Consider the following 72,089-nt stretch of genomic DNA (forward strand, 5'->3'; position numbering starts at 1 on the left):
AACTCACAGCTTAGACCAATATCATATCAATACTAGCTATGGATTATGAATGTACTGAACACACGGAATCCGGAAATGAATATCCGAACAACATGGTAACAAGCAACTGCTATATATACACCATGGTTCATACACACCCTTACAAAGTTCAGTACAATCTTACTCGAAGAGCAAACTACTGAAATTATGAAACTACTCATCAGAGGCTTACAAGCTTCCTATACATTATTTCTCTAAGCCTCCAGAATTCATTTCACATCACAGGCATACTTCACAAGTCACGCAGGACTATGAACGTACGGCTACTACCATACTATCCTTCCGCTCACAGCTCAGGCATATGCATAGAACATCTCATAGAGATTACCTTCATGACCTGGAAGCTCAACCTGCGGATCAGGAAACACTCTGGCCTGAGATCCCTGGGATCCATAAGGACACGGATGTGGCCTTGGTCCCCTGACTGGTGGTAAGAGGGGTCCCCGAAGAGGGGTGACTCCTCCTATAGCTGGCCAGTCAACGTGGGCCAGAAGATGGGTCCTAACAGGGTTCAGCATATCCATATCTCCGTACCCTGTCTGGACTACCGGTGCCAGCTGCGTCAAAGCCGTCCACAGACGGGCATGGGTAGCATAAAGCTCCATGCGGAGAGCACGAGCATCCCTATCTCTGTTCTCTAGCATCTCAACAGTGGACTACAGTAGTGGATCCTCCATAGAAGAATCAAAATAGACTCCGCTGAGGTATCCCTCTTCACCAGGCTAAGAGGCCGGAACATAGCAGAATTCTGAATTCTGCAGCAGTGCATGACTCGCCCTCATAATGGTCAGCATTGAATAGGCAGCATCTTGTACTGCCATGTCAACAGTGACTCCCAACCCATAGGACCAATGGATTGGCTCCTCAGCTCCAGGGTAGTCTGGAAATACCCTAATAGTGCAGATGTACTGGCTCTGGTTGAAGTCTCGGTACTGTTCCTCCACTGTGTACTCGGGGTACCAGCGGTAACTGCACACCGACATCACCCTGACCAGCATGGCCGTATGACCCACCACATCAATGCACCTGGTCAGACGTACCACCTGACGAGAAGGACGGCCAGGCATCTGTAAATAGAGAGTAATGCAAAAGCATTAGAGCTCTGAATGCAAAATTGGGCAGCAGAACGGCTGTAAATGCTCAAAAACAAATTTTGAGACAACCCAAAATGGAATACCGTAACCGCTCAACTATCAAGTTCAATTCTCTGATCATCAAACTTACTTCCTTTTTCCTAGGAAAGAAGAAACCCAAATATCTCTTGACCCGTAGTCCTATAATCTACCGATCAGAAACACGAGCCTAGAAGAAGATGAGTAACCTAGTCCTTAATTCCCGCAGAAAAGACGAGGATGACCAGAATAGAATAACTTGAGAAGAGAACAAGAGTCTTACGTTCCCTTCCACAAACAATTCCCTTATATATAACTAAAGAAATTCTAGACTCAACTTCGACCAGTTTGGCTTAGTAATCCTACAGTCAGTCAGGCTCTGATACCAACGCTGTCGGGACCCCGATCCTAAGCCATAGGAATCCAGCCTGTAACACATCGCATCCCTTTGCGCTCTCACGCACGGTTAACCCCACGGCTGCAGCCTTACCTTAGTCGGGACCGTTTGCGTCTTTTGACTCACGTATGCAATTGTGTCGCTAGCATTCCAATGTCAAAGAACCCGGATCGACAAGTCTAGTCATAAACCAAAATGACAGTATCGCACAGGGACAGGCATACATGACCCAACAAAGCAGGTGTCGGTCACCAGCGAATGTAGACGAGTCGTAGCAAGCTACAAGGACTCCATTACATCGCGTGACATTTCCCCAAAGGGGACAGACACAGCAGCTAAGAAGGACGCATGCCGGTCAACCAATGTGTCCGGAGGAGTAGCGAGCTACCATGGCTCGTTGGATCACAAAGGGGAATTTCCCTGTAAGGAGTGCTACTAAAGTTCACGGCTGGGTAATCGAACCCCATACATATCAAGTATGACACACGTACGCATGGCATACCGATATGTATAGATACATCGATGGCATCACAACATAACCATAAACATACAAGCTTTATTTAAGAGGCTCGGAAGAGCCACACACATAATATTACATAGTAAGGGTCTCACGACCCATAATAGCAGTCATTCAGTTACAAGCCAGCGGAAGTGTTTAAAACTGTCTGAGTACAGACAGGTGCAACTAGAAGGCACATGGCCTGACTATACTACAGACCCAGCCTAGGGCCAGATCGTAGCTGGGACACCAGCTACTCGTCGTCGTCGATGTCTATGAAGAACCCACCATTAGGGTCATTAGCAACCTCTGCAACATTTATTAAGCAAACATGAGTACGGAGGTACTCAGCAAGACTTTAGGATAACCATCTACTCATGCAATGTATCAATAAGGTATTGTGGGGTTTCATGCGGAAAGCCAGCATTTGACTCGTGGCTAGACAACTTGCATTTTTAAATAATTTTGACAACTTGATTTCTCGCACACGAGTCCACTAACACCACAACAATACTCCATCGTGGAATCATTCCGTCTCCATACGGAAATGCCGTCCACGACACTCACGCTTATCTTGACAATTTTATGAGTAGCCATTGAAGTTATCTATGAACAACATATGTCTCCAAGTAGTCCATATCCGCGGATGCGGCTATTCGAATAGATCATAACCCTGCAGGGGTGTACTTCGTCACACACGCTCTCGCCACTTATCGCCATGTGCACGTCATGCACCTCGGCAACCTTCAAGCGAAAGCTCAGCGAGGGAGTCGGCCACGACCGTTAACCACATTAGTACCTAGTCCAGGTCTATCGCCTATCTGAGGGTAACCCGCACGGAAGTCCGGCCGAGGTTTCCGCCACGGCCCCAAACGATGTGCGCAGGGTTCCCAAGCCCACCATCCGGGTGCCACTTGGTACACCGTGCCACTGCCTACCGCATCACAGCCCACCTCTCAGGTCAGCACCATGCACGGCCTCCAGCATGACTATAAACACCAGAAACTACTTACAACTCTTGGACCGAGTACTAAACGATTAATAAGTCGAGCGGGGTCATATTTCAGGGCCCAGCATGTGGTAGTATCTCGTCTTGGATTACATACATGGAACTCAGTTCCTAAGGACGGTTCCAATGAAACAACCCGCCATGTACTCCTACACGGCCTTTCACCGGTACCTTTACCAAATCAGGTTCATCACACAACCTTTGCTTACCGAACACATGCTCACAATTCTGTTCATCTCCCAGATGACAGACCATACACAACTCTAAGCATAGCATGCATAGCAGGATAAGGCACATCATGGCTCAAGCAACTACCACGTATGCTAGGTTGCAAGGTTCAACTATTTACTGTGACAAGGATAGGTCATGGAAAGGAAGTGGGTTCAACTAATGTGGCAAAAGCATTTGAAGCATTTGATCCTAATGCAATAAGTAAGTGCAGGAGCAAGAACATGGGATTTATCGGGATGATCAAAATGGTTGCTTGCCTTGTTGCTCAGAGGAGTGACAATATCCGTCAGACGTATATTCGGTGGAATCCGGGGGAGCGGAGCCTACCGAAAGGAATGACAACTACCAATATCAAACATATGCAATCAAGATGATGCATGAGCATGGCATGAGAATGCAAGATGGTAAACTATTATAGATAACATGTATTAGGTTTGAAGTTGATTTGAATCAAATTCAAATACCACTTCAAACGAGGTATTCTCGGATACCATTTTAATTGATTCGACCTGATGCTCAGATCAACTTGCTTTTAACATGCATGGGATGACATGTTAGGTTGGTGGTTTGTAATTAGGACAGTGTTTGATCATTTCATTAATAGTGAAATTGAAATATTTTCCAAATTCCATCTACAAGGTATTTATAAGAATTAACTTATTCATTAATCTACATGTTTGGGTTCTGTAACATTTTCAAACATGTTTGAAAATGACATATTCCGATTCCTTGAATTTTTCTGATACTTTTTCGTATATAAATTATTTTCATTGGAGTTACAGATTAATTTATATGAATTTTAGAAGTTTTGGCATTTTTCTGGAATTCTTTTAAATCCAGAAATGCATTTACTGCATCAGCCATACGTCAGCATGACCTCAGCAGGTCAAAGGCGCCAGCCAGGTCAAACCTGGCGGCTGGGCCCCACATGTAAGTGGCTCTGGGTTACTCACTTTGTTTCTGATTTAAATTTTACTAATTAAACGCATGGGGCCTCATGTCAGTGCCTCATTAGGTTAGCTAGACAGGGAGGTTAGCGCTAATGACGGCCATGTCATCCTGCCGGAGAGCTGACGGCGACGACCACATCCGACGGCAGCATCTCGCCAGAATCGGCAAACGGCGACGGTTGGACGCGCGGAGACCACCAGGAGGTAGCTCGCATTGGGCCGCATCCATTCCCGTGGGTTTGAGGGCGGGGGGGTCGCCGGAGATGACAGGAGCAGCGACGGAGCGGCGGCCCGTGCTTGGCAAGATGGGGTCGAGGCCAGGGATGCGAGGGGGAAGAATTTGGGGTGGCTACGGTTTCCTGGGAGCTCCCTGAGCACGCTGATGTGCTCAGCAGCGACGCTCGGGGGGGTGCTAGCCACGGGGCGCCATGGCCGGCGGTAGGAGCTCGGGCTCCATGGCGGGAGGGGGCTAGAGGAAGGGGGGCTCGACGGAAAGAGGGGGGAAAGGAAGAAGAGCTCACGGCGGATCCAGGGAGATAGGCGGCTCGCTCGAGGACGACCTGTGGCCGGCGGATCGACGTCGGCTTCTGGCGGCCTTCGGTGGTGTTGGCGTGGGGAGACAGACGAGATAGAGAGATCCGGGGAAAGGAATGAGGAGGAGGGGATTGGAACGGCTCTCCCGAGCTTATCCTAGCCACCAGGTCGGCGGGGAGGCCAGGCAGGCAGGAGGCGTGGCGCCCCTGGCCATGCGCTGTGGCGAGCTTCTCCTCTGCCTTCTGGCAGGAGGAAGAAGACGCCTAAGCCCCTGGTGGGCTGGGCCAGGCGACAGATAGAGGTATGCTCTTCTTTCTCTTATTTCTTTCTGTTTTGTTTTTTTTCTAATTTGCTAACTAATTGATTTGCTATTTATTTCAGCTCCTAAGTAGTTTGTAAAACTATTTTGAACACACCAGAATATTTGTTGGAATATATCCAACCATTCCTGGAGTTTTCAACATTTTTGAAAACTTAGAGTTTTTGAAATCAAACTTAAACATGAAACCAGTAGCTTTTTGCATTTATTTAAAATGCTTAAAGTATCAAGAAAATGGTTTTCTTCATTGCTTATTTACTTCCAAGAATTATCAGAAAGATTGAACTTTTCTTGAGGCCATTTTGGGTTCATTGATTTTAACTAGTTTGAACTTTCCTTTATTTTGAGAAGTGGCTAGGGTTTTTGAGTTTTCCTTCACCACTTACTTTGTTCTTGTTGAAAATTTCCTAGATGCAATGCAAAGAAAACATGAGCACAAAGCTAACTTGATTAAGGTGTCAGGGATGTGACAATGATCCAAAGAATTTATGAGAATTTTTGGAGAATTTTGGGAATGACGGAATAGTAGGTTGCTTCACAAACTAGGGTAAACTTTGACACATAGGCAAAACTCATGATGTGGCGTCTAGTCATAGCTATGGACATCTATATTGGTCGTAATTAGCTAGAAATTAGGCAGGGGACGAGTGCTACCTGTTTTACGACCATTTCACGTAAGGAAATTACGACCTTGTTTGACCAAATTGGTCGTCATGCTTTGGGGTTGGAGCCTCGTGAACAACTTATGACCAATTGATCTCAAATGGTCATAGATTTACGACAATTTTTGCCAAGGTCACTGCCAAAAGGTCACTAGTTGACATATTTCTTGTAGTGTCACCAACTCCCATGTCTAGTACAGAAACAATTGTCCCTTGTAGAAGGAAACCCCCTTGATAAAGAGGACATCACCAGGTACACGAGTCTAGTTGGAGCTCTTCAGTATCTTACTCTCACAAGGCCTGATATATCCTTTGATGTTAACAAAGTTTGCCAGTTTGTCCATGCACCTACTATAGTTCATTGGACTGCTGCTAAGCGTATAGTAAGATATATCAAAAACACTATGAATGTTGGGCTTATTTTTAACAATTCTTCATCTACTCTTGTCAGTGCTTTCTCTGACTCTGACTCGGCAGGATGTATAGATGATAGACGCTCAACTGGAGGATTTGCAGTATTTTTTGGGCCTAACCTGATATCATGGTGTGCAAAGAAGCAGGCCACTATCTCACGATCAAGTACTAAAGCCGAGTACAAGGCACTAGCCAATGCTACAACACACATTATATGGGTTCAGTCCATGCTAAGAGAACTTGGTGTGAAATGCACTCAAGCTCCATGCTTATGGTGTGATAACCTTGGTGGAACATATTTATATGCTAATCTTGTCTTCCATGTCAGAACAAAACACATTGAAATAGATTTCCACTTTGTCAGAGAAATAGTTAGCAACAGACAACTGGAAATTCATTTTGTGCACTCAAGAGATGAGGTTGCAGATGGATTCGCAAAAGCATTGCCCACAAGAAGCTTTGAAGAATTCAAGCGTAATCTCAACTTGCAAAGTTGTGATTAAGGGAGGGTGTTAAACATATGTGATAGGAGGTCACGGCTCAAGCATACAATCGGTGGTCTCTCCTTGGTTTGGCGCAGATAGACTAGGTTGTTAGGATAGACACATCTATAACTTAAATATCTATATCTAGTCTTTATCCTGACCTCCAAGTTGTAATCCCAACCGATGTACGCGATCAGGGAGTCGCGCCCCTGCTTTATAACAAGCAGCCGTCGCCCAGAACAGGGTACAACGCTCCAACCTATTTCTCACAACATGAACGTATAGCAATGCAGTATATCGGGCCAAATTTTCAGCAATATACATACTTGCATGTAAAAGATACAGAAAAGACAAAATACATGAAAATTAGGGGCTTGTTTTTTGGTGTTTTGGGGCAGAAATTTTGTCCTTTTTTGTGCAGTATGTAATACAACGTATTATTGAACGAAATTTCACAAGTACCTAGACCACATACACGCGTATTCATGTAAAAATATTCAAATCTTTTAAGCATCTTTTTGGAGCAAGTGCTCCCTTGCCCCCATGTTCTGGAAATCCGTTTTGACTTAAATCATGGCATTTTCATGTGTTTGTAGTGTGGGTAACTAATCCAAGATGTCCAGTGGAGTAATTTGTCGATATTGGCAGTCCCCGATGGTGCACTACACATACTAAAAAGGTCATGAAACATGATGTGGTACAAAGTTTTAGGTTGTATTCTTGATCAAGATTTTTTAGGGAGTGCTATTGATCAAGTTGGCCATGTTAATTAGCCCATCAATGTAGTCAATTGCATGCCTACTTAGTGATTAGGCCATGTGGTTTTGAGAGAGATACACACTCACGAATGAATCATAATGGCCTTTAGAGTAAGGCTGTTTAGAACTACAAGAAGTAACTAAATCTAGGAACAAATTTGCATACCAATCTTATATGCAACAAAGTTGCTCGAGGCAGCCGAAAGGTGTCATCAAATATTCCAAGCTCCACATGCACCTAGAACAATGCGACAACATGGTGAGTATCTAATTTAGTAGATTAAAGCCCTAACCCCGTTAATGGGATTGAAGCAAAACAAATATATAAGCCATTTGTCCTCTTCTTGTGCCCTCTTCGGTTTGTACTTTCCAGCAAGTTGTCTTGTGTTTGCAGATTTGAAGCCACTTTCGTGGGATTTGCTTCTGTAATTGACCTAAAGCTTGTAGTGTCAAGATAAAGAATGCAGCGCCATAACCGCATGAGTCTCCTAAACAATTAACAAAATGATAGTATGATATTGGTATATGCACACTAGTGGACCCTCCAACAACAAACTTATCTAGGAAATGTACACCAGGGTGTACTCATCTACCTCTACTATCTACTACCATTAAAAAGGAAGAGAAGGCAGATCCAACTCAAAATCTTGTCCGTTTAATTGCAACATCAAGGGTCTAAGTACGTTGTTAACGAAACTACTTTCATTAGCGAAAAGATAACCCAATATATCGGAGTATCACACACGTCTTCGCCCTGCTGCTACTTGTCAAACAACAGCGCCAGAAATTGACATGTTGACGGAGACTGGTATTGCGTTGGTTTTTCCCTTGAAGAGGAAAGGGTGATGCAGCAAAGGAGCAGTAAGTATTTCCCTCAGTTTGAGAACCAAGTTAACGATCTAGAAGGAGGGTCTCGTCAAGTCCAGAGTACGTGTGCAAACACAAACAAGCTTGCACCCAACGCTTCAAAGGGGTTGTCAATCCCTTCAAAATTGTTTGCAAAGTGAGATCTGAAGGCGGAAAGTGCAACAAAGTAAAAAGTGTAAGGCTGAAAATATGGTGTGGAATAGACCCCGGGGGCCATAGTGTTCACTAGAGGCTTCTCTCAAAATAGCAAATATAATGGTGGGTGAACAAATTACTATCGAGCAATTGATAGAACCGCGCAAAGTCATGACGATATCTAAGGCAATGATCATACATATAGGCATCACGTCCGAGACAAGTAGACCGATACTTTCTGCATCTACTACTATTACTCCACACATCGACCGCTATCCAGCATGCATCTAGTGTATTGAGTTCATGACGAACAGAGTAACGCCTTAAGCAAGACGACATGATGTAGAGGGATAATCTCAAACCAATGATGAAAACCCCATCTTTTTACCCTTGATGGCAACAACACGATGCGTGCCTCGCTACCCCTTCTCTCACTGGGTAAGGTCACCGCACGGTATGAACACAAAACCAAGCACTTCTCCCATTGGAAGAATCATAGATCTAGTTGGCCAAACAAAACCCCACAACTCAAAGAGAATTACAAGGATATGAAATCATGCATAAGAGAGATCAGAAGGAAATCAAATAAGATTCATAGATAATCTGATCATAAATCCACAATTCATCGGATCTCGACAAACAAACCGCAAAAGAAGATTACATCGGATAGATCTCCATGAAGATCATGGAGAACTTTGTATTGAAGATCCAAGAGAGAGGAGAAGCCATCTAGTTACTAGCTATGGACCCGTAGGTCTATGGTGAACTACTCACACATCATCGGAGAGGTCATGGTGTTGATGAAGAAGCCCTCCATATCTGAATCTCCCCTCCGGCAGGGCACCAGAACGTGCCCCAGATGGGATCTTGCGGAGACAGAAGCTTGCGGTGGTGGAAAAGTAATTTCGATGATCTCCTAATTTTTTTTGGGATTTTTAGGGAATTTATAGGCGCAACCCCTAGGGCAGAGGGCGCCCAGGGGGCCCACAAGCCTGTGGGCCGTGACCTCCCCCCTAGCCGCGGGGTTGGGGCTTGTGGGGCCCCTGAGGCTCCCCTGCCTTGGCTCTCAAGCTTCCCGGTCTTCTTCCGTTCCGGAAAAAATCTTTTCGGGGATTTTCTTCCGTTTGGACTCCGTTTCAAAATCTCCTCTGAAAGGGGTCAAAAACATGGAAAAACAGGAACTGGCACTTGGCACACAGTTAATAAGTTAGTCCAAAAATATATATATAAATCATGCATAATATCGAAAGTTTGACAAGATAATAGCATGAAACCATCAAAAATTATAGATACGTTGGAGACGTATCAAGCATCCCCAAGCTTAACTCCTGCTCGTCCTCGAGTAGGGAAGTGATAAAGAATGAATTTTTGATGTGGAATGCTACCTAAAATAGTTGTCCTTTGCAACTTCTTTCACGTGACATGAATGTTCAGATCCGTAAGATTCGAAACAATAGTTTGCTATTGACATGAAAACAATAATACTTCAAGCAAACTAGCAAAGTAATCATGAACTTTCAAAATAACAAGGCCAATGAAAGTTATCCCTACAAAATCATATGGTCTGGCTATGCTCCATCATCCTCACGCAACTAATGTAAATCATGCACAACCCCGGAATTGGCCAAGTAATTGTTTTCGCACTCTTACTTTCTCAAACTTTTTATAACTATCACGCAATACATGAGCGTGAACCATGGATATAGCACTATAGGTGGAATAGAGTGTGGTGATGGTTGTGAGACAAAAAGGAGGAGATGGTCACATTGACTCGGCGTATCAAAAGGCTATGGAGATGCGCATTAATAGATATATCAATGTGAATGAGTAGGGATTGCCATACAAGAGATGCATTAGAGCTATAAGTATGTGAAAGCTCAAAAGTAGAACTAGTGAGTGTGCATCCAACTTGCTTGCTCACGAAGACCTAGGGCAATTTTGAGGAAGCCCATCATTGGAATATATAAGCCAAGTTATATAACAAAGGTTCCCACTAGCACATGGTAGTGACAAATCAAGAAGCTCTCAATCATGAAGAACATGGTGCTATCATGAAGCACAAGTGTGGAAAAAGATAGTAGCATTGTCCCTTCTCTCTTTTTCTCTTTTTTTCATTTAGGCACTTAGGCCTCTTTTTTTAAAATTCTTGGGCTCTTTGGCCTCTTTTTCTTTCCTCACATGGGACAATGCTCTAATAATGATGATCATCACACTTTTATTTACTCACAACTCAAAATGATGATGATGACTCCATAGGAAATGCCTCCGGCAGTATACCGGGATGTGCAACGATCTAGCATGGCGTATGACGTCAAAACATCTCGCTAGCTATCTTATGATCATGCAATGGCAATATGAGAGTGACGCCACAAGTCATGAGACGGAACGGTGGGAGTTGCATGGAAATATATCTCAGAATGGCTATTAAAATGCCATAGTAGGTAGGTATGGTGGTTGTTTTGAGGAAGGCATATGGTGGGTTTGTGTACCGGCGAGAATTGCGCGGCACTAGAGAGGCTAGAAAAGGTGGAAGGTGAAAGTGCATCTATACCATGGACTCACATTAGTCATGAATAACTCACATACTTGTTGCGAAAGTTTTTATTAGTAATCAAAATAAAGTGCTAAATGCATACTCCGAGGGGAAGGGTTGGTAGGTGTTAACCATCGCGCGATCCCGACCTCAACACAAAGGATGACAATCAATAGATCAATTATGCTCCGACTTCCTAACATAGCGGTTCACCATACGTGCATGCTACGGGAATCACTAACTTCAACACAAGTATTTCTAGATTCACAACACCCTACTAACATAGCTCTTAATATTACCGAATCCACGCCTCAAAACTAGTTGAAGGAATCAAAACTTCTCTTTCTATTCAATGCACATGAAGATGGAGGTTTTTGCATCCTCTTTGGGTATCTATCACCTTTGGGACTACTTTCATAGCATAAGCCAACTACCAAATCACGCACCGCCGTGCTCTAAAGATCTAAGTGAAGCACTAGAGCAAAAGTGTCTAGCTCAAAACATATAAGTGAAGCACATAGAGCAAAAGTATCTAGCTCAAAAGATATAAGTGAAGCACTATGAGCATTCTAGCAAAAATCACGATGAGTGCATGTCTCTCTCTCTCAAAAGGGTGTGCAGCAAGGATGATTGTGACATAAAAAAAAAGACTCCTAAGATACAAGACTCTCCAAGAAAAACACATATCATGTGGTGAATAAAAATATAGCTCCAAGTATTGTTACTGATGGATTGAAGACGAAAGAGGGGATGCCTTCCCGGGGCATCCCCAAGCTTAGGCTTTTTGGTGTCCTTGAATTTGGCTTGGGATGCCTTGGGCATCCCCAAGCTTGATCTCTTTCCACTCCTTATCTCATCGTCCATGAGAACATCACCCAAAACTTGAAATCTTCACAACATAAAACTAAAACAGAAACTCGTGATAACATTAGCACAAGAAAACAAACTACCACTTCTTTTGATACTGTAGCAAACTTGAATTCTATCTATATTGATGTTCGGCTACTGTATTCTATTTTCCATGGCTAGTACCCCCCCCCCCCCCCCGATCCTAACCATAGTTTCATCAAAACAAGCAACCAACTCAACAAAAACAGAATCTGTCAAAAACAGACCAGTCTGTAGCAATCTGTATACTTCGTATACTTCTGGTACCTCAAAAAATCTGAAACATTACGACGGCCTGGGCAAAAAGCATATCTACCAGCAGCAAAAAGAATCAACTCAAAATCTCTTTCTGAATAGAAATTAAAAATCATATCGTGAGCGAAAATTTTCTATCTTTTTCCAGCAGGATCAAACAACCATTACCGAGACTAGTCATAAAGGTTTTGCTTGGCTCAAACACAAAAAGAAAAAGAAAAAACACAATCACAACAGAATTATGAAACTGTGGACGCAACAAAACAGAAAGAAAAAGATAAATTCATTGGGTTGCCTCCCAACAAGCGTTATTGTTTAACGCCCTTAGCTAGGCATAAAAGCGATAGAATGACGTATCGTCGTCTTTGGTGCTCAAACCATAAGTGGCCCTCATCGTGGATTCATAAGGCAATCTTGTTTTCTTTCTAGGAAAGTGTTCCATGCCCTTCCTTAAAGGAAATTGAAATCTAATATTCCCTTCCTTCATATCGATGATAGCACCGATAGTCCTTAGGAAAGGTCTACCAAGAATAATAGGGCATGTAGGATTGCAATCAATGTCAAGCACAATGAAATCCATGGGTACATAGTTCCTATTTGTAATAATAAGAACACCATTGATCCTTCCCATGGGTTTCTTGACAGTAGAATGAGCAAGATGCAAATTAAGAGAACACTCTTCAATCTCATTAAAACCCAGAACATCACATAAAGACTTTGGAATCGCAGAAACATTAGCACCCAAATCACACAAAGCATTGCATTCATAGTTTTTTATTTTGATTTTTATGGTAGGTTCCCACTCATCATGAAGCTTTCTAGGGATAGAGACTTCCAATTCAAGTTTCTCTTCAAGAGATTTTATCATAGCTTCAACGATATGATCGGTAAAGGCCTTGTTTTGGCTATAAGCGTGTGGAGAGTTTAACATGGATTGCATCAAAGAAATGCATTCAATCAAGGAGCAACTATCATAACTGAATTCCTTGAAATCCACGGTAGTAATTTCATTACTACTCAAAGTTTAACATCTTCTACTCCACTTTTAATGCTTTTAGCATCAAGATAGATGGACTCCGAATCATTGGGGCACTTTTCAACCAAAGTGGATTCATATCCAACCCCATAATCATTAGGTTTGACACAAGAAAACAAAGATTCAATGGGAGTCACACCAAGCACTTTAAGATCTTCGTGATTCTCATCACGAGAACACGCCTTTTTAAGCCATTCATGTCTAGCACGAATTTGCGCGGTTCTTTCTTGGCTTTCAATCATGGAAACACGCATAGCTTTCAAAGTTTCATCCATGTTGATTTTTGGAGGAGCACATCTAACTTTCAAAGCATCACCATCACTAGACATTCTATCAACGCTCTTAGCCAAATCGTCAATTTTGAGTAGCTTTTCCTCTATGGACGCATTAAAAATCTTTTGAGAGTTGACGAACTCTTTGATAATACTCTCTAGATCAGAGGGTAATCTATTGTAATTTCCATGAGTATTGTTGTAGGAGTTGCCAAAGTTATTAGAGGAGTTACTAGGAAAAGGCCTAGGAACATAGTTTCCTCTAAAAGCATTGTTGTTGCCAAAGTTATTCCTACCAACAAAATTAACGTCCAAGCTAGCGTTGCTACTCTCAATCAAAGAAGACAAGGGCATATCATTAGGATCCAAAGGAGCACTTATACTAGCAACCAAATTCATTAACTCATCCATCTTAGCACTCAACGAGTTAATTTCTTCTATAGCGTGTACCTTCTTACTAGTAGGTGACCTTTCAGTGCGCCACTGAGAGTAGCTTGTCATGATGTTGTCTTAGAGCTTTGTGGCTTCCCCTAACGTGATTTCCATGAACGTTCCGCCTGAGGTGGAGTCCAAGATATTTCTAGAAGCGAAATTCAAGCCAACATAAAAGATTTGAATAATCATCCAAAGACTCAAGCCATGAGCGGGACAATTTCTAATCATTAATTTCATTCTCTCCCAAGATTGTGCAACATGTTCATGATCAAGTTGCTTGAAATTCATGATATCATTACGGAGAGAGATGATCTTTAGCCGGCGGAAAATACTTGGATATATAAGCATCTTTGCACTTATCCCAAGAATCGATACTATTTTTGGGCAAAGAAGAAAACCAAGTTTTTGCGTGATCTCGCAACGAGAAAGGAAAAAGCTTCAATTTAATCACGTCATTATCCACATCTTTTTTATTTTGCATATCGCAAAGCTCAATGAATGTATTGAGATGGGATGCGGCATCTTCACTAGGAAGGCCAGAGAATTGCTCGTTCATAACAAGATTCAGCAAAGCGGCATTGATTTCGTATGACTCTGCACTAGTGGCGGGAGCAATCGGAGTACTAATAAAATCATTATTATTAGTATTCGAGAAGTCACAAAGTTTGGTGTTTTCATTCATGGTGACTTCAGCAAGCAAGCAAGGACACAAGCAAACAAAGAGTAGGCGAGAAAAAGGGCGAACGAAAAGGTGAACGAAAAAGGCAAACGAAAAAGGCAAATTGGTGAAGTGGGGGAGAGGAAAACAAGAGGCAACTGGCAAACAAAGTAAATGCAAGAGATGAGTTTGCGACACCTACTTGGATGAGTCCTTGACTTGATCTTCCTCCACGGCAACGGCGCCAGAAATCCTTCTGCTACTTCTCAAACAACAGTGCCAGAAATTGACACGTTGACGGAGACTGGGCTTGTGTTGGTTTTTCCCTTGAAGAGGAAAGGGTGATGCAGCACAGGAGCACTAAGTATTTCTCTCAGTTTGAGAACCAAGGTATCGATCCAGAAGGAGGGTCTCGTCAAGTCCAGAGTACCTGCACAAACACAAACAAGCTTGCACCCAACGCTTCAAAGGGGTTGTCAATCCCTTCAAGATTGTTTGCAAAGTGAGATCTGAAGGCGGAAAATGCAACGAAGTAAAAAGTGTAAGGCTGAAAATATGGTGTGGAGTAGACCCTGGGGGCCATAGTGTTCACTAGAGGCTTCTCTCAAAATAGCAAATATCACGGTGGGTGAACAAATTACTGTCGAGCAATTGATAGAACCGCGCAAAGTCATGACGATATCTAAGGCAATGATCATACATATAGGCATCACGTCTGGGACAAGTAGACCGATACTTTCTGCATCTACTACTATTACTCCACACATCGATCGCTATCCAGCATGCATCTAGTGTATTGAGTTCATGACGAACAGAGTAACGCCTTAAGCAAGATGACATGATGTAGAGGGATAATCTCAAACCAATGATGAAAACCCCATCTTTTTACCCTTGATGGCAACAACACGATGCGTGCCTCGCTACCCCTTCTATCACTGGGTGAGGTCACCGCATGGTATGAACCCAAAACCAAGCACTTCTCGCATTGCAAGAACATAGATCTAGTTGGCCAGACAAAACCCACAACTCGAAGAGAATTACAAGGATATGAAATCATGCATAAGAGATATCAGAAGAAACTCAAATAAGATTCATAGATAATCTGATCATAAATCCACAATTCATCGGATCTCGACAAACACACCGCAACAGAAGATTACATCGGATAGATCTACATGAATATAATGGAGAACTTTGTATTGAAGATCCAAGAGAGAGAAGAAGCCATCTAGTTACTAGCTATGGACCCGTAGGTCTATGGTGAACTACTCACGCGTCATCGGAGAGGTCATGGTGTTGATGAAGAAGCCCTCCGTATTCGAATCTCCCCTCCGGCAGGGCACCAGAACGTGCCCCAGATGGGATCTTGCGGAGGCGGAAGCTTGTGGCGGCGGAGAAGTAATTTCAATGATCTCCTGATTTTTTGGGATTTTTAGGGAATTTATAGGCGCAACCCCTAGGGTAGAGGGCGCCTAGAGGGCCCACAAGCCTGTGGGTCGCGGCCTCCCCCTGGCCGCGGGGTGGGGGCTTGTGGGGCCCCTGAGGCTCCCCTGCCTTGGCTCTCAAGCTTCCCGATCTTATTCCGTTCAAGAAAAAATCTTTTCGGGGATTTTCTTTCGTTTGGACTCTGTTTTAAAATCTCGTCTGAAAGGGGTCAAAAACATGGAAAAAACAGGAACTGGCACTTGACACTGAGTTAATAAGTTAGTCCCAAAAAATATATAAAAGGCATGCATAACATCCAAAGTTTGACAAGATAATAGCATGAAACCATCAAAAAATATAGATACGTTGGAGACGTATCACCTGCCACCAACCGCTCACGTCTCTGCACCACCCCAACCCCTGCACTCGGTGCATCCCACACAGTTCTTGCACGGCCCAGCCTCCTTGCTAGTTGTTGCGCCACCCGGCCCCCATGCCGCCCCCTACGCTGCCCGCCCCCCTGCACCTCTCACCCCCCCCCCCCTCGTCGCCAAGCCCCGCCGGACACTACGCCGCCCCCTGCACCGCCCTCTCCGCCGCCTCTTTGACATGAGGCTACCACCATTGAGCCCCACTCGAACGCGTTTGCTGCACTTTGGAAGTGGCAGTCGTTGCCACTGTGACTATGGCGTAGGGAGCTCGGCCTATTGTACTGGATCAGGACGGCGGCGGCGATTTGTATCCGTGGCGACGGCGACCGAGCAAGGACACCGGTGTTGTCGAGGTACATATCTTCCCTTCCTCCCTGCCTCCCTTCCTCTCTCTTCCTAGTCGCGGTCACCGTGAGCCCGTGACAGTGGACTGGCGGGGAACTCCGATGCGGGGAACAGGGAGCTTCGACAGCGAGGAACATGGAGCACAGGTGCTCTGGTAGCAGAGGCATGTTTTGAGGACAGGGAGACCTTCAGCCATGGGGAATGGAGAGAGCTTTTGGGTTCAAACTGAATTTCATCTCCCTCGGTTCTTTTTTCTGTCGATAGCATAGAAGAACATTGGTAATGTTGAGCCGATAAAAAGAAGTAGCAGACTAATTTCTATGTCGACTAGATGAGGATTTGCTCCCCGAATGTGCTTTCTGGTCATATTGGGCTATGTGAAAAATGGGTTTTCTTAGTATTCTCTATATGAAATTATTTTGTGATCGTTGGAGTATGGAACTAGCATGGTGTGCAGGTGTGCAGCAATCTCTGATGCTACAGATGTTTATAAATATACTAGCAGTAAAAGTGTAGGATTAGGTATGTCAAAGTAAATTGAGTCAACAACCAATTCTAGTGCAGCATTTATGTTTTTTATGGGCTTTCTCTTGCCATCTGCCGTGAATGTTGTACACAGATGCCATGTTTGGTGGTTTTGCTTTGAATTGGTCTTGTCAAGGAAAACGTGTTCAATTCGCATGTACTGCTTTGAACGAATCTTTCTCGAAATCAATATGTGTTCTTATATGGCTTGTTGGAGTTGTGCAAATTGTGATGGTTTGCTTTCTAAGAGAAACTACTTGAATGCTGAAATGGTATACAATACATATATTATGTCAATAACATGTATCTCTTTTTGTTTCACATGTGCAGAGAGAAGTTGCATACGTTGTTGTTCCTCGGCAATAGTATGTAATTCAAAAATTATCTTGGTATATTTGCCGACTAGCATTTTTCAGACTAATAATGGTAGTGCATACTACAGTTAGAGATTGCAGAGTTCTAAAATATGATTTTGAATTTCATCTTCTTGGTTAGAATCCACAAAGGATTTGAGTTGTGAATCTTGTAAGGAAATTTATTTTGTGAAATTTAACATGCCTAATTTGATATCAACAAAGGAATGGGCCTGAAGAAATACTGATATTGAGCTAGGTCCGCAAGGCGATATGTCGAGCTCTGTGTAGCCTGGTTTCAATTGCTTATTTAAACATGTGCCTCATTTTCCTTTGTATGTGTATTCAAGTCTCTTTTTGTCCAACATAGACTAGATGTCCCGCGGTGTGGTTTTATTTTTTGAGTTCAGCTATGTGTTATCATATAATTCAGGTAAGGGAGATCAAGAAGATGTTTCATATGTTAGCGCAATTGCTGAAGGATTTGTAGGTGAGAAACTATTATATGAGTTTGGACGAGCGAATATCAGTACTACATCAAAATCTACGGCTTTATATACTTTGTCACATATTCTCATATTTCATATATGATGACCATTTGTTTCTTTTTCATTCAAAGTGTACATTGCTTATAGCGTAACTAGAACAGAAAATAAGGTACTCTCTAAATAATGTGTGATGTTTCAGATTCTATAATTTGTTTTACTGTTGCTAACTGAGCATGCTTAGATAATGGGGTGATTTGAGTGGAGTTTCAAAGTCGATCGTCCATGTTTGCAGTCCCAAGTTTCTATATGTTTAGTCTGAGACCTAATAAGTACTGGTCATTTCCAGAGTTATTGGGAACTATGTATATCGATTCAGACTACTGTAATTTCATTATGCTGGTGATGTAGTGGTCAAATTCACAATTTTCTGATGATGTCGTGGTCAAATTGTCACGCGGATATGATCAAGACAGCTTGGTACAATTAGGATTAAGTTTTTAAGAGTTCTTGGAAGCACACTGTATCAACTACATACTTAATCACCTCCACTCTACATGTATTCCTTCTATAGGCTCCACTACACACAAACATTAAGAGACATCACCATATTTGTTTGATTGGGCTCAATTCATAATGGTGTCATTGGAACATTTCTTTCAAGTTTTCATCCAGTCAGCTTTTGTCAATACAGTAGCATATGGTTAAACACCAACAAAATTATCTTGGGCAAACCTTCTAAATGATCACATAAATATATATGTGCTTGCTAGAAGTTCTTAAGAACTGATCCAATGCAGCCATGTTACCTAATCTCACTTACCTTACCAATCGGGACTAATGGCCCTCGCAGGGCCCCCAGCCTGACAAAACCCTGCTACCACCCCTTTAGTCCCGGTTCGTAACACAAATCGGGACTAGAGGTTACTAATAATCCGAGACTAAAAACATTCCTCACGAACGGTTCAAAAGCAAATCGGAACTAATAATCCAAACATAAGGTCTCTTTTCTACTAGCGCATCGGCAGAACCATCATCTAGGGTTTAGTTCATCTCATCTCGTGGTAGATCGACTTTGTAATCGTTATACACTCATCAATATAATCAAATAGGACTTAGGGTTTTACCTCTTCGAGAGGGCCAAAACCTGGGTAAATATTATCCCTGTATTCCTTGCTATCTATCGATCCGAGATCTACGGCTCAGTATCCCCTACCCAAGATCTACCGATTTAGACACCGACACCAACAAACGATCGTGAGGGTTGCACTATCTACTATTTGTATTTGCATATAATAATGGAGGGGCACAAGAGGGAAATGCCTTTTGGTTCTTGGGTGTGTTCGCACCTATATTATCTTTTTCTTACAAAAATTCCAAACTTTTTGGAATAAACTTCGACTTTGTTTTTCAGCACCATGTAAATTTTCACCAAGGTAAAACCCTATTGAGGGCAAAAAACAAATTTTCTTGCTATATAGTAAAAATTACTATTCAGACCCATTTGACCTTTAAAAAAAATACAAGTAGAATGTCAACTTTATTTCAAAATCGTTCTGAGAGCTTTTGACTTTGTGTATTATACTACTTTTTTATTTTGGATATAGGGTGTATACCCAGGAACCAAACGTCTGTATCGGGGCACCAGATTCATCTTTCTTTCAGAACGGTGATGTCGTAAAAGCACCTTTTTTTATAACAAAAGAAAGCACCTTTTATTAGAGTGTGCTTTGCACGCAAATTTGGAGAGTTAACATGACCCGGTTTGGATTGGAGATGGCGACACATGGCTGTTGACTCTGCCAACGTAGGCCATCGAAGAAACGAAAGGACAACGACAACTCACCAACAAATTAGGACGTGGGAGAAGCCAACCGAGTTTTGCTCTCTCCCTGTTTTGTTATTATGCAATCTGAGTTCAAAAGCCATTTCGCATTTGCCTCCAGGGACAAATAATGCATATACGTAGAAAATAAGTACTTATATTACTACGGCAATGAACTGTTTCATTAGTACTCCCTCCGTTCCTAAATATAAGTCTTTTTAGATGTTTCATTAAAAGACTACATATGGATGTATATAGACATATTTTAGTGTATAGATTCATCCATTTTGCTCCGTATGTAGTTCCCTAGTAAAATTTTTAAAAGGACTTATATTTAGTAACGGAGGAAGTAGATGTTTTCCTGGTCATTTTTTTAAAAAAGTCTCTTCTGCCGCAGCTTTATTAAATACGTGGCAAAACACACGATCACAAGTTAGCAGCTCTCGACAACAATCAAAGACAGTTGTCACATACACAACACCCTGGGCGTTCGGGTTTACCTCAAATTTCGGGTCAGCTTATTTAGGTTTTTCAGAGTTCGGGTTTTCAAATTGCCTACGCGAAATTGTCTTAAGAAAAATCAATACCAACATTTTGGGTACCCGAAATTTTGGGTTTGGGTTCAGGTTTACCTGATTTGTTGGAACAAGAGAACCGCAACGCAGAGGTAAGGAGCACATCGTGTCGTTGGCTCGCTACTAGTTGTTGCTTTCAGGTGAGGGCGGTGAGATGCAGGGGATCTCGCGATGCATCATAGACGACAGATACAGACGATGTTGGGTGGGGTCAATGCGACGGTGGGAATGCGTGCGACGGCGGCTGAGACGGCTTGCAGCGGATGGCACCGAATTGCACGGGGACGGTGCACAATGAATCTGGAGGTGCAACTCCTTCGATGGACGCAGGCGGGGTCAGACAACATTCCCAGGAGGTGGCGCTGCACAAAGACGTGCAATCATGACGTTCCCGCGTTCATTGGAGAAAGGGAGATGAGGTGAGGAAAGGAAATAGGAGGAGGAAGAAATCGGGAGAGGAAACGTGGCGTCGCTTCGATGACAATTCGACGGGATTTGGCTGGTGGCGTGGCATCGAGGCAAGGCAGGATCGAGGGGAGCCTACGAGATGGGGCTTCGCGACGGTTATGGCGAATGGTGAATGGGAGTTAGGGGTTGGGGAGTTCGGACGTGACGTGACCTAGCCTATGTTTGTGGGAGGCCGCGCGAGATAGTGGGTTGGGCCTCATGTATGAGTGCGCGCCGTGTGTGACTTTTACAGGGATGTAGAATTGTTTCGGGTTATTTGGGCTATTTGGGTATCGTGATCTTATACCCGAATTACCCGAACTTAATTCAGGTTTTTAGATCTGCTACCCCATATAGTGGTCGGGGTTTTCGGGTTCGGGCTCGGGTTTTTCAGGTTCGGTCTTCGGCGATCGTGTTTTATGTCCAGAGTGACAGAACAAGGTCACATGAAGATCCACCCTTATTACAACTAGGTCTATTACATGATATGGCTGAACGGGAGGATTAAACTAGATAAAGCAATTAAACACCAAAACACTCACTTCCCACCCAATACTAGCAAACTACCAAGCTATTTTAAGCAATTCCTCTCTTGGATGATCCAAGCGTCTTAAGCATCGGAGAAGAAGATCATGCTGGGCGTTTGAACATAAGATTTTTCACTACCTAGATCATATCCCTCACCAGATCTAAGATGTAGGGTAAACTTCGTCATCTCCTTCCTTGAAAGACAAAATCATTTCGCAACAACCATAAGCTTCACAAAATGACAGACGTCACATTATTAATCGTCTCTCGAGGCTTTTTCCTTTTAGAAAACCACCAAATCAGAAAAGCCAGAGGGCACGGATATACCACGAGCATCAACACTAATCAACCAGGTTTCATGAGCAACAATGCAATCAAAAAGTAAGTGTTAAGTAGATTCTACTAGAATTTTGTCTAATTATTTGGGCCAGCCCAATATATAATTCCTAATAAATCCTAGAGGCTCACGCTGCCCATTTGTGCAAGGCAAGAGGTGGAAATGTTTAGTCCCACATTGCTAGTTTAGTGGGAGTTGGACCTCCTTATAAGGGTGGATGTTTCCACACATGTATGAGCTTGAGAACAAGAGAGTCATACACGAGCGTTCCTCCTCCTCCGCCGCCCGCCGTCCACTCGGAGAAGTTGAATGTTTTGCTAGTGGATATTGAAACCGAACGCTGCAGTTTCGCTCCCGTCGCTCTCTTCGTATCCCGTCGTTGGCTTCTCGCCTCCGTCTCCTGCGCCTATAAAAGGGAGGTCACTCATCTCCAGAAAACGCATCATAAGTTCCTCTCGCCACCGGTTCCTTTCTCTGTGCTGCTGCTACGTTCTTCCCCATCCCGTCTTGCGGCGTGCACCGTTCGTCGGGACAGTAGACCTCCAAAACTCCGTCTCTTCGAGTCCTATATGGGAGAAGGGCGATAAGGTTTTTGGGGAGCGCTCAGCGCGACTACTCGCTTCCATCACGGACTCCGACGATTTCTTCCCGGACGAAGACTACTTCCCCGACGTCGACCATCTCTTTGGTAACATGGCCAACGACAACGCCAACACCAATCCTGCTGCTGCTACTCAGTACGTACTCATGTTCTTCTTCTTTCAGTTTCTACCGCAACTTTTTGCTATAATATCTCTTCTAGGTATGTTCCGTGTCTGCTCATCACTTCATATGATACCTTGTCTATATAGAACGGTTACTCACATGTTCTTTTCTAGATCATATGTGCACATGTCTTTTGTCTTTTCATCTCTACACAGCATGCCTTCTTCCATCTTAGTTATGATGATAATGTTTATCCTAGCTTTTCTTTTAATAAAATCCTTTGGTAAATTGCTCATATTTCCAACAATCCAAAAACCTTATTATAGGCAATTTACCCCGAGTGGTTTTGCTGCCTCCATGAGACCTCCTATGTTTGAGGGTGTTCACTACAAGAGATGGCGCGTGAGAGTTGTTCTATGGTTTCAAACCATGAGCTGCTATGACGCCACTCTTCGCAAACCTGAAGGAGATCATGATGCTCAACATGAGCTAGCTTTTTAGAAAATGGATACCTTGTTTAAGGCTGCTCTCTTGAGCATTCTTGGTGAGAACATAGTTGATGCTTATGCGTCAATTGATAATGGAAAAGATATGTGGGATGCACTCGAGACCAAGTTTGGGGTCTCGGTTGTTGGCACTAAGCTGTACATCATGGAACAATTATATGACTACAGGATGACTGAAGAGCGCTCCGTGGTTGAGCAAGCTCATGAAATACAGTCATTTGCAAGAGAACTTGAGCACTTCAATTGCATGCTACCGGACAAGTTTGTTGCCGGAGGCAACATCACTAAACTTCCTCCTTCATGGAGGAACTTTGCTACCTTACTGAAGCATAAGAGACAGGAGTTTTCCGTTTCGGATCTCATAGGTACTCTTGATGTGGAAGAAAAGGCGAGAGAAAAAGACACACGTGCTCGAGCTATTGAGGGAGGTTCTAGTGCCAATCTGGTACAGAAGAAAAACTTCCAGCCCCACAATTTCAAGAACAAGGGAAAGTTTGATGGTAAAGCAAAGTTCGATGGGAAGAACAAGGCTGTACAACACACCAACTTCAAGAAGAAGAATGACAAGAAGAAAGGTGTTTGTCATGTGTGCGGAGATCCTGATCATTGGGCACCTAACTGCCCTAATCGTTATGACAAGCGTCAACATGGGAAAGGCGGCAAGTCTGCTAATGTCGCCATTGTGACACTGACGTGGAGGATGTTGGGTATGGTATATTACCCACTATTCTTTTAGTATGTCATTTTCCTGATTGGTTAATTGACACGGGTGCTAATGTGCATATATGCGGTGATATTTCCATGTTTTCATCTTATCAGTCCGCAGGGACTTCCACCGTCCTGATGGGCAACGGTTCACGTGCTTCTGTTCGTGGTGTTGGCACGGTCGATCTGAAGTTTACTTCGGGAAAGATCGTGCGGCTGAAGAACGTGCATTATGTCCCCTCCGTGAATAAAAATCTCGTTAGTGGATCTCTTTTGTGTAGAGATGGCTACAAGCTTGTCTTTGAGTCTAATAAATTTGTAATATCCAAGTATGAAACTTTTGTTGGTAAAGGCTACGAGTGAGGAGGCCTGTTTCATTTATCCTTGTCAAACGTTTGCAATAAAGTTGTTAATCATGTTTACAACAATAGTGAGTCAAATGTGTGGCATTCACGTCTTTGTCATGTTAATTTTGGTTGCATGTCGTGACTAGTCAAATTGAACTTAATCCCTAGCTTTAACACAGTCAAGGGATCTAAGTGTCAAGTTTGTGTGCAAGCCAAACAACCTCGTAAGTCTCATACGACTGCCGAAACGAGAAATCTTGCACCACTAGAGCTCATACATTCAGATCTATGTGAAATGAATGGCATTTTGACAAAAAGGTGGAAAGAAATATTTCATGACACTAATTGATGACTCCACTAGATACTGCCGAGTGTATCTTCTAAAGTCTAAGGATGAGGCTTTGAACTTTTTCAAGATCTATAAAGCTGAAGCAGAAAACCAACTTGATCGAAAGATTAAGAGGCTTAGGTCCGATCGTGGTGGAGAGTATTTCTCAAATGAATTTGATTCTTTTTGTGCGGAACATGGTATAATTCATGAGAGGACGCCTCCCTATTCACCTCAATCAAATGGAATAGCCGAAAGAAAGAACCGTACTCTAACTGATTTGGTTAACGCCATGTTAGACACATCGGGTCTCTCCAAGGCATGGTGGGGGGAGGCGATATTGACTACATGTCATGTCTTGAATCGAGTTCCTCCAAAGAACAAAGAGATAACTCCATTCGAGGAATGGGAAAAGAAAAGGTTAAAACTCTCTTATCTAGGAACCTGGGGTTGTTTGGCGAAAGTCAATGTACCAATCCCAAAGAAGCGCAAGCTAGGACCAAAAACTGTGGATTGTGTTTTTCTGGGATATGCTTTTCATAGCATTGGATATAGATTCTTGGTTGTAAAATCTGAGGTATCTGACATGCATGTCGGTACAATCATGGAGTCGAATGATGCGACTTTCTTCGAAGATATCTTTCCCATGAAGGATATAACTACCTCATCTAATCAGGAGATGCCTAATTCATCAAACCATGAATTAGCTACTGAACCTATCATTTCGATGGAACACTTTAAAAATATTGTGGAGGAGAACAGTGAAGCTCCTACCAGGAGCAAGAGACAGAGGACTCCAAAATCCTTTGGTGATGATTTTCTTGTGTATCTCATAGATGACACTCCCAGTTCTATTTCAGAGGCCTATGCGTCTGAAGATGCTGACTACTGGAAGGAAGCAGTCCGTAGTAAGACGGATTCCATCTTGGCAAATGAAACTTGGGAGATCACTGATCGTCCTTATGGGTGCAAACCTATAGGATGCAAATGGGTATTCAAGAAGAAGCTTAGGCCTGATGGTACTATCGAAAAGTACAAGGCACGGCTAGTGGCTAAGGGTTATACCCAAAAGGAAGGAGAAGACTTCTTTGATACTTACTCACCCGTGGCTCGACTGACCACTATTCGAGTACTGCTTTCACTAGCCGCCTCACATGGTCTTCTCGTTCATCAAATGGATGTTAAGACTGCTTTCCGAAATGGAGAGTTGGATGACGAAATTTACATGGAACAACCAGATGGGTTTGTAGTAGATGGTCAGGAAGGGAAAGTATGCAAGTTGCTGAAGTATTTATATGGACTTAAGCAAGCACCCAAGCAGTGGCATGAGAAGTTTGAAAGGACTCTCACAATTGCAGGCTTTGTTGTAAACGAAGCTGATAAATGTGTGTACTATCGCCATGGTGGGGGCGAGGGAGTTATCCTTTGCTTGTATGTTGATGACATACTGATTTTTGGAACAAATTTGAACGTTATTAAAGAGGTCAAGGATTTCCTATCTCACTGTTTTGAGATGAAGGATTTAGGAGTGGTTGATGTCATTCTGAACATCAAGTTGTTAAGAGACGAAGATGGTGGGATTACTTTGCTTCAATCTCACTATGTGGAAAAGATCTTGAGTCGCTTTGGGTATAGTGACTGCAAGTCCTCTCCCACACCATATGATGCGAGCGTGCTGCTTCGAAAGAATCGAAGAATTGCTAGAGACCAATTGAAATATTCTCAGATTATTGGCTCGCTTATGTACTTAGCCAGTGCTACAAGACCTGACATCTCTTTTGCTGTTAGCAAACTGAGTCGGTTTGTCTCAAAACTAGGAGATGTGCATTGGAAAGCTCTAGAGAGAGTTTTGTGTTATTTGAAAGGCACTGCAAATTATGGAATTCACTATACTGGACACCCAAAGGTGCTTGAAGGGTATAGTGATTCAAACTGGATCTCTGATGTTGATGAGATAAAGGCCACGAGCGGATATGTATTCACTCATGGAGGTGGCGCTGTTTCTTGGAAGTCTTGCAAGCAAACGATCTTAACAAGGTCAACAATGGAAGCAGAACTCACAACACTAGATACAGCTACGGTCGAAGCAGATTGGCTTCGCCGGCTCTTGAGTGACTTGCCAGTTGTCGAGAAACCTGTACCGGGTATCCTTATGAACTGCGACAATCAAAACGTGATCACGAAAGTGAGCAGCTCAAAGGATAACATGAAGTCATCAAGACACATTCAGAGAAGGTTAAAATCTATTAGGAAAATGAGAAACTCCGGAGTTATTGCATTGGATTATATCCAAACATCTAAAAATCTGGCAGATCCTTTTACAAAGGGTCTATCACGTAATGTGATAGAAAATGCATCGAGGGAGATGGGTATGAGACCCACAATTTGAGTTGTTCATAGTGGTAACCTATTCTTTGTGATCGGAGATCCCGTGAATTAGATGTGGAAGACAAGTTGTTAGTCAACTGAGAGGAAAGTATCCTTATCATTAATAATACCACTCCATGAAGATGCAAAACTTTCCTAAACTGCATGTCAAGTTGATATACATCTTAATATGTTCTAAGTGGCTTATTGAAGCAGAGATGTTATCATGCAGAACATCTTTTGAAGAACATACCTATATGAGTCTGATTGTTAACGTCGCAATCTATGAGAGTAGGGTGCTCTCTAGTAAACTCATGAAAGGTCTCGGAGTATGACGCATAAGCTCCACCCGCGGGGAAGTCCCACGGTAGCCTAGTATCGATCAAACCTCTATGTGAATCTAGTTTCGCAGAAAACTTGCAGTTCAAGGCCTAGTCCACTGTTCAAGTTGCTTACTAGTGTAGCATAGAGTTCTAGGTGGAAGTTCAACTTATCAGTCTCCACTGTAGTATCGGTATATAAAACAGTGTTTTGGAACCAAAGGCAATTTTTGTGTGCCTCTGGGATCTAGTGGGGGATTGCTGGAATTTTGTCTAACCAATATACAATTCCTAATAAATCCTAGAGGCCCACGCAACCCATTTGTGCAAGGCAAGAGGTGGAAATGTTTAGTCCCACATTGCTAGTTTAGTGGGAGTTGGACCTCCTTATAAGGGAGGATGTTTCCACACATGTATGAGCTTGAGAACAAGAGAGACATACACGCGCGCTCCTCCTCCTCAGCCGCCCGCCTCGTCGCGCCGCGGGTTGCGAGAATGAGCCGAGCCGAACTAAACTTTTGCCACGCACAACTGGTATTTAAAAGTCCACTCGGAGAAGCTGAATGTTTTGCTAGTGGATATTGAAACCGAACGCTGCAGTTTCGCTGCCGTCGCTCTCTTCGTATCCCGTCGCTGGCTTCTCGCCTCCTTCTCCTGCGCCTATAAAAGGGAGGTCGCTCCTCTCCAGAAAACGCATCAGAAGTTCCTATCGCCACCGGTTCCTTTCTCTGTCTGCTGCTACGTTCTTCCCCATCCCGTCTTGCGGCGTGCACCGTTCGTCGGGACAGTAGACCTCCGAAACTCCGTCTCTTCGAGTCCTGTACGGGAGAAGGGCGATAAGGTTTTTGGGGAGCGCTCAGCGCGACTACTGGCTTCCATCACGGACTCCGACGGTTTCTTCCCGGACGACGACTACTTCCCCGACGTCGACCATCTCTTTGGTAACATGGCCAATGACAACGCCAACACCAATCCTGCTGCTGCTACTCAGTACGTACTCATGTTCTTCTTCTTTCAGTTTTTACCGCAACTTTTTGCTATAGTATCTCTTCTAGATATGTTCCGTGTCTGCTCATCACTTCATATGATACCTTGTCTATATAGAACGGTTACTCACATGTTCTTTTCTAGATCATATGTGCACATGTCTTTTGTCTTTTCATCTCTACACAACATGCCTTCTTCCGTCTTAGTTATGATGATAATGTTTATCCTAGCTTTTCTTTTAATAAAATCCTTTGGTAAATTGCTCATATTTCCAACAGATTCAAGTTCATTACAAAAGACACAAGTTACATCATCAACATGTCTTCTTTTGGATAGGTTATCTCCGGTCAACCAGGTCATATTTATTTCTGCATATCTTTCAAAGTTTCAACGCCCCTTTGCTATTGTGCTTCGTTTTGCTTGGTGCCACTTTGGCACTTCGCAAGAGATGAACAGTTGCTGGTGATATACAGTTGTGACAGTGTTCTTACTGGCCAAAAAAAGTAACACCCTACAGTAATTCACCACCCGCAAGTTCAAGTAGATGATTGAAAAATTCAGGCAAGACAGTACAAAGAGGAAAGATAGGTGGGTGCCACGAAGCGTGCTACGAGGGACAACAAAGCGATTTGCCTACACACACCTTGTCTCACCAAGATAGATCAAACACATGGGATCCTTTTCTCTAATAAATTAATGTTTCCTCTGTTTCTTCCATTTAGATCTTCTGTGTGCTGAAAACAGTCTCTTGCATAAATATTAGGGAAATGTTGTACAATAGATCCATAGTGATGGGACCATCTTTCGAAACATGCGCAAGTGGAAGCTACATGCACCAAGTTGTGGTTTTTTTAGATAATTTCTGCTTGTTGTTTTTTTACGTGGGTAATGAAGGACATATATTTTTTGCTCGAGGAACTCTGCTTCTACCGTTAGAAAAATGATTGAATTCCAACCTTAGATATGACACCAGTTTCGACTCAATTCTTCCAAATTACATTTGAAATGTGATTGGTTCTCTCGAATCTCGAGCACCATAGGTCCCATTTTCAAATCCCCCATGTGCTACAGACTACGTAGCGAGAACTTTAACACCAGTACACCAGTCTAATGCCGACGCCTTTAAAATGATTATAGCTTCGTGCAATCATCTCCACTACAACCAGGCAACCAACAACTTGATTGTGCTTGTAATTGTCTAGTCATGATTGTAACCTTTCAATATGAACGACATAGGCAGATCATAGGTGCGCTCGACAAATCAACCTGGCTTGTTTTAAAAAAACAAATCAACATGTATGTAAAATTGAGACTGATAAGTTTAAGCCGTAAACCAACCTTGTATGAAACTTAATTTGTAGCTGAATAAACTGCAGTAGTATTTTAATTGTTTGCGCATGATTGTATCACTTAACCTTAATTATATGAATGGCTCAAGCAAATTTTAGGTGTGCTCGACAAACCAACTTGCACGATAAAATAGAGAATGCAGGAGAATAAGATTTTGATAGGATCTAAGATAAAATCAACCACCCACAAAATTTCGACGATGCAGGAGAATGAGATTCTTGTATGATAGGCGGACAGAGGTATAAGCTTTCGACAACAAATGTAATTGTCACGCCCACGATGCGACCCTATCCTCAATTTGGCACGAGGGCCTCGTCAGGGATAGAAGCGCATCTCATCGTGTCGCAAGAATGGATATCGTTACAAGTACATGTACTGAAGAGAAGAGATATATAAAGAGTTGGCTTACACTCGCCACAAGCTACATCAGAGTTACATCAGTACATTACATAATCATCAAGAGTAAGAGCAGGGTCCGACTACGGACGAAAACAAACGACAAAAGAAGAACGACGTCCATCCTTGCTATCCCAGGCTGCCGGCCTGGAACCCATCCTAGATCGATGAAGAAGAAGAAGAAGAAGAAGCAACTCCAAATGAACAGTCAACGCGCTCGCGTCAAGTAACCTTAACCTGTACCTGCAACTGGTGTTGTAGCAATCTGTGAGCCACAGGGGACTCAGCAATCTCATTTCCAAAGGTATCAAGACTAGCAAAGCTTAATGGGTGAGGTATGGTTAAGTGGTGAGGTTGCAGCAGCGGCTAAGCATATATTTGGTGGCTAACTTACGAGTACAAGAAATGAGAGGGGGAAGATCTACGCATAGCGGACGTAACTACTGATGATCAAATGAATGATCCTGAACACCTACCTACGTCAGACATAACCCCACCGTGTCCTCGATCGGAGAAGGGACTCACGAAAGAGACAATCACGGTTACGCACACAGTTGGCATATTTTAATTAAGTTAACTTCAAGTTATCTAGAACCAGTGTTAAACAAAGTTTCCAAGTTGCCACATAACCGCGGGCACGGCTTTCTGAAAGATTTAACCCTGCAGGGGTGCTCCAACTAGTCCATCACAAATTACCACAAGCCGCATAGAAATCCTCAATCACGAAGCTCGCGATCTCGTCGGATTCCCTAGTGGAAAACCTCAACTCTGAGATTACCCAAAGCATCACCGGAATCCCGATGCACAAGATATTTCGTCAAAGGTAAAACTAATCCAGCAAGGCCGCCCGGCGTGTCGACAATCCCGATAGGAGCCGCGTAACTCGTTCTCAGGACACGACGGATAAGCGACGCGTACAAGTGCCAAACCTCGAGTTTCCTCGTGGTGGCCCCGCACAGTGCTCTGTTTTGGACCAAGACTCATGAGGAGCACTGGCCCGGGGGTTGATTAAATTATCCTCGGGGCCCGGGAAGTCCCTATGCAATTTTTATTAGGTGGTTAGGCAAATGTAGTACCAATGTTGGGCCTTGCCAGACCAGCTTTAATCTAAAACGAATTATCAAGGGGGTCCCCACAACAACCCCGATCGTGTTAGGAGCGCTCATTTATGGAACATAACACCGGTAGCCGGAAACTAAGGGGGCAAAGGTGGAACAAAACACCAGGCTAGAAAAGGCCGAGCCTTCCACCTTTTACCAAGTATATAGGTGCATTAAATTAAATAACATTTAATATGGTGATATAACAAGGAACCCATGCTTTCGCATGGAAGCATATGCACCTGCAACTAGCAACGCTATCAACAGGGTTAAGCAAGCGGTAACATAGCCAATCAGTGGTTTTGCTAGGTCGAACAGGTTGAAGGTTATCATGGCATTGTTGAGAGGCTGATATTTAACATGTGGTAGGCAACGAGACGTAACGATAGAAACGGTAACTAGCATGGCAATGATAGTAATGGTATCTGGGGAAATGGTCATCTTGCCTGAGATCCCGCTTGGAAGAAGAATGCCTCCGTGAAGCAGACGAACCGACGTAGTCGAACGGGTCCTCACAATCCGGCACGTTGCGGAACTCTATCGAGACGAAGCAAACCGGAAACACAAATCAACACATGGATTCACCACACGATGCAAGGCACATATGATGCATGAACGGACTAATGCAAGGCATGACAATCACAACAATCCAACACTACACATTAAGTGAAGCTCGATATTCAACGAGTTGCATATTGACGAAACTCCACGTTTATTTATTTAGTTCTATCCCGATTAGTTACACGGCAGTATTAAATGTTGTTAACATGGCAAGGGGTGAAGCGGTGATTCTACATGTCATCCTAGTCGGTTAACACGTGGAACATAGAACGGAGCTACGTTTCAAGAGACATGCACAACAGGAATCACTAACTAAAATGATGCATGGAAGCCCAATCCCTAACTATGCTCTTACTCGAACCTACAAAGATAATCAAGTGCCACCTCATCACAAAGTGACACTTCTATGGAACTGTTCAGAACCGGAAACTAGTGTCCCCATTTGAATCCTTGGGTTCTCCTACCCCAAAACCATATATAACACTGCTATATATGCGTGCAGAAAAACACCAGAAACAACAAAGGAAAAACTACGCAGGATCAAACTACGCTAACAACAAGAACATGGGCTGATCTTGATGTGCCAGATTTGGCAACAAAATGCACAGGAAAAAAACATGGAAGAAGGGGGACTCGAACCCACTACCTAGTTGCAGCACAACAGGACAATCACCATTGAGCTAGGCTCAGTTCACTGCCCTAAAAGGAGAAATAACCTACTTATGCCACCTATGCAGGCAACGCAACCACATGAGCTTACTTTACTTAAATTTACCAGACGCTAACTGACGAAACTGAAAACAAAGACAGAAATAAAATGAGGGTGGAATGGGATTCGATCCCAGGTCCTCTCGGTTTTGGAGCACGCCGCGGTAACCAGTTCAGCTAACAGGCTATCTGAGTGTCATCACAGTGGAATGGCTAGGTATTATGAAAGTACCAGAACGGATCTGAGCCGAATAAAAAGGCTTTCGCCATGGACCTGTGCTCCTCACCGGTGACGAACTCGAAGGCGGAGGCGATGCCGTCGGGTGGCGCAGCCGGGAAGAGGGGGATCCACCACATATGGAGGCAGGGAACCCATTCCCCAAGGGAGGGAGCTTTGATTCGAGGCGCTGGGTTGGGTTGGTGGTTCCTGTCATGGCAAGTAGAGGGAGGTGAGAGAAAGAGAAGAGAGGAAAAAACAGAGGGAGGAGAGAAGCACAGGAAGGAGAGAGCAACGGGATCCTGTTGCAGCGGGCTTGGCGCGTGCGGCGGGGCTGTGCTGGGAGGCCGATCAACGACGCGCTCCCGGCGAGCTTCGTTCCTGCTGGCCGCCATGCCTGTCGTTCCTGGTGCTGTTGATCGATGCGGCTGCACAAGGCGCTCAGGGCACGAGCGAGCTCCATTGGCCGGCGCGCAAGACGAGGGACGCGGTCGGGGCACAGGAGAATTTTGGATCGAGGCAACTCGAGAGAATGGGTGGCGGCGGCGCTGGACACGGGAGGATTTGATGGATGGGACACGGGTCCTAGGTTCTAGGGTTTGATAAGATTAAATAGGTAGGTGGTTTGGGTAGGGCTGATCTAGACACTCTGATTCGATCGGACGGTCAAGAAATATAGTTTAGGGTATCCAATTGTAAAACCGGAGATGGTTTAGGGTAAAACGGGGTTGACCCGGATCCAACGGTTACGACCGCTGGGTTCGGGTTCCAGGAGGTTTTCGGACTGGGCTGCGCGTAGGGTCGATGCACTGTGCAGAGGGGCTAGGCATAGAAGAGGGGGAAAACGGGCAACCCGGTGACAGAGTTTAAAATACCGAAACGTCCGACAATTGACCGGCTATAGTGCCGCTATATAATAAACGGCACGGGTAACAAACGAGTTCCGATCGTGATGAAAATTGACAGGCGGCCTACCCATATTTAAATAAGTCCACACGTCAAGTTTCAACCGAATCAAAAAAAGTTTTATGCACACTTTAAAAACAAGGTTTTGACGATGCCGCAAGCGCGTGCGTGTGTGGTTGTTCTCGAAACGCTCAACGACGATAACGAAGAGAACCCGCAACTAATAACGGGTGCAGGTTTTGAAAACGGGCGGCAACGGGATGCCGATGCAATGCAGATGATGCGAATGATGCGATGATGATGCCACAAATAAAATAAGCCACACGACGAAAACAGAATAGAAGGGGAATCTTCTGGAACGTCGGCATCGGGCTATCACAACTCTCCTACACTACAAGAGGATCTCGCCCCGAGATCCAAGAATGAAAGGGGGAGAGTATGAGAAAAGCAAAAGGTAAAACTTAGTCGCTTCTTTGACAAATGAGTGAAACAAGCGATCCTTGAAGGTTGCGAAGAGAAGAGGAATGGAATGAGAAAGAAGCAAGAATTCACGGAAAATTTCGGCAGCACTTCGATAGGAAAATGGGACAAAAAATTCGATAAGATGAAAGAAATAGACAATATTCACAACAAACAAGTAAATAGAGCAAGGGAACACCAAGATCTTGATAGAACAAGATGATAGACCCAAAAGAGCAACATCACAATGCCTTCGGAATAAGAGAATATGAACTAGCTCAAGCGGAAGAAGAGAATGAAGAAAAGAATGACAACTAACATCACAATAGAATTGGAGAGCCTCCGGACAGAGAATTGACGTAGTAGTTGGAAAACCTACAACGCAAAGAACAAGATAGTAGTGGGCTTATGAAAATCATCTCAACAAATATGAGGTGACCACCAACCACTGAAAGAAACAATGATAGATTGGGAGCAACAAGATATGAACACTTACTTACACCAAGAGGATACATGTAGAACTTGGATTAGTGACAAGCACCATGATAGCACCATCCATAGGAAAAGCTTTAGGTGAAATCCAAACCAAGATAGCTCAATGAAGAAATCATGGGTTGAAAATATCTCATGATCATAGAATTGGTGGATTTAATTATCTCATACTTGAAAGAAAACTCTTCGAGGCTCCTACACTAACAAGAATGCTATAATACCACCTCAAAGGATAAAGGAAGAACAATTGCACTGAAATGCAAGGGAAAGAATGCTTGAGGTTCTCCAACAAGAATCTTGAAGAAAACTTTGAGAATGAATTGAAATCTTGATGAATCACCATGAAGGACCTCCGTATACAAATAAATGATGCAAAGATAAGAAGAATGAAAGAATAAGATTATGACCTTGCCAAAATCTTAGATGAAGCTACTCAAAGAGATACTTGATAGAACTTGGAACTTCGGAAAAGAAAGATAAGCACTATAAAAAAAGAATTGATATTATGAGCCCGCCAGAAGAAGAATTGAAATCTCTTGGAAGAAGGAAGTACAAGAATAAGAATTATGTTATGCTCATCCTACATCAAATTAAATTGATGACAAGCAATGGATCTAGCATACAACTTATTCTTCTTGAAAGGATCTTGAAGAGATAGAGAGATAAGCACCACTTGAGGCAAAATTGAAGGAAGCATCGGTAAGAACTCAAAAATAAATGGGAACACCACAAATTAATGGAGATACATGAGAATGAAGAGATCATGAGCCACCTGAGAGAAAACTAGAACAAGGCACCGGAAAACGAGAGACGAACGAAGAGACAACAATTGAGAAGAATTGAGGATGAAAGCTGAAAGCTGAGAACGAAGAATCTTCTGAAATGATGGCCTTCGGAGGATCAAGAAATAAAAACAACTAAGAAATGCACCGGATAGCAAGAAATGAATCACTCATGATTGAAGACAAATAAGATGATGGCACAAACTGAAAGGATAAATCTTCAAGAGAATGAACCAAGATTCGAGAGAAACACTCCTTCGGATTTGCAAGCTGAGAATGATGACGAGAAACAACACCAAGGATAACTGAGACACTCTGGCATAAAGAAGAATGCAAGGTTGAGCCAATATGAGAATCCATTCAAATAGATCTTAAAGAAGGGATATGACTGATGAAATTCATACTTACATCATAGTTGAAACGAATTAAAAGATCTCCGGGAAAAGATTAAGAGAGTCAGGAAAGATCCTGGGAAAAACATGTGGGTTATGGGCCCACTCAAAGAAACCACCGTTGAAAGGATTTCTTAGAAGAGAGATATTGCACCGTACAAAGAAACTTGATGAGGTTGAGCACCTCGAAATAATTAAAAGAATTGAGAACAAGAATTCTGAGATAACTTCAACGCTCCGGATAGAATAGAGAGAAATGACAACAAGAAGATAGACTGATAAAAATTTCCAACCTAGGAAAGAATTACAAGGATGAAAAGGATATGATGACACGGACAACTGAATTAAATTCACCGGTAAGGATGACAAGAATGAACAAATATGACACGAATCTCCTGAGAATCTTCACAATGAATCACCGGGTAAGAGAGAAAAGAACAGACAGCGGAAGCACAATGAAATGAATGCACTTGGATGAAAATTGAATCACTGAAGAAAAAGGGCGGGAGGGCGGGGAAAAACAAAGACAACTTGGGACAGATGAGATGAACTCCGGATGGAATAAGAGAATGCTCTTGACAAATTGGAGAGGATTGAATCCACTTGGATAGAAACACACCGGTTGAAAAGACTTGACATAACAACTCCGGTTGACAAAATTGATAAGACAATTGATTTGAGCAAAGAGAATTAGCATTCCCACAAAAATATGAGAACACCGCTTAGAGAAGATCTGAAATCACCACTTGACATCGACGCAACACGAATACCATATTCAACAAAACAAAGGATGAGGCTTACGAAACAAGCCAGAACAAACTCATGAGAAAGATTTCGTCCGATATTTTCGTGGACACGATCGCACGGGCACGATTCTTACAGTACCCATCAAGTGCAAGGCAGTGCACCCGACATACGAAGCGTCCCCGAGTCGTAGCAAGCTACAAGGACTCTTTAAGACACAACGTGTACCGCTGTAAGTCGACCGTGAACAAACGAATCCACTAGATGTCGAACCCCAACCTAACATCATGTATTTGTTGGAAGATTGTCCTATAAGCAACTACTTGAATTCCCACCTATGAATTCCCGAAATTTCTGGTCATGCAATCTGGTACACGGATACAAGGAGTAATATCACACAACTCCTATACTAACCTGTCACCTGTATCACATCCGTCAACACACAACCAGAATCCCGGACCTTCATCTACAACAGACCCTCGTGATCACAACGATACAAAGCATGGCAGTACTCCCGAACAATCTGCACCACTACTGGGGACATCGGGGTTATCTCGCCACTACTAGTATTGAAGCAATTACGAACATCCTTCGTTCTAAGATACTCAGAAACCTGAATGATAACGATGTGCTCAAGAATCCCCTGGAGCTCAACTCCCCGGAAGAAAATCAAGTCAGACAGGAGGCACCAAGACAGAACTCCGTCACATCGGCATCATATAGATTCCAAAAATATCCGCGTGATCCTAAATTTTTTTTGAGTGAGAAGAGGAGTAGAATTAAAATATTACGTCAAGATTCCTCACCAGAGCATAGAAGAGGAGAAAAAAGAGTCCTACTCTCCGATATATAACAAGACTCAAAGTTTTTTCACTAGACTCGACTCGGCCAAGTTCGATCAATCAAGGGGGCTCCTAGGTCGGTACTGCTCTGATACCAACTTGTCACGCCCACGATGCGACCCTATCCTCAATTTGGCACGAGGGCCTCGTCAGGGATAGAAGCGCATCTCATCGTGTCGCAAGAATGGATATCGTTACAAGTACATGTACTGAAGAGAAGAGATATATAAAGAGTTGGCTTACACTCGCCACAAGCTACATCAGAGTTACATCAGTACATTACATAATCATCAAGAGTAAGAGCAGGGTCCGACTACGGACGAAAACAAACGACAAAAGAAGAACGACGTCCATCCTTGCTATCCCAGGCTGCCGGCCTGGAACCCATCCTAGATCGATGAAGAAGAAGAAGAAGAAGAAGCAACTCCAAATGAACAGTCAACGCGCTCGCGTCAAGTAACCTTAACCTGTACCTGCAACTGGTGTTGTAGCAATCTGTGAGCCACAGGGGACTCAGCAATCTCATTTCCAAAGGTATCAAGACTAGCAAAGCTTAATGGGTGAGGTATGGTTAAGTGGTGAGGTTGCAGCAGCGGCTAAGCATATATTTGGTGGCTAACTTACGAGTACAAGAAATGAGAGGGGGAAGATCTACGCATAGCGGACGTAACTACTGATGATCAAATGAATGATCCTGAACACCTACCTACGTCAGACATAACCCCACCGTGTCCTCGATCGGAGAAGGGACTCACGAAAGAGACAATCACGGTTACGCACACAGTTGGCATATTTTAATTAAGTTAACTTCAAGTTATCTAGAACCAGTGTTAAACAAAGTTTCCAAGTTGCCACATAACCGCGGGCACGGCTTTCCGAAAGATTTAACCCTGCAGGGGTGCTCCAACTAGTCCATCACAAATTACCACAAGACGCATAGAAATCCTCAATCACGAAGCTCGCGATCTCATCGGATTCCCTAGTGGAAAACCTCAACTCTGAGATTACCCAGAGCATCACCGGAATCCCGATGCACAAGATATTTCGTCAAAGGTAAAACTAATCCAGCAAGGCCGCCCGGCGTGTCGACGATCCCGATAGGAGCCGCGTAACTCGTTCTCAGGACACGACGGATAAGCGACGCGTACAAGTGCCAAACCTCGAGTTTCCTCGCGGTGGCCCCGCACAGTGCTCTGTTTTGGACCAAGACTCATGAGGAGCACTGGCCCGGGGGTTGATTAAATTATCCTCGGGGCCCGGGAAGTCCCTATGCAATTTTTATTAGGTGGTTAGGCAAATGTAGTACCAATGTTGGGCCTTGCCAGACCAGCTTTAATCTAAAACGAATTATCAAGGGGGTCCCCACAACAACCCCGATCGTGTTAGGAGCGCTCATTTATGGAACATAACACCGGTAGCCGGAAACTAAGGGGGGCAAAGGTGGAACAAAACACCAGGCTAGAAAAGGCCGAGCCTTCCACCTTTTACCAAGTATATAGGTGCATTAAATTAAATAACATTTAATATGGTGATATAACAAGGAACCCACGCTTTCGCATGGAAGCATCCGCACCTGCAACTAGCAACGCTATCAACAGGGTTAAGCAAGCGGTAACATAGCCAATCAGTGGTTTTGCTAGGTCGAACAGGTTGAAGGTTATCATGGCATTGTTGAGAGGCTGATATTTAACATGTGGTAGGCAACGAGACGTAACGATAGAAACGGTAACTAGCATGGGAATGATAGTAATGGTATCTGGGGAAATGGTCATCTTGCCTGAGATCCCGCTTGGAAGAAGAATGCCTCCGTGAAGCAGACGAACCGACGTAGTCGAACGGGTCCTCACAATCCGGCACGTTGCGGAACTCTATCGAGACGAAGCAAACCGGAAACACAAATCAACACATGGATTCACCACACGATGCAAGGCACATATGATGCATGAACGGACTAATGCAAGGCATGACAATCACAACAATCCAACACTACACATTAAGTGAAGCTCGATATTCAACGAGTTGCATATTGATGAAACTCCACGTTTATTTATTTAGTTCTATCCCGATTAGTTACACGGCAGTATTAAATGTTGTTAACATGGCAAGGGGTGAAGCGGTGATTCTACATGTCATCCTAGTCGGTTAACACGTGGAACATAGAACGGAGCTACGTTTCAAGAGACATGCACAACAGGAAGCACTAACTAAAATGATGCATGGAAGCCCAATCCCTAACTATGCTCTTACTCGAACCTACAAAGATAATCAAGTGCCACCTCATCACAAAGTGACACTTCTATGGAACTGTTCAGAACCGGAAACTAGTGTCCCCATTTGAATCCTTGGGTTCTCCTACCCCAAAACCATATATAACACTGCTATATATGCGTGCAGAAAAACACCAGAAACAACAAAGGAAAAACTACGCAGGATCAAACTACGCTAACAACAAGAACATGGGCTGATCTTGATGTGCCAGATTTGGCAACAAAATGCACAGGAAAAAAACATGGAAGAAGGGGGACTCGAACCCACTACCTAGTTGCAGCACAACAGGACAATCACCATTGAGCTAGGCTCAGTTCACTGCCCTAAAAGGAGAAATAACCTACTTATGCCACCTATGCAGGCAACGCAACCACATGAGCTTACTTTACTTAAATTTACCAGACGCTAACTAACGAAACTGAAAACAAAGACAGAAATAAAATGAGGCTGGAATGGGATTCGATCCCAGGCCCTCTCGGTTTTGGAGCACGTCGCGGTAACCAGTTCAGCTAACAGGCTATCTGAGTGTCATCACAGTGGAATGGCTAGGTATTATGAAAGTGCCAGAACAGATCTGAGCCGAATAAAAAGGCTTTCGCCATGGACCTGTGCTCCTCACCGGTGACGAACTCGAAGGCGGAGGCGATGTCGTCGGGTGGCGCGGCCGGGAAGAGGGGGATCCACCACATCTGGAGGCAGGGAACCCATTCCCCAAGGGAGGGAGCTCTGATTCGAGGCGCTGGGTTGGGTTGGTGGTTCCTGTCATGGCAAGTAGAGGGAGGTGAGAGAAAGAGAAGAGAGGAAAAAACAGATGGAGGAGAGAAGCACAACAAGGAGAGGGCAACGGGATCCTGTTGCAGCGGGCTTGGCGCGTGTGGCGGGGCTGTGCTGGGAGGCCGATCAACGACGCGCTCCCGGCGAGCTTCGTTCCTGCTGGCCGCCATGCCTGTCGTTCCTGGTGCTGTTGATCGATGCGGTTGCACAAGGCGCTCAGGGCACGAGCGAGCTCCATTGGCTGGCGCGCAAGACGAGGGACGCGGTCGGGGCACAGGAGAATTTTGGATCGGGGCAACTCGAGAGAATGGGTGGCGGCGGCGCTGGACACGGGAGGATTTGATGGATGGGACAGGGGTCCTAGGTTCTAGGGTTTGATAAGATTAAATAGGTAGGTGGTTTGGGTAGGGCTGATCTAGACACTCTGATTCGATCGGACGGTCAAGAAATATAGTTTAGGGTATCCAATTGTAAAACCGAAGATGGTTTAGGGTAAAACGGGGTTGACCCGGATCCAACGGTTACAACCGCTGGGTTCGGGTTCCAGGAAGTTTTCGGACTGGGCTGCGCGTAGGGTCGATGCACTGTGCAGAGGGGCTAGGCATAGAAGAGGGGGAAAACGGGCAACCCGGTGACAGAGTTTAAAATACCGAAACGTCCGACAATTGACCGGCTATAGTGCCGCTATATAATAAACGACACGGGTAACAAACGAGCTCCGATCGTGATGAAAATTGACAGGCGGCCTACCCATATTTAAATAAGTCCACACGTCAAGTTTCAACCGAATGAAAGAAAGTTTTACGCACACTTTAAAAACAAGGTTTTGACGATGCCGCAGGCGCGTGCGTGTGTGGTTGTTCTCGAAACGCTCAACGACGATAACGAAGAGAACCCGCAACTAATAACGGGTGCAGGTTTTGAAAACGGGCGGCAACGGGATGCCGATGCAATGCAGATGATGCGAATGATGCGATGATGATGCCACAAATAAAATAAGCCACACGACGAAAACAGAATAGAAGGGGAATCTTCTGGAACGTCGGCATCGGGTTGTCACAGTAGTATTCTCATGAAAATGAACGAAGATAATCAAACACACAAAAGATTATACTCCATCAAATCCTCTTACGAAGTTCCCCTGAAAAACACCCTCTTGTCATCCGTAAAAATAAAATAAAAGAAATCCACAACATCACCTATGTTGTAAATAAATTCTGCAACATATGCTTTGTTGTAAAATTTTCTGCAACCCAAACCTTGTGGCAAGAATGAGGAATGGGCTGAATACTATTACGGATATAGATCTAATGGCTGCCAAGCTGACGGATCTTCTATCCGCTGGCCGATGCGTAACATGGTCTTAAAAAATACTCTTGTCACGCGCAAAAATAAAATAGAAAATCCTCTTGTGAAGGGGTAAGGGCAACTTCAACGGGCTGACCCAAACGGACGACGATTTTGTCCGCTTTTGTCCGTTTGGGTCGCGTGTCCGCGCGTCCGTGACCACGTTTTCTTTTGGGTCTGCAAATCCACCCAACGGGGGCGCAATCATTTTCTGGCGAGCCCCTCCTCCTGGTTGAGGAGGATCGCCCCTTGGCGCACACCCGTTCTCCCGAGCGGTGGCAGCGTCGTATCCCTCCGCCTTGCGGGACCAGCCCTACCTTCCGCGCCTCGGGCAGCCGTCGCGGCTTCATTGGCATCAGATCTGGGACCTTGTGGCAGGGGGTCTGCCTCGCTTCCGGCAACGCCAAGCGGTAGATATGAGTCGTCGTCTCCACTTCGTCTCCTCTGTGTCTCGATCTGGTATCTCCACCCCTCTCCACATCTCTCCCTCTCGCTCGCTCGTCGTGAGCAGTAGCGAGGACGAGGCGACGGGGACGTGTAGCGAGCGAGGGCGCGTGCAGGGCCGACGGGGCAGCGGTGGTGAGGAGGACGAGCGCCGTGCTGCTGCTCCTCCCCGCCCAGTCACTGATAGATGGGACCAGGGCGGACACGACCGGACGAGAGGAGACAATGGGAGCGCCTGCTTTTGTCCGCCGCAGACCCATTTGTGACCCATATTTGGGTTTAGTTTGGGTCCGGAACGAACATCGGACAAGTTTGGGTCGCCCCGTTGAACAAAGTTTTTTTGTTCGTACCAACCCAATCGAACGACGATGGATAAAATGATCGTTCCATTCAAGTTGCTCTAAGCAGCATGGATGGCCTTAGAGCATGGTTAATAGTATAGCCAACTGGTGGCTATAAGCAGTCTTATAGTCCATCTTATAGCTAGCTTAGAGTTGGCTCTTCACGAAGAGCCTGCTTCCCTTCTCTCTCATCCAACTCAGCAAAAATATAGTATTTTAATAGTATAGCCAACTGCTGGCTATAAGCAGTCTTATAGTCCATCTTATAGCTAGCTTAGAGCTGGCTCTTCACGAAGAGCCTGCTTCCCTTCTCTCTCATCCAACTCAGCAAAAATATAGTATTTTAATCCTTAACAGGCTGCTCACTGTACCTTATTGTAGGACTGGGATCGGGTGACATGCAAATGCCATGTCACCGTGTGCCTCGCACCTCCCATCCACTGTCCAGTTTGCATCCAACGGACCACATCTTTTCAAGGAAAAACAACATCCAGACACTCTGAAGCTTCACGGTTTTGAACTTTATATGTTACATATACAAATCTTTTGCACTCAGATTCACAATATAATGTTTAGTTTTGAACAATACAAAATATACTGTTTACAAATTATAAACATCAGCCTTTTAGTCCGGAAACAGTATACTGTTTACAAGAAATTCAGTTTTGAACAAACGAAAATATACTGTTTACAAATTATAAACATCTCTCATATAACATTCAGCCCATTTTTCTTTCACCTTGTAGATGCTATCTAACCAAGTTTGCTTATGCACTTTGAGCCTCATATTGTCAAACGCTTCTTCAAATGCTGCCTTGTTCTCATATCCATACATACAAGCACCAAAATCTGTGAGAATATGAGGCTCTTTTTCTCCATCCTCCACTTCATCCTCCACTCCCACTTGAGTTAAATGTTTGACAACATTTTTGCATGATATGAAATGTACACAGTCCATGATATGATTCTGTGAAGACCTTTCCTATGGCTCCTCCCATTGCTGCATCTTGATTGGTATAGATAGTTCTAGGCTGCCTTCCATTGTGTGCGGCTAGAAATGTCTCAAAGAGCCATATAAATGAGTCACGTGTTTCATCAAACATCAATGCAGCACCAAAAATGGTTGTTTCTCTAAACTGATTGAGCCCAAGAAAAATACCAAATGGCCTATACTCTTTGTTCGTGCCAAATGTAGTGTCAAAAGTGACAACATCACCAAAGTCTGTATAGTCAAGTAGCATTTTAGCATCAACCCAAAATATGTTGGCTATATGCTCCTCACAATCCAACTGCAAATGATATTGGAATGATGGATTCTCAACTATCTTGTCACGAAAGAACTTCAACATACTACCGGCCTGTCCATAAGCCATCTCCCGCTGCCGCTTGGTTCGCAAATGATTCTTTTGGTCAGTCAAAGTGTAACCAACGTTGAACTTCCCACCAGCTCGACGACATGCAAACTCATGTGAAGCTTTTGGCATAATTCCGGAATCATCGGCTGTTTCTATCTCTAAAGCTTGCACATCTGAAATCTTCCTTTGTGATGCCAACAAGTGACAGGTTTGTGGCAATTGAAGGAGGTGATTGTGTTCCAAATCAACTTCGGTGACTTCAAAAAATTTGGCCACTCGATCAAATGAAACAATCATCCGAACTTTACAATTTGTTCTTGTTTCGGCTCTAATGTGCTTCGGCTCGTGATCTATTTGACTTTTTCTTCGGTAGCCTTCATTGGAACAAACAAACCTACATGAAGTGATTGTTCCATCAGTTCTGCTTTTGATGGTATTTCTTTTCCTCACATCAAAGCCTATGTGACCTTCATATTGCAGCCAGAACTCCCAAGCCTCATCCGAATTTCTGAACCGCATACCAACTTCGGGTATCCTGTTGCCAATCGATCCCATCGCACAACACACAATCCTGCCAAATTCCACGGTGTATATAAATTAGTGAAACAAGATAGAAACTAACAGAAATTCAAACAATAATATACAAGTGTTGTAGTAGTATAGAAGTGTTGTCAAATTCGGAAATACTCGCTGCAAGTGCTGTAGTATACAAGTTATAGAATTATTCAGAAATCTAGTGCTGACTCAAAACCGCAAAGCTGGCTCCTATGTTAAAACCGGACACAAAGCTTAGCAGATTCAGAGAATATAGTGCTACTCAAAGCTGGCACCACCTCTGGCACTAATGGAACAAGAGAGAGATAGGGAACCTGAGAAGTGGTCGCTGAACGGTCCCCTGCTCGCGGCAGCGCTCGTCCTGGTTCGCGGCGGCGCTCGTCCCGGCTCCCGCGGCGGACGACGCTCGTCCCGGACCAACGGCGTTCGGCCCTGGTTCCCGCGGCGGACAACACTCGTCCCTGCCTCTCCTCAGTGGCGACGGCGGCGACGGCGGGCGGCGACGGCAGCGGCAGCAGGCTGCGAGACGAGGAGACGCCGGCGAATCGCCCCGCCAAAGCCCGCCTTTTCCCTGCTTTCCCCGTCAGATTTTACCGCCGAGGCGCTGACCTGGTCTGTGTTCCGTGTCTGGATATTGTTTTGCCTCGGCTGCGATGTGATCCGTTGGATGCAGGCTGGGCGGTGGATGGGATGCTGCGAGGCAAACGGTGACATGCCGTTTGCATGTCACCTGATCTGGGTCGCTTATTTACCTGCTCTTAGCTATGTAGTACTAGCAGCCCCAATCAAACCCGAGACAGGTGCACGATTCCCCTCCCATTTCATTTGCGAAAAAGCACAGCCTCCGCCGAACGCTCCGCTGCCGTGTGGGCTCCCCCCCACCGCTCCCGATAGTCCCGCGATCGCTCGCACCGGCCGTTCCATTCTCGTCGTTGGCCCCGGCTCCAAGAAAGAAAGAAAGAAAGAAAAGACATCCCCCGCTGTCCGCCCTCCGCCGCGGCGGCGCCCCTCCCCACCCCACCCCACCCCACCCCACCCCCGATCCGACCCAGCCCAACCCTACCCCGCCCGCGCCTGCCAACCACGCGTCCCCCGTCCCCAAAACTCGCGGCGGGCTATATAACGCACGCCCCTCCGCACCACCCCTCTGACCATTCTCTCCCCCCGCCCCTCCGATCCGCCATGCCTCCTCTCGCCAGCTCCCTCCTCCTCTCACGCTCCGCCGCGGGGCCCGGCCACGCGCGGGCCACCGCCGCCGCCGCCGCGGCCTCGATCTCCCGGCCCGCGGCCGCCGCCGCCTCGGAGCCCGCCCCCTCCCCGCCCGCGCACGCCCCGTCCCCGCTCCACGCGGCCCGCGGCGGCCAGGGCCCGCGCGGGGCCTTCGCGTCGGGCCTCGCGGGCCGCCTCTTCGGGGGCCGCCGCGCCGCCGCGCGCTCCTCGTCCTCCGCCGCCGCCGTCTTCGAGCGCCGATTCGCCTCCGCCGGTAAGGACCACCGCCACCTCGAAAGGGATCGTCGCATCTCGTCTCGTTCTCTCTCTCTCTCTCTCTCTCTCTCTGACGGGGCATCTGCCTGTTTGCTCGTTCGTTTGTTCCGCAGCGACGAAGAACTCGTACGACGAAATCCTCACGAGCCTCGCCAAGCCGGGAGGCGGAGCGGACTTCGGCAAGTACTACAGCCTGCCCGCGCTCGCCGATCCGCGGATTGGTGAGTTGTTCCCCCAGCTTCCCCGCCATTTCTCGTCTGCTATCGTGGCGTGGTGTGCGTCTTATGCGGTCTGGCTCCTGGTCCGCGCCGTGTGTTTGGTGAATTGAAAATCTTACCAGAGGCCCTCTACAACGTTTTGGTCTCTTTCGTCTCTCTGTCACCGCTTGTTACCAGTTGGAGTGCCCTGAATTGTTTGCTTGTCCATGGCGATGCGTAATAGGCTCTGATCTGCTCCTCGTTGGATACTCTGTAATGTTGCTGAAATTTCGCTGCTCCACGTGTTCCCATGGGGCGAATTGTGAACTCTGACGGTGGAAATGGGTCTCTGGACGCGTTGTTTTCTAGTCAGTTTTTTTTGTATGTCGCTGAATTATTTGAATTGCCGATGATTTGACCCATCACTCTTTAACCAGATCGGCTACCCTACTCGATAAGGATTCTGCTCGAGTCGGCAATCAGAAATTGCGATGAGTTCCAGGTCACGGGGAAGGACGTTGAGAAGATCCTAGACTGGGAGAACAGCGCCACCAAGCAAGTCGAAATCCCGTTCAAGCCAGCCCGTGTCCTCCTCCAGGTATTGATCCTCATTCCTGCCAGCGTCTCCACCTTTTTCTTCCATGTTGTCCAGTTGCTGTGGAAAGAATATATGTGACTTGGAAGATTCGAGTCAATAGCTTTTGATGGTTGGAATATTGGAAATGGAGGTCCACTTTCCTATCCTTTCAAGAAAGTGGAGTTCCCCAATCACCATATCTTATGCCCATTATGTATGTGATGTATGATTGCCGCAGTCACCTCAGCTTTTAAAGATACATATCGTGCACCAGTAGGTAATAGGTTTCTGTATAAGATTAGCTGCATCGTCATCACATATTCTTCTTCTAGTGACAATTATGAAAGTCAACACTTCCTATTTTAATCTGGCAAGTGGTACTGTAAGCTGGGTACATTGCTTATATGATTATTCTGATACGTTTTCTGGTGAGATGTTTGATGATGTGGTTCATTGCCCTGCTTGCTGAAATGCTAAGTTTATTCACTTCACCCTTTGTATCTTTTTATAGGATTTCACTGGTGTCCCAGCTGTTGTTGATCTTGCTTGTATGAGGGATGCTATGAGCAAACTTGGCAGTGACCCGAACAAAATTAATCCGCTGGTGAGTTTATTGACCCGTGGTTGCAGTAACTATCTCCTTGTCCTTAACTTCTTGGAAATATATTTGAATTCACGTTCGGTGTACTGCACGACTTATCCTTCAGTATGCCACATTTTGATATGCGATGTTACAAAAGAATCATCTAGTGAATACGATTATGTTTTGATACAATTGATAACTATCTTACTTAACTGACCATATAAGCTGTAAGACTGCTGCATTGATTGAGAGTTTCTGTTTTCTAATATGCCTATGATGTTTTGCCACTGACACTGTTCTGGATTTCTCATAGCATCTCTTTGGGCCTTCGTTAATTATTATCACAACTAACAACCCTTCATCTTATCTTGTTTAATCAACACTAAGGTAGAATATGTATGAGTGTGATGCAATTCTGAACTGATATGCTTTATTGAACACAGATCATTAATTATTGATGTTCCTTATGATGGTGTGCGTGTGTGACTGTTTAGTCTTAAATATTGTGGGTTTGAATATCATCTAGTAATTCCAGTTAGTCAAGCGGTGGCATTTATTCCAGTTAGGGTTTGAATGGTATGTTTCCAATTTCTTAATTCTATCAACTATAATTGATTAAAGGGTTTCAAAAGATAATCCATGTCGTCTTTCCCCCTCAAAGTGGGCGCTAGCGCAGCCTGCAACTGCTCTCTTTGTCAACTGATCCCCAGAGGTAGCTTTAGCATGGCAGGTTTATGCTTGTGTCTTTGTGCTCTTGCTCATATTGCTGCATGCATATCTTTTCAGGTACCTGTAGACCTTGTTGTGGATCATTCAGTACAAGTTGATGTGGCAAGATCGGAAAATGCTGTTCAGGCAAATATGGAGCTTGAGTTCAGCCGTAACAAGGAGCGGTTTAGGTTTTTGAAATGGGGTTCCACTGCATTCAATAACATGCTTGTTGTTCCACCTGGATCTGGAATTGTTCACCAGGTATTTCAATAAAACAGCTATTTTGATCTTAAATGTTCATGCAAAGTTACTTTTGTTGGTAAACACTAACAATTCCATTTCTAGGTGAATCTTGAATATCTGGCCAGGGTTGTGTTCAACAATGGTGGAATACTCTACCCTGATAGTGTTGTCGGCACAGATTCCCACACAACTATGATAGATGGTCTTGGTGTTGCTGGATGGGGAGTTGGTGGTATAGAGGCAGAAGCTACAATGCTTGGGCAGGTGAAGTTAATATCTGTTGATAACAAGTTTTTATTTCTGATACTTGGTTGCAACTATTTATGCTTTATGTTTGGGACCTCTTGTCATAAAAAAGAGGGTGTATATGGGGTCCGGTACAGATGTTTGTTGGTATCATCCGTTTATGCCAATTGTCTGAATTGATTGTGGTCTGTTCTGCAGCCAATGAGCATGGTCTTGCCAGCAGTTGTTGGTTTCAAGTTATCAGGGAAGCTGAGGAATGGAGTTACAGCCACAGACTTGGTTCTAACAGTAACTCAAATGCTTAGGAAACATGGTGTCGTTGGGAAGTTTGTTGAATTTTATGGTACCCCTCATGCCTTTACTTTTTAATCCACACTGCTTTCTTTTATGAGCTTCTCTAATGTTACGTACTGTACACTTCCAGGGGGAGGTATGGGTGAACTATCACTTGCTGATAGGGCTACTATCGCAAACATGGCACCAGAATATGGTGCAACTATGGGTTTCTTCCCAGTTGATGCAAAGACATTGGACTACCTGAAGCTAACTGGCAGAAGCGATGAAACTGTATGTTATAGGCCATGATTGCATTTGATTTGCATCTTAACTGCACATGCATCTAGTTTTTGACAGTCACATTCTTTAGGTGGCCATGATAGAGACTTACCTGCGCGCCAATAATATGTTCGTCGACTACAAGCAGGTGATTTCATACTTGATCTGATCTGATTATAAAGGTATTTGGTATGTATTTTATTTATTTATAATGCTGTTGCTTATCCCTTGATGTAGGTTCAAGCTGAAAGAGTGTATTCATCTTATCTTGAACTTGACTTGGATGAGGTGGAACCATGTCTGTCTGGACCAAAACGGTAATGTACCCGGGGTACTCTTTCATGACTAACGAAAGATATACTGCCTCTTTCATGACTAACAAAAGATATACTCAACAGGCCTCATGATAGAGTGACATTGAAGAACATGAAGTCAGATTGGCTTTCTTGCCTGGACAACAAAGTAGGGTTCAAGGTAAGAATTCGCTCTGTATATTACGGCAATACTCTACTGTTATTTGCCATAATCTTGTTGTTCAATTATTGATAAGATGGATGTTAATCATTCTTCGACATCCTATGAAAATACTTCTATAATATTGCAGAAAATACATATGCAAATAGTCCATACCCGCAAATTTCCTGTACCCATCTTATTCTCCCCTTTCCCTTCTCTTATGCTCACTACACCGTGTCTGTTCAGGGTTTTGCTGTCCCCAAGGAATCACAAGGTAAAGTTGCTGAGTTTTCGTTCCGTGGGACGCCAGCAAAGATAAAGCATGGTGATGTTGTAATTGCGGCTATCACCAGTTGCACCAACACATCAAATCCTAATGTAATGCTGGGAGCTGCGTTGGTTGCCAAAAAGGCTTGTGACCTAGGCCTGGAGGTTCGTCTCACTGTCCTCAACTTTATGTTTTCTGGTTTATGCTTATCGTTAAATGTGAATTGCTCATTTTGCCTATAGCATATGCTATTTCAAAACATAAGGAACTCCATCATGTTGGTAATTCGTACCCTCATGTGCAAATCTTGCTGTTAAAATAAGATCAGTTATTTTCATGTTTGAAATTGTTGCACCCGTTTCTCTTATTACAAGTGTGTAAGATTTAGTGCTACTTTCTCGGCCTATGTTCAGATAATTTTTAGGTTGCCCAACCGTTGCTCTAGTTTAACACTGTTGGTATTAATTAGGTGAAACCATGGATTAAGACAAGCCTTGCGCCAGGTTCTGGTGTTGTGAAGAAGTACTTGGACAAGAGGTGCTTCTTGCTTCCCCTGATTAAAAGCTCCCTTGTATTGGGTCTCTTTTGTTAAAAAAATTCTACATTTTCCTTTGCAGTGGTCTGCAGAAGTATCTTAACCAGCTTGGCTTCAATATTGTTGGCTATGGTTGTACAACCTGCATTGGAAACTCCGGAGATCTTGATGAATCCGTAGCTGCTGCAATTACCGATAATGGTGAGATTTACATTGCTGGTTGAGAAAGGATTGAAAGTTGTGAATTATTACATTTTACTCACTTTTCCTTCTTTCAGATGTTGTCGCTGCTGCTGTGTTGTCTGGTAACAGGAATTTTGAAGGCCGTGTACATGCATTGACCCGAGCAAATTATCTCGCATCTCCCCCATTGGTTGTGGCCTATGCACTTGCTGGCACGGTAAGAGAACATGCACTTTTCCAATGTTGAAACCTATGCATATTATTTCAAACTAAACTGTGGAAATATAGAAACAGATCAAGAATATTATCTTTTATGTAATGCTCCTACTTGGACTCACAAATACAATTTGTTAGTGAGAGGAGGGCGCATACCTACTAAGTATACTAGTACACACGTCTGCCTAATTATTCTTTTGGTTCTCTTTGCTAAATTGTGGAACTGCCGGAACAAATCAATAGTGTGAACTTTTATGTAATGCTGTACTTGGATTGACCAATATATAATTCATTATTGTGAGAGCCCTGATCTAGTGAGCTAACTAGTTCAAACTTTTGCCTAATTATTCTTGTGATCTTTCTAACAATTCGTTAGTGCGAGCAAGTCCCAGTTCTACTAAGCAAACTAGTTCAAACTTCTCCATAATTATTCTGTTGATTTTCCTTGCTAAACTGTGGAATGTGCTGCAGGTTAATATTGATTTTGAGAAAGAACCAGTAGGCATCTCAAAAGATGGGAAAGAGGTTTACTTCAGGGATATTTGGCCTTCCACTGATGAGATTGCTGAGGTGAGCACAGCAACTTTGTTTTTTGTTATATTTATCTCCCATGTGCTCTTTGAGACCATAATAGATTTGGCATATTAATTCTTCTAGGTGGTTATTAATTCTTCTAGGTTGTTATTATTTCTTCTAGGTTGTTAAGTACTCTCTAGGTTGTAATTAATTCATTATTGTGAGAGCCATGATCTACTGAGCTAATTGTGCTATTAATTCTTCTAGGTTGTTAAGTCGAGCGTGCTCCCAGACATGTTCAAGGGCACATATGAGGCAATCACCAAAGGAAATCCTATGTGGAATGAGCTGCCTGTATCAGCAAGCACTCTCTACCCATGGGATCCAAAATCAACATACATCCACGAGCCTCCTTATTTCAAGGACATGACAATGACCCCTCCTGGTGCACGGCCTGTGAAGGATGCGTATTGTCTTCTCAACTTTGGTGACAGTATCACAACTGATCACATATCCCCAGCTGGAAGCATCCACCCAGAAAGCCCAGCTGCCCAATATCTAAAGGAGCGCAATGTTGAAAGGAAGGATTTCAACTCATATGGGAGTCGCCGAGGTAACGATGAGATCATGGCTAGGGGAACTTTTGCCAACATTCGTATTGTGAACAAGTTCTTGAAGGGAGAGGTTGGCCCCAAGACCATCCATGTTCCATCAGGGGAGAAGCTTGCTGTTTTTGATGCTGCTATGGTAATATATACTTGATCTTCGTAGAATCCAAATTTTGGTTTTCAGTGATGCAAAATAGAAGGCATTCAAATCTCATTGAATGCTATTCATTTTGTGTGTGTCTTCGACAGAAATACAAGAATGAAGGGCATGACACTATCATCCTGGCTGGTGCTGAGTATGGCAGTGGAAGCTCTAGGGATTGGGCTGCAAAGGGTCCAATGCTTCAGGTAACCATGCTTCTCACCTAATAGTTTCCTTGCTTACACCATGACACTGGCACTAAACCGGTGTGGTGCTTTCACTTGGTGACTGCAGGGAGTGAAGGCTGTGATATCCAAGAGCTTTGAGAGGATTCACCGGAGCAATCTCGCTGGAATGGGCATCGTCCCTCTATGCTTCAAGGCTGGAGAGGACGCAGACACTCTTGGCTTAACAGGCCATGAGCGCTACACCATTCAGCTTCCCACTGATGTGAATGAAATCAAGCCTGGCCAAGATGTTACAGTCACAACAGACAACGGAAAGTCGTTCACGTGCACACTCCGCTTTGACACCGAGGTATGGACATTCTGTCCTGAGCATTTTTTCTAGGCCAGTGTTTTACAACCAATAGTGATTTCTGATGATGAATTTGTTTACTTCTGTTCAGGTGGAGATTGCATACTACACCCATGGTGGTATCCTACCATATGTCATCAGAAAGATCGCTGCGGAGCAATAGGGTGTGTTCTCTAGATGATTCCGATGAGGCAAATTGTAATTGTTGTAAACAGTTTCTTTAGTAAGTCTCGTTTGAGGAGTACCCCCTCAAATAACATCTGAGATGTCTGCAGAGAACTCAGAAATTTTGAACGCGTAACACGCTAGAGGATCATGGCCTGGTTTTCGTTTCAAGGCACCATGTTAATAATATGCCTCACAATTGATGAGATGCTTTTGCATATTGTAACGGTCTATGAACACTTAAGTGGAATCAGCTGAAGGAATGTCCACATTGTTTTCTCGTACTAGGTTATCTTCTGGTTGTTTTTTCAACGCAGGCTTATCTTTTGGTCATTGATAACCCCAGAATGATACATCTATCTATTGTCTTACTTGTGCACACCGTGTTAGGACATCTGGTACCATGATGCGAAGGTGCACTTGTTGAATAACCCCAAAATAATATTTTGCAGTCATCTAAACAAAAGCTAACTTCAGAAGTTCACTTGAGATGCAAGAAAGGCAGATGCCATCTTATTTTCGGCCTAATGTGCTTGTGCTGCATCAGGAACTTCTGAAGACGGCAAAAGGCACCCTCAATGGCTTGTAGCGCACAAAACTATTATATGCATCTAGGCTTTAAGCCCAGCCTATCCCTACACGTGGATGAAGATGATATAATTAGGGCTGTTGTCTTTTTCTTTTTCTTTGATCTTTGGATCTTCTGGTCTTAGGACTTCCATCACCTTGTTGTTTTTCGTTACTTCCTGATATTATCAATGCATGATGATATAGCTAAGACGATGTGGTTTTAGAGCATGGTTAATAGTATAACCAGTTGTTGGCTATAAGTCATTACCATGTTATCTATAGTCCATCTTATAAGTATAATAGTATTTGATTAGAAGAGTATACTACTTTTTTATTGTAGAATCCATCTTTCATTCTTACAAAGTGCCTAAGAGCATGTACTAGAGTCGACTTTTAATAAGAACACGCTTATTTTCTCTCTCTTATTCTCTTTTCTTCAATTAAGCAAAAATGTATTATTTTATTTTTTATAGTCCACTGACTCAGCTCTGTTGTACTTGCTCTTATGTTTACTCACGAGCGGTGAGTACGCCGGTGCACATCCTTTTCATGTTGTTGTCGTGCTACTTTGTCGATGTGTTTCGTGTCATGCTATTTCATCACATTGTTCTGTCATCCACGCAGTCATTGGATCCCACACGATCCAACCACAAGTGTTCATGTCTATTTTTACTAACCTCTACCAGCGATGTTTACTCAACAAGATGTATGTTGCGCAAACCAACCCGTGGTTGTATAGTTAGAGGAACAATGGTATTTTCAGCCCACCAGAGTTCAAGTCCCGGTGGTTACATTATTTCAGAATTTTAAGATGATATGCCGGCTCAATTTATCGAATGTGTTCATAAGAATATGGTGTGCGTGTGTACATTTATAGGGATGCGTGTATACGCTTGTAAATGAATATTTGCGTCTGTATCGTGTTAAAAAAACCTATGTTACAAAAACAAATCTACCACAATACCTTTGTTACGAAAAAAATTCAGCAACAAGGCCTATGTCATAAAAAAATTCTAAAATATCTGCAACATAGCTCCTGTTGCAAAAAATTCCCACAACACAGTCTTTGTTATAAAATTTTTTGCAACAAAACATGTATTACAAAAGGGTTCTCGTAAGACAATTCATATTGTAAAGTGAGGATGATGCTCAGCCATGACATTGTGTCAGATTAGATGGCTTGGAACCCGGCATGCCGACACATAGCACGGCCCAATATATAATCTGTATGTGAACGAACATGAAAACTTAGGACGAGACGACAAGAAAAAGACGCATTACAGATCAGATTATGCTTAATTAAACTGCTTACTTGCCTTGCCCCATGCATGTTTATTTAGCACTGGTAGTACGTAGAGCAGGCATGTTCCTTAGGGCATCTCCAACAGTTTGTTGGTAAAATATGCCATGTCATCAACCAACACCTTAACATACAACTACTCCAATGGGTTGTATCTAGTTTGTCCAATAAGATGTGATGTAATAAATAAGGTGCTCTCTCATTCTACATTGGAGCTTGTGCAAGGGTGTTGGTTAATTTACATACAACCTTGCTCTCTTTCCTCATTTATTGCATGACACATCATCAAAAATCCTATGTGTCAAAATTATCAACAACTATCTTACAACCATTGGAGATGCCCTTAGTCGGTAGTACTGGTCTTATGACTCGCTCGTCAGAGCTTGTCGCAGCGCGCGGGCACAAAGACCAGCTTATACTTCTTCCGTCCTTAAATATTTGTCTTTCTAATTTTTTTTTATTACGAACTATATTCGAAAGTATATAGACATAATTTAGAATGCAAGTTCATTTATTTTGCTTTGTATGTAGTTCGTAGTTGAATTTCTGAAAGAACGAATATTTAAGAACGGAGGGAGTATATTGTCGTAAAAGATGTGTGTGTTCTGGTACTGGAAGTTGCCTATGATCGTCTGGGAGCTCTCGTCCGCTGAATTTATCACCACACATGGGTACTGTCGTCGTCTTTGATGTCCACCACGTAGTTCTCGCGTGAAAGCTCCCACTCCGCCCTCTCCAGGTGGAGGATCAGCTTGTGCATGGTGGGCGCCTCCTTCTTCGGTGAGGTGAGGAAGCACAACATCATATCGAGGTCGGTGGAGATGTTGGCGACGGGCAGCGGCACCTGCGACATGCACGCCTTCCGGAGTGACGTGAAATTTTGAAGCTTGGGCTTTTAAACACCCCTTATCCTTACTCATCAATATTGCTTTAAGATCTGTACTACCTTCGTCACGGTTTAGAAGGCACGCTTGAAAATCTCTGGGATCAAGTTAGTCATCGATTGGTTGTGAGATGTAGCAGGTGTAGATGATAATACGTCTAATCAACTGAGAAAATGCTAGTACTAATGCGTGAGCAATAAATTGGGAGGGCGCATGCATGACTAGTACTAGTACTAATTAATAAGAATAATAGCTTTCGCGCTTTAAACTTTATCTATTTTAAAAACGCACGCAAGTTTAACTGTGCTTTCTAAACCGTGACGGAGGGAGTACTAGATAACTAAGTTACCACATCAGATTTTCTCTTTTTTTGTTTCTTTCACATAAAACAACATTTTAACTTCAGACTTTGCAAAACACCTAAACATTATAACCACAATGTGGAAAAGTACTTTCAATTTTTTTGGTCCAACAAAAATATACAAAGTGAGATTTTTTGAATGAAAAATAGTTATATTTAGTATTTAGGGTGCACGGAAAAATTCAGAAGTTTTTTTCCACATTCTAGTTAGAGTGTTTTGTTGTGCTGTGAAGTTTAAAGTTCAAATGTTGTATTATGTGAGAAAAACAAAAAAGGAAAAAAAATATTTCCATGAATCGTAATGCAAAAATGGCTGGCTGGATATGTGGGTGCCCACGAGCCTATGCTCCAGAATATGTTTTCGCCTTCCGGAGGCTTGGGAACACGGGCCGTGGGAAGTTGGTGATGCTGGTGCCAGAGTCGATAATCGTCCCGCCGGAGGCGTCGAACGCCGACGCGTTGAACGGCAGCCGCGTCCTGCCGACGGTGATGCCTTTGAGCGAAATGTAGCACAGCGTGCCCAGCGCGGACCCGCGGGGCTCCGGATGAACGGCGTGGCCTGGATGGGCCCGGTGGCTTGCGCTTCGAGGTTGTCCGGCGTGTCCAGGAACATGGGGCTGGTCCTGGGCTCTACCATGGCGGTGAAGGAGTGGGAGAACCTGCCGAGCTTGAGCAGCGACGGCAACACTGACACGTTCTTCATCGTGCACACGCTCACACCATTCAGCACGGGGTGGCAAGGTTGTCAATTCGGTTATTTGTTTGTTTATTAAGACTAGAGAAAAGGCACGTGTGTTGCAACGGGTACAAATAAAAAAATGCGAACACCTTTGCCTGCTAAAACTAATTTTCCATTGTAAAAATAGAGTGGAACAAAAGTTGTTGGGGCAGAATAAAAAGGTACTCCCTCCTTTCGGTTTATAGGGCTCAAATCTGAAATCTCGTCAATCAAGGTGAATTGTGAGTGGATGACACTAGTTTTAACTATCCAATTAAATATTTCTTACATATTCAATTTTCAAGGCAATAAATATAGCATCCTTCTTGGATAGTGGATGTAGAAAACGATGTATGCATAAAAATCGCAACCATTCTCCATCCTGAATCACACACACACAAACCCTAGCGTGGGGGGAATGTCGGTTGGAGGCGCGGTCGACAACGTCGTGGTAGGGCCCAAGGCGGCTGGAGGGGGGGCGCCACGGTTACTGCTTCGTGCCGCTGCGGCTGGAGGAGGGGATGACGTGACTAGAATTGTCCGGCGCGGTGGGGGAAGAAGGGGGGGGGGGCAGGGGGAGGCGGGTGAGAGTCGTTGTGTCCCAACTCCCCGTATGAGAGAGTTCCTCACGCCCAAACCTCAAGCCCCGAACCTTTTCCTGAAAACTTGTCGAATATTGACTGGAATTTTCCATGGATGTTAACTCTCAAGACGACAACCATCGCTAATGGGATACATGGGCTCATAGAAAAGTTAGATGAGAAAACTACCGTCAAGAAAATCCTTCAACTTGTTCGGTCAAAGTCTCCCCAAATTGCACCTGCTATACAGCAGTTTGGGAATTTCAAAATAATGACAATGAAGGAAGTCATGAGGAGGTTGAAGGTTCATGAAGCACGACTGCGTGGCTATGCCCATGACGACCAAGATGATAAACAATTTTTGTTGACATATCAGAGCCAAGAGATTTTTAGTTTAAGATCCGGATGACACAATTAAATCATAGCTCACTTTTGGTCCATATTAGACGAGATGGGGAGTGCAGGCGTATAAATGCATAACCCACCATTCCCATTAGCTTGAGTTTCTGGGTGCACTGACTAGTGTGCAGTTGTATAGTGACACACCATCCGTGTAGCACACACCACGTCGCAACCGTTCTCCATCTCGTCTCTCACACTCGAACCCTAGCATGAGGGCGACGACGACTCGAGGCGCAGGCGAAGGCGGCGTGCGCGACATGGCGGGGCCCAAGGCGGGGCCATGGCCGCTAAAATTCCATGGAGTCATTGAGTTTCTCACGTGTGAACCTCATGCCCCCAACCTTTTTACTCAAAACTTGGTGAATGTTGACTAAAGTTTTCCATCGATGTTAACTAGAATAGCCTTTAACCCGTGTTGTTTTTTCATGAAATTTGTAGGCTCGAGCCAACGAATATTTTTAGCTTAGACCTAGTTCTTCAAGGGTTTCTACCAAAGGAACTGAATGGTAGGAAATCATTCATAATGGACTAGAAGGGTTGGACACGCTTTGATGCATTGTTGGAGTTGTTGTATTTTTAAAAATTACTCACTTTGTTTTCAGATATAACATGTATTACTTTTTGAAAATCCAGACATTTTAAGTTTGATCAAACATAATATCAAATATCAAATTTGTATGATTAGATTCATCATGAAATGAATTTTCATACTTCTTGTCTAATATTGTGGATGTCAATATATTTTTCCCTGACTTTGGTCAAAATTAAAATTTGACTTCAAAAAAACTAATACCACTTATAATTTGGAACTGATGGAATATTTAGTTTAATGGATGGGGGATATGATGCAATGTGTTTTATTTTTATTTATTAAATCAGGTGATTTGATGGGATTTACATGGTGTGGTTTTGTGTTATCCGCTAACCAACATATATTTATATGGGAAAGTTTATGCGTCCATGGTTGCATGTACTATATTGATGCTACACTATTACATGGTGGCGCTTCATTTTTCTAGGTGATGGAAGGATGCGCGGGATTGATGTATTTTTATAGACTGGTTGTTGCCAATTGATTTGGAGAATCGTTGCACCAATAAAAATCGTAAACCATACTCAATTAAATATCTCAATTGAATGAAATAACTTCAAAACTAGAGAACATAATGAATTAAAAGAATAGAATGGGAAAGCTCCTTGAGAAAATGTTGACTTGGTCAAAATCGGATGACGCGGTGCTAAATTAAATACCTTAATGAATTATGAGACCTTAAAATTTAGGAAGCATAATGTATATTAAAAAATAATTTAATGATAAAGCTTCAAGTTGTTGACCGAGTCAAAATCGGGTGATTCAATTTCAATTGAAGACCTCAATTAAATGTAGGTTCTTAAAAACAAGGAAGTATAGTGTTAAAGGATGTACTCATGGATATGCTCTTGGTGCCTGGCTATTTATACAAACCCCGAAGGGAGCACTTCCAAGTATGTGAGAAGTGAAATGGATTCTAACTACAACACAAAGTTGCTAAGGGCATCTCCAAGGCTGACCCCAAAACGGACTGGTATCGTGCTGCGGGTGCGTAACTGATACAGAAGACGACCACCCAGCCATGTCAACATATATGTACATGCGACATGTCCAAGATAATTGATTAAATTCACATACGTATGTGTACGTGCTCCTCGACCTGTAGCGACGACGGTAGTCCGGCTATGCAGAACCAGTGGCGGAGCCAACGCCCGGCTAGCCTGGGCATTTGCCCGGGCTCCCTACCTACACACAAGCTAGCGATGACCATGTCACTGTTAGAGTTATAATATAAGTCATGTACCCTTTTGTATTTATCCCAATATATAAGGGGTTTCCTGCATATAGTCCACCACCTGTACATGTATATATACTGGCCTATGGCCTCATGGGAATACAAGTTGCTTTCCTAACATGGTATTAGAGCCTTAGGTTATTTTTTCGCACGCGCAACTCGTGCTCCGATCCAATCTCCATGCAGCCGCCGTCTGTCTGCTGCTACCTCTCTCGATCTCCTCCTACGACGGCTTCTCGCAGGATTGAATCCTGCCGCAGGTGCCCACGCTGCCGAGTCTTCCTCCTCCTGCTGCTCCCGCAGGTTCTGCTCGTCTGTGCCTCGTGGCTCTGCTCCCCGTCCTGCCGCCGACTCCTCGTCTGCTCCCGCCGGCCCGGCTCGAAGCCTCCAAATCCTGCCGGATCGGATCGGGTGAGTAAGCTCGTCCCGCTCGAGCTCCCGGTCCAGCACGTCCAGGTCCATACTTGCTCCCATCACCGGCCCTGTTCGAAGCCTTCAAATCCCGTCACCGCTCCAGGTCAAACTCCCAGAAGCGGCTCCCAGACTAGCACTGCCAGGATCTGCCTGTTTCCCTGATCTAGTCTGATCTCCAGCTTGGATCAAGGCTCTGCTCCCTGTCGTGTTCTCCAGGTCGCGCCGTCCTCTGTCCAATCCCGATCTGGATTCCAGGCACTGCTGATCCAATCCCGATCCGGATTAGAGCCCGTCACCACCAGCTCCCGATCCGGATTAGAGCCCGGCTTTACTACAAAACTACTGCCTGCTAGCTCCCGTCACCACCAGATCCCAATCTCCTGTCTCGACGTGATCTCAAAAAAAAAAGTAAAATAAAATGTCTGCTGCATCCGGCTACGTTGCTGTTCCTCGTTGTCCGGTGATCTTTGATGGCATTAACTACACCGAGTTCATTGGCTTCATGTGCATTCACATGCGTGGCATCCGCCTATGGGGTTTTCTTTCCGGCGAGGTCTGCTGTCCGCCATGTCCGGTTCCTCCCGTGGCTCCCACTCCGCCGATCCCACCGGCTCTTCCCGCGGATGCTTCTCAGGCCGCAAAGGATGCGACTAAGCTTGCTGATGAGGCCGCTGTGAGTGCTTATGATGAGAAGGTCTTGGCTTATGAGGAGGCTCTCCAGGTGTATCATGGTGCTCTGTCCGTTTACACCCAGTGGCTTGATGATGATGCTCGTGCTGCCCCTGTTCTCACTGCTAGTGTTCTGCCTCAGTTTGCTTTTGAGTTTCTGGGCCTTCCTACTGTATTTGAGATGTGGACCCGCCTTCGTCAGCGCTATGATCCCTCTGGTGATGCCTTATACCTCTCTGTGGTCCGTCAGGAGCATGCTCTTCAGCAGGGTGACTCCATTGTTGATGACTTCTATGCACAGAGTTCTGCTATCTGGCGCCAGCTTGATTCTCTCCGTAGTGCTGGTTGTCGTACTTGCCCCTGTTGCCAGGCTGTCCAGGCCGACTTGGAGTTTCATCGCGTCTACGAGTTCCTGTCTCGGCTCCGTAAGGAGTTTGAGCCCCGGCGTGCTCAGTTGTTTGCTCGTGGCCGTATTTCTTTCATGGAGGCGCTTTCTGAGATTCGTGCTGAGGAGACTCACTTACGTGGTGCTGGTTTGCTGGAGGTTCCCTCGGTGCTCGCTGCTCGGACTTTTTCTACGCCACCTGCTGCACCGACCCCTTCTCGCTCGAGTGCTCCGCCGCTAAGAGATCTTTGATAATAGCAACACTAGGTTCAACTCTAATTTCCTCAGGGGGTGCAAGTGGTCTAATGTAACCCCTACGTATCACAGTTGGAGTTTTAGAATAATCCTTTTTCCTAGCAGGGTAAGGTGGTTTCTCAACGCAGGCACAAGGAACAATATGATCACTAAAGGCAATGACTTTCTCTTCAACTCGATTGGTTTTAACTATGTTGACTTCAATAGGCGGATGATACTTAAACCACTTCTCTTTGGGAAGATCAACATGAGCAGCAAAAGATTCACATAGAGGAGCTACTATCTCAGAGTCAAGTCCATACTTAGCGCTAAAATCTCTAGAGGTGTTTGTTTCAACAAAAGATTTAACGCAATCAAACTGGAAATTCATACCTAACTCCTTACCTTCTTCAAGCTCCCAATCTTCAGAGTTACGTTTGATTCTTTCCAATAAATTCCACTTGTGGTCAATATCCTTCTTTATAAAAGAACCGGTACAAGAAGTGTCAAGCATGGTATGATCTTCATGAGAAAGCCGAGCATAAAAGTTTTGAGTGATAATTTCTCTTGAGAGCTCATGATTGGGGCATGAATATAACATTGATTTAAGCCTTCCCCAAGCTTGAGCTATGCTTTCACTGTCACGAGGCCAAAAGTTATAAATATAATTCCGATCACGATGTACTAAATGCATAGGATAAAACTTTTGATGAAATTCCAATTTCAACCGATTGTAGTCCCATGATCCAGTATCATCACATAGCCTATACCATGTCAACTCCTTATCCTTCGAAGATAAAGGAAAGACTTTCTTCTTTACCTCATGCTCGGGCAAACCTGCACGCTTAAATAAACCACAAAATTCATCTACATAGATTAGATGCAAGTCGGATGTGAAGATCCATCTCCTGTAAAAGGATTAGCCAGCAGTTTCTCAAGCATACCCGAAGGGATTCATAAAAGATATTTTCAGTAGGTACCTAATGTTGAGGAGCAACACCTCGTGCTTCCGTTCGTGGTGAAGATACCCCAAACAAATTCCTCAAAGGAACGGTTTCCATAGTGACAAGTGACAATAAATTTCAGCACAATATATAAATGTTTCCTTACCAAATTCCACTTACCAAAGGCGCTTCCCTCTCCGGCAACGACGCCAGAAAAGAGTCTTGATGACCCACAAGTGTAGGGGATCAATCGTAGTCCTTTCGATAAGTAAGAGTGTCGAACCCAACGAGGAGGAGAAGGCTCTGATAAACGGTTTCCAGCAAGGTAATAACTGCAAGCACTGAAAGTAGCGGTAACAAGTGATGGTGTAGTGAGGTGAAACGTAGCAAGCGAAAAGTAACAAGTGACAAGTAGTAGCAACGGTGCAGCAAAGTGGCCCAATCCCTTTTGTAGCAAGGGACAAGCCTGAACAAAGTCTTATAAGAGGAAAAACGCTCCCGAGGACACACGGGAATTTCTGTCATGCTAGTTTCATCATGTTCATATGATTCGCGTTCGTTACTTTGATAGTTTGATATGTGGGTGGACCGGCGCTTGGGTACTGCCCTTACTTGGACAAGCATCCCACTTATGATTAACCCCTCTCGCAAGCATCCGCAACTACGAAAGAAGAATTAAGACAACCTCTAACCATAGCATTAAACTAGTGGATCCAAATAAGCCCCTTACGAAGCAACACATAGACTGGGGTTTAAGCTTCTGTCACTCTAGCAACCCATCATCTACTTAATACTCCCCAATGCCTTCCTCTAGGCCCAAAGATGGTGAAGTGTTATGTAGTCGACGTTCACATAACATCACTAGAGGAAAAGACAACATACATCATATCAAAATACCGAACGAATATCAAATTCACATGACTATTATCAGCATGACTTATCCCATGTCCTCAGGAACAAAAGTAACTACTCACAAAGCATAATCATAATCATGATCAGAGGTGTAATGAATAGCATCAATGATCCGAACATAAACTCTTCCACCAAGTAATCCAACTAGCATCAACTACAAAGAGTAATCAACACTACTAGCAACCTTACAAGTACCAATGGGAGTCGCGAGATGGAGATTGGTTACAAGAGATGAACTAGGGTTTGGAGAGGAGATGGTGCTGATGAAGATGTTGATGGAGATGACTCCCCTCCAACGAGAGGAGTGTTGGTGATGACGATGGCGACGATTTCCCCCTCCAGGAGGGAAGTTTCCCCGGCAGGATCGTCCTGCCGGAGCTCTAGATTGGTTCTGCTCAAGTTCCGCCTCGTGGCGGCGGCGAATCCATGAAAAAGCTCCACCTTGATTTTTTCTCGGACGAAACCCTTCATATAGCAAAAGAGGGGGGCCAGTGGGTCGCCAGGGTGCCCACAAGCCCTGTTGCCGCGGCCAGGGGGGTATGCTGCGGCAACCAGGCTTGTGGGCCCCTGGTAGCTCCCCTCTGACACTTCTTTCGCCCAGTATTTTTTATATATTCCCAAAAAATTCCATGTTGATTTTCAGGGTATTTGGAGTTGCGCAGGATAGAGGACTCATACTTGCTCCTTTTCCAGTCCAGAATTCCAGCTGCCGGTATTCTCCCTCTTTAAATAAACCTTGCAAAATAAGAGAGAAAAGGCATAAGTATGGTACCACAAAGTATAATAACAGTCCATAAAGCGATAAATATCAACATGAAAGCATGATGCAAAATGGACGTATCAGTACTCCGCAAGAAAACGGAGTCCGAGAGGCACATGAGGTGGTCACAAGCCCCCCAGGCGCGGCCACGGGGGTGGCCCGTGCGTGGCAGGCTTGTCGCCTCCTCGTGCGCTTTCCGCACTGCTTTAAATTTTTCTATTTTTCTAAAAATTCCAAAACGGAGAAAAATTCCTACTGGACAAGTTTTGGAGTCTGTTTACTTACCGAATCACATACCTCTTCGTTTTCGGAGTCTGAAACAGGCTGATAAATATCCCTTATGTACTCCTCTGGAGTTATGGTATTGATAATATTGCTTTCAACATTTATGGGAGTACCTTAGATATAATGCTTGATTCTCTGCCCATTTACCACTCTCGGAAAATTACCTTCCGTTTTGTTGATGTTGATGGCACTGGAACGATATACTTCCTCAACAATGTAAGGACCTTCCTATTTAGAGAGAAGCTTGCCTGCAAAAAATCTTAAACGAGAATTATATAGCAAGACACAATCACCTACATTGAACTCACGTTTCTGTATCCTTTTATCATGCCACCTCTTAACCTTTTCTTTGAACAACTTGGCATTTTCATATGCCTGAGTTCTCCATTCATCAAGTGAGCTAATGTCAAATAACCTCTTCTCACTAGCAAGTTTGAAATCAAAGTTGATCTCTTTGATTTCCCAATAAGCCTTATGCTCTAGCTCAAGAGGTAAATGACATGCTTTGTCGTAAACCATTTTGTACGGAGACATGCCCATGGGATTCTTATAAGCAGTTCTATAAGCCCACAGTGCATCATCAAGCTTCTTAGACCAATTCTTTCTAGACCTATTGACAGTCTTTTGCAGAATTAGTTTAATCTCTCTATTACTTAGCTCTACTTGACTGCTGGACTGAGGATGATAGGGGGATGCAATTCTATGGTTGACATCGTACTTAACAAACGTTTTACGGAAAGCACCATGAATGAAATGTGAACCACCATCAGTCATTAGATATCTAGGGACTCCAAATCTAGGGAAATAACTTCTTTAAGCATTCTGATAAAGGTGTTGTGATCAGCACTACTAGTTGGGATAGCTTCTATCCACTTAGTAACGTAATCAACAACAACTAGGATATGAGTATACCCGTTGGATTTTGGAAAAGGTCCCATATAATCAAAGCCCCAAACATCAAATGGTTCAATGACAAGTGAATAATTCATAGGCATTTCCTGACGTTTACCGATATGACCTATTCTTTGACATTCATCACAAGACAAGACAAACTTACGGGCATCCTTGAAGAGAGTGGGCCAATAGAAACCTGATTGCAATACCTTGTGTGCAATTCTATCTCCCGCATGGTGTCCTCCGTAAGCCTCGGAGTGACACTTCTGTAGGATCTGTCCCTGTTCGTGTTCAGGTACACAACGTCTAATAACACCATCTACTCCTTCCTTATAAAGGTGATGATCATCCCAAAAGTAATATCTCAAATCAAACAAGAATTTCTTCTTTTGCTGGTATGTGAAACTAGGTGGTATATATTTGGCAACGATATAGTTTGCATAATCAGCATACCACGGTGTACTACGTGAAGTATTGATGACATTCAATTGCTCATTAGGAAAGCTATCATCAATAGGTTGTGGGTCATCAAGAACATTCTCCAACCTAGACAAGTTATCTGCTACTGGGTTCTCAGCACCCTTCCTACCGACAACATGCAAATCAAATTCTTGTAGCAAGAGAACCCATCTGATAAGCCTAGGTTCAGGGTCTTTCTTTTCCATGAGGTACTTAATAGCAGCATGATCAATGTGAATAGTGACTTTGGAATCAACTATGTAAGATCTGAACTTTTCACATGCAAACACGACTGCTAAAAAATCCTTTTCAGTAGTAGCATAGTTTCTTTGGGCACTGTCTAGAGTTTTACTAGCATAGTGAATAACATTCAACTTCTGATCAACTCTTTGTCCTAGAACAGCGCCGGCAGCATAATCACTAGCATCACACATGATTTCAAAAGGCAAGTTCCAATCAGGTGGTTGAACAATAGGCGCAATTATCAAGGCCTTCTTAAGTATTTCGAAGGCTTCCTCACAATCATCGTCAAAAACAAAAGGAATATCCTTTTGCAAGAGATTGGTAAGAGGCCTAGAAATCTTAGAGAAGTCTTTGATGAACCTTCTATAGAAACCAGCATGACCAAGGAAACTTCTTATACCTTTGATATCTGTGGGGCATGGCATTTTCTCGATCACATCAACCTTAGCCTTATCGACTTCAATACCTCTTTCAGAAATTTTACGTCCTAAGATGATGCCTTCATTAACCATAAAGTGGCACTTCTCCCAATTCAAGACAAGATTGGTATCTTTACATCTCTGCAAGACTCGATCAAGGTTGCTGAGGCAATCATCAAAAGAAGACCCGTAAACGGATCCATGAAAACCTCAACAATCTTTTCACAAAAGTCAGAGAATACAGCTATCATGCATCTTTGAAAGGCGGCGGGTGCATTACATAAGCCAAAAGGCATACGTCTATAAGGAAAGGTACCGAAAGGGCAGGTGAAAGTGGTTTTCTCCTGATCAGATTGTGCAACTCGTATTTGGGAGAAACCAGAATAACTATCTAGAAAGCAGAAGTGTGTGTGTTTAGACAGTCCTTCTTGCATTTGATCGATAAAAGGCAAAGGGTAATGATCTTTCCTAGTGGCTTTATTCAATTTCCTAAAATCGATCACCATCCTATAGCCAGTAATAATCCTAAGTGTGATCAATTCATCCTTATCATTAGGGACAACGGTAATACCTCCCTTATTAGGGACGCAATGCACCGGACTCACCCAATCACTATGAGCAACATGATAGATAATACCTGCTTCCAGGAGCTTTAGTATTTCTTTTCTTACTACCTCTTTCATCTTAGGATTTAATCTCCTTTGATGATCAACAACTGGTTTGGAATCAGGATCAGTTTTAATCTTGTGCTGGCATAGAGTGGGACTAATGCCCTTAAGATCATCAAGAGTATATCCAATAGCAGCACGGTGCTTCCTCATAGTTTTTAGTAACTTCTTTTCTTCATGCTCTGAGAGACTAGCACTAATTATAGCAGGATATATCTCTTTTTCATCGAGATAAGCATACTTAAGAGTATCAGGAAACTGTTTAAGCTCGAACACAGGATCACCCTTTGGTGGGAGTGGATCTCCAAGCAGCTCAACATGCAAGTTATTCTTAAGGATAGGATATTGTTCTAAGACAACTCTATCTATCTCATCCCTTTCATCCATATGCATATCATTTTCATGCTAAAGCAAGTATTGCTCTAAGGGATCAGTAGGAGGCACGGCAATAGAAGCTAGGGCAATAATTTCATCCTTACTAGGCAACTCTTTTTCATGAGGTTGTCTACCAAACTTGGAGAAATTGAACTCATGTGACACACCTTCAAAGCCAAAAGTGACAATTTGCTTCTCATAGTCAATATGAGCATTGACGGTATTGAGGAAGGGTCTGCCAAATATGATGGGACAAAAGCTATCTTGTGTGGTAGCAAGAACGAGGAAATCAGTAGGATACTTTGTTTTACCACACAAGACTTCAACATCCCTAACAACTCCCACAGGAGAGTTAGTATCTCTATTGGCAAGCTGAATAGTGACATCAATAGGTTCCATCTCAACAGGTGCAATCTCGTCTTTAATTTCATCATATAAGGATTGAGGTATTGCACTAACACTAGCACCCACGTCACATAAACCATGATAACAATGATCTCCTATCTTAAAAGAAACAACAGGCTTGCCAACAACATGCCTATGTTTGTCTCTAGCATGTGGTTTAGCAATTCTAGCAGCATCTTCACAGAAGTGAATATCATGGCCATCAACGTTGTCGGACAGGAGGTCTTTGATAATAGTAATGCTAGGTTAAACTCTAATTTGCTCAGGGAGTGTAGGTGTTCTAATGTAGCCGCTACGTATCACAGTTGAAGCTTTAGACTAATCCTTTATCCTAACAGGGAAAGGTGGTTTCTCAATGTAAGCACTGGGAACAATAAGATCATTATAGGCAATGACTTTCTCTTTAACTGGATTGGGTTTAACTACATTGACTTCTAAGGGAGGATGATATTTAAACCACTTCTCTTTAGGGAGATCAATATGAGCAGCAAATGATTCACACAATGAAGCTACTATCTGAGAGTCAAGTCCAAATTTAGCGCTAAAATCACAAAAAGTATTTGTTTCGATAAAGGATTTAACGCAATCAAACTTGAAATTCATACCTGACTCCTTACCTTCATCAAGCTCCCAATCTTCAGAGTTGTGTTTAATTATTTCCAATAAATTCCATTTGAAGTCAATATCTCTCCTCAAAAAAGAACCGGTACAACAAGTGTCGAGCATGGTGCGATCATCATGAGAAAGCCGAGCATAGAAGTTTTGAATGATAATTTCTCTCGAGAGCTCATGGTTGAGGCATGAATATAACATTGATTTAAGCCTCCCCCAAGCTTGAGCGATGCTTTCTCTGTCACGAGGCCAAAAATTATAAATATAATTCCGATCATGATGTACTAGATGCATAGGATAAAACTTTTGATGAAATTCCAATTTCAACCGATTGTAGTTCCATGATCTAGTATCATCACATAGCCTATACTATGTCAGCGCCTTATCCCTCAAAGATAAGGGAAAGACCTTCTTCTTGACCTCATCCTCGGGCAAACCTGCAACCTTAAATAAACCACAAACTTCATCTACATAGATTAGATGCAAGTCTGGATGTGATGTTCCATCTCCTGTAAAAGGATTAGCCAACAGTTTCTCAAGCATACCCGAAGGAAATTCATAGCAAATATTTTTTCAGCAGGTGCAGCAAGTTGAGGAGCAACTCCTTGTGCTTCCGTTCAAGGTGAAGATACCCCGAACAAGCTCCTCAAAGGATTAGTTTCCATAGTGACAAGTGACAATAAATTTTAGCACACTATATAAATGTTTCCTTACCAATTTCCACTTACCAAAGGCGCTTCCCTCCCCGGCAACGGCGCCAGAAAAGAGTCTTGATGACCCACAAGTATAGGGGATCTATCGTAGTCCTTTCGATAAGTAAGAGTGTCGAACCCAACGAGGAGAAGACGGATCTGACAAGTGGTTTTCAGCAAGGTAATCTCTGCAAGCACTGAAATTATCGGTAACAAGTAGTTGTGTGACAAGATGATTCGTAGCAAGTAAAAAAATTAACAACAGCACAACAAAGTGGCCCAATCCCTTTTGTAGCAAGGGACAAGCCTGGATAAACTCTTATAGGAGGTAAAACGCTCCCGGGGACACATGGGAATTTCTGTCAAGCTAGTTTTCATCATATTCATATGATTCACGTTCGCTACTTTGATAGTTTGATATGTGGGTGGACCGGCGCTTGGGTACTGCCCTTACTTGGACAAGCATCCCACTTATGATTAACCCCTCTCGCAAGCATCCGCAACTACAAAAGAATAATTAAGACAAAGTCTAACCATAGCATTAAACTAGTGGATCCAAATCAGCCCCTTACGAAGCAACACATAAACTAGGGTTTAAGCTGCTGTCACTCTAGCAACCCATCATCTACTTACTACTTCCCAATGCCTTCCTCTAGGCCCAAATAATGGTGAATTGTTATGTAGTCGACGTTCACATAACACCACTAGAGGAAAAACAACATACAACACATCAAAATATCGAACGAATATCAAATTCACATGACTACTTATAGCATGACTTATCCCATGTCCTCAGGAACAAAAGTAACTACTCACAAAGCATAATAATATTCATGACCAGAGAGGTATTGAATAGAATCAAAGATCTGAACATATAATCTTCCACCAAGTAATCCAACTAGCATCAACTACAAAGAGTAATTAACACTACTAGCAACCTTACAAGTACCAATGGGAGTCGCGAGATGGAGATTGGTTACAAGAGATGAACTAGGGTTGGGAGATGAGATGGTGCTGATGAAGATGTTGATGGTGATGAGTCCCCTCCGATGAGAGTAGTGTTGGTGATGACGATGGCGACGATTTCCCCCTCCGGAAGAGAAGTTTCCCCGACACGATGACCCTGCCGGAGCCTCTAGATTGGTTCTGCTCAAGTTCCGCCTCGTGGCGGCGGCGAATCCTCCCGAAAGCCTCCTGTTGATTTTTTCTGGAACGAAACCCTTCTTGTAGCAAAAGAGGGGGGCCAGAGGGCCAACTGGGAGCCCACAAGCCCACTAGGCGCGGCCAGGGGGGTAGGCCGCGCCTAGCAGGCTTATGGCCTCCTGCTGGCGCCCCTCTGGTACTTCTTCGGCCCAATATTTTTTATAAATTCCAAAATAAATCCTCGTTGATTTTCACGGCTTCTGGAGTTGTGCGGAATAGGTATCTCAAACTTGCTCCCTTTTCAGGCCAGAATTCAGCTGCCGGCATTTTCCCTCTTCATGTAAACCTTGCAAATAAGAGAGAAAAATCATAAGTATTGTACCGTGAAGTGTAATAACAACCCAAAAAGCGATAAATATCAACATGAAAGCATGATGCAAAATGGACGTATCAGGCGTACTTAGCACTTCTCGAGGCTATCACTCAAAAGTAGAGGAAAGCCCGTTTCCAAAAGTATCTCAGGTACGGAGGCCATCTACAAGATGTAGAGGAGAGGGGTTAGAAAGTTTTTAGTGGGTGCAGAATCTCGGTTAAGGTCTAAGTGCACTAGTCGTCTTTGCTATCGTCCATGCTACCTAAGGCTTCCTATAGTTAGGATGGCTCTGATACCAGCTCTGTGGGGACCCCGACTTATGAGTCGAGATCGCCGTGCTCAGTGATCCCAGAGATCAATGCTCACCGAACACAGATACCGAATAAAAGAGTCTTACATCCGAATACCGATTATTACAACACATGACTGAATGGTCAAGTTCACAATAGGGGCTAAGGCCAAATCATACTGATACATCTATTAGCGGAAATCATAGGGGCTAAGCGGTGCCCATGCCATCAAGCCTACACCGACAGGCATTCTGACTCGGAAGCGTCCTAGTTCGCAGGGGCGTCTCCGAAGAAGTACTCATCTCCAAACTCCGGTCCTACCATGTCTGGTCAATAACATAACTGTTGGGGAACGTCGCATGGGAAACAAAAAAATTTCCTACGCGCACGAAGACCTATCATGGTGATGTCCATCTACGAGAGGGGATGAGTGATCTACGTACCCTTGTAGATCGTACAGCAGAAGCGTTAGTGAATGCGGTTGATGTAGTGGAACGTCCTCACGTCCCTCAATCCGCCCCGCGAACAATCTCGCGATCAGTCCCACGATCTAGTACCGAACGGACGGCACCTCCGCGTTCAGCACACGCACATCTCGACGATGATCTCGGCCTTCTTGATCCAGCAAGAGAGACAGAGAGGTAGAAGAGTTCTCCGGCAGCGTGACGGCGCTCCGGAGGTTGGTGATGACCTTGTCTCAGCAGGGCTCCGCCCGAGCTCCGCAAAAACGCGATCTAGAGGAAAAACCGTGGAGGTATGTGGTCGGGCTGCCGTGGAAAAGTCGTCTCAAATCAGCCCTAAAACCTCCGTATATATAGGTGGGAGGGAGGGGACCTTGCCTTGGGGCTCAAGGAGCCCCAAGGGGGTCGGCCGAGTCCAAGGGGGGAGGACTCCCCCCCAAACCGAGTTGGACTTGGTTTGGTGGGAGGGAGTCCCCCTTCCTTCCCACCTCCTCCCTTTTTTTTTCTTTTCTCTTGATTTTTTTCTTCTTGGCCCATAGAGCCCTTTTGGGCTGTCCCACCAGCCCACTAAGGGCTGGTGTGCCACCCTCAAGGCCTATGGGCTTCCCCGGGGTGGGTTGCCCCCCCGGTGAACTCCCGGAACCCATTCGTCATTCCCGGTAATCAAATGAGGTCATCCTATATATCAATCTTCGTTTACGGACTATTCCGGAAACCCTCGTGACGTCCGTGATCTCATCCGGGACTCCGAACAACATTCGGTAACCAACCATATAACTCAAATACGCATAAAACAACGTCGAACCTTAAGTGTGCAGACCCTGCGGGTTCGAGAACTATGTAGACATGACCCGAGAGACTCCTCGGTCAATATCCAATAGCGGGACCTGGATGCCCATATTGGATCCTACATATTCTACGAAGATCTTATCGTTTGAACCTCAGTGCCAAGGATTCATATAATCCCGTATGTCATTCCCTTTGTCCTTCGGTATGTTACTTGCCCGAGATTCGATCGTTAGTATCCGTATACCTATTTCAAATCTCGTTTACCGGCAAGTCACTTTACTCGTTCCGTAATAAAAATCCCGCAACTTACACTAAGTTACATTGCTTGCAAGGCTTGTGTGTGATGTTGTATTACCGAGTGGGCCCCGAGATACCTCTCCGTTCACACGGAGTGACAAATCCCAGTCTTGATCCATACTAACTCAACTAACACCTTCGGAGATACCTGTAGAGCATCTTTATAGTCACCCAGTTACGTTGCGACGTTTGATACACATAAAGCATTCCTCCGGTGTCAGTGAGTTATATGATCTCATGGTCATATGAATAAATACTTGACACGCAGAAAACAGTAGCAACAAAATGACACGATCAACATGCTACGTCTATTAGTTTGGGTCTAGTCCATCACGTGGTTCTCCTAATGACGTGATCGAGTTATCAAGCAACAACACCTTGTTCATAATCAGAAGACACTGACTATCTTTGATCAACTGGCTAGCCAACTAGAGGCTTG

The 72,089-nt window shown here is 44.0% G+C and overlaps 1 protein-coding gene across 1 annotated transcript; it reads left to right on the forward strand.

The window, feature by feature from the left end:
- Window positions 1-45,216: 45,216 nt before the first annotated feature.
- Window positions 45,217-52,569, forward strand: LOC123449737 (putative aconitate hydratase, cytoplasmic). Its single transcript, XM_045127056.1, has 20 exons — window positions 45,217-45,545; window positions 45,661-45,768; window positions 46,182-46,342; window positions 46,833-46,925; window positions 47,691-47,876; window positions 47,961-48,122; window positions 48,303-48,447; window positions 48,529-48,671; window positions 48,751-48,807; window positions 48,897-48,976; window positions 49,058-49,133; window positions 49,362-49,547; window positions 49,853-49,920; window positions 50,001-50,119; window positions 50,197-50,318; window positions 50,789-50,887; window positions 51,101-51,580; window positions 51,691-51,789; window positions 51,878-52,120; window positions 52,212-52,569. Exons 1-20 carry the CDS (start codon window positions 45,245-45,247, stop codon window positions 52,281-52,283), a joined length of 3,000 nt encoding a protein of 999 aa, XP_044982991.1. The 5' UTR covers window positions 45,217-45,244; the 3' UTR covers window positions 52,284-52,569.
- The last annotated feature ends 19,520 nt before the right edge of the window (window positions 52,570-72,089 follow it).

This window comes from Hordeum vulgare, chromosome 4H (assembly GCF_904849725.1).
Source record: "Hordeum vulgare subsp. vulgare chromosome 4H, MorexV3_pseudomolecules_assembly, whole genome shotgun sequence".
Taxonomy (NCBI): Eukaryota; Viridiplantae; Streptophyta; class Magnoliopsida; order Poales; family Poaceae; genus Hordeum; species Hordeum vulgare.

What these genes read in the sequence shown, in the direction of transcription:
- LOC123449737 (XM_045127056.1), top strand. Translation starts at nt 45,245, where the DNA reads ATGCCTCCTCTCGCCAGCTCCCTCCTCCTCTCACGCTCCGCCGCGGGG. An exon ending in GCTCGCCGATCCGCGGATTG is followed by an intron (nt 45,769 to 46,181) that starts GTGAGTTGTTCC and finishes CTCTTTAACCAG; the next exon opens with ATCGGCTACCCTACTCGATA. An exon ending in GATCTGGAATTGTTCACCAG is followed by an intron (nt 47,877 to 47,960) that starts GTATTTCAATAA and finishes TTCCATTTCTAG; the next exon opens with GTGAATCTTGAATATCTGGC.